Source organism: Somniosus microcephalus, chromosome 13 (assembly GCF_052327205.1).
Source record: "Somniosus microcephalus isolate GS21.2 chromosome 13, FLI_Smic_1.0, whole genome shotgun sequence".
In the NCBI taxonomy this organism is placed as follows: domain Eukaryota; kingdom Metazoa; phylum Chordata; class Chondrichthyes; order Squaliformes; family Somniosidae; genus Somniosus; species Somniosus microcephalus.
The window spans coordinates 40,402,271-40,474,177 of NC_140999.1; the positions used below are offsets into that span (position 1 = coordinate 40,402,271).

The following is a 71,907-nucleotide window of genomic DNA, read 5'->3' on the forward strand; positions in this document are numbered from 1 at the left end:
CTGTATTTTTAATAGCTCACTGCAGTTTTGGTTTCCGTAGATTTGAAGGCTAATGTAGTCCCCATATCTAAAAAAAAGGTGACATGGTGGATCTGGTAACTATAGGCCCATTAGATTGACATCAGTAATAGGAAAGATGCTTGAGAATCATTATAGATGCAATATATGATTGTTTGGATATTGATTACATATTTGGGACACCCAGCATGGCTCCATAAAGTCATGTCTACAACTCTAATTCTATTTTTTTGAAGAAGTTAGTGGAGGAGGGAAGCCCAGTAGATATTGTCTACTTAACTTCCAAAAAGCTTTTGATAAGGTACCACACAAGAGGCTTCTCTAGAAGATTGAAACCTTTATTAGTGGTAATATATTGAGCTGGATGGAGAACTGGCTGGCAGGACGTAGGCAGAAAGTAGCTCTGGGTGGATTTGGCTCAGTATCGGTTTGGAGACCAGTCATCAGTGGTGTCCTGCAGGATCAGTGTCAGGACTGCTACTCTATTATTTTTATTAATGATCGGATGTAGGTGTTGGGGTCACGATCTGCAAATTATACAGTACCAAGATCTGTGTGTTAGGACTGTAGACCATGCTAGTCTGCTTCAGGCAGATCTCAATGTGTTGGGAGATTGGGCTCAAGACTGGAGAGCAATTTGCCAGATATTTCCCCGCCCCCAACATTGGCCTGGGCTTTTTCAACTCTCCCAGGAGGTAACAATTTCAGGTGGGGTGGATAGCATAGTGATACACAAGGTATTGCAATTGTGTGAGAGGCCCGATGGATCAGAGATGCTTTAAACTGGGACTTGGTCTAGTGGCCCTCCTCTGTTCGTATGCAGCTTTTCCAAAAAGGCAGCACTTCAGACAGTGTAGCATTCCCTCAGTATTGCACTGAAACGTCAATCTAGGTTATGTGCTCAAGTCTCTGGAGTGGGGATTGAACCTATGGCTTTCTGCCTGAGGCAAGAGAGCAACTACTGAGCCAAGATGGGCAACTTTACTTTCACAAATGTTTCCTTCTACGTCACAGTAAAGCAAGAATCAGAAATTGCAGGATTTTGGATAAAGTGTTGATTTTTGTCTTTAAAATACCTGCTTCATCACCTCTTTAAAATCTCTCCACAACTATTCTAGCTCAAGGTGTCTCAGTAAATCTGTGTTTTGAAGTTCATTCAAGACAAAAATACCATGCTTTAAAACTTTCATAATATGTAAAACCACATTTATTGAATGTTCATAAAAAAAATTCCAGTTATAAAATGTATGTTTACAAATTACAGAAAGAACTTTTGTATTTTGGGCATGTCATCTCCATCTAGTAATACACAGTGATACAGTCTAGCTTATTGGGGTGTAAACTCATCAAAAGCAAATCCAAGTTACTTTTAAGCACAATGTAAATACTTATGCTACAAGGGCAAGTTGAAGTTCCACTTTGCTGATTTTTAATGGTAGAATTAACACCCTATTGATTTTACACTCGGCCCAGCTGCGTTTTTGGAGCAATACCTCATTCAGGACAGTTCATACATTAATGCCCATTTCCAGACACAGCAACACATCCTGATATTGCCGACAGTGATGCTGTAGGTCAACAATCTACAAATCAAACTAACCTACTCCATAACAAAGTACTGCACCTTCAGCTACAAATTCTGGTCACAGTGCATTTACAAGTGAAAATGACACACAGAAATGATTCTTTATTCACATTATCTTCTTTCACTGCTCAAAAATTCACATTAGTAATTCAGTTGAATTATGCATTTATTTTTTAAAAAGGGCTAGTAAGAGGTTTACATTAAAAAAAGGCAAATCTGTTCTTTTGGAATCATGATGCCTTTGCTTTTCTGAAACTTTCCTACCAAAATCTTAGACAATCTGCTTGATTACAGGTTTAAAAAAGGATTAGTATCACTGGTTTAGAGTGTGCGCGAGGGCAAGGAGGGAGAGCGGCGCAGGCGAGGGGAAGGAGGGAGGGAGCGCGTGGATCTGCCAATGTTTTAGTTAATAAAAACCTCCAATAAGACAGAAACTGAATTCCACATGTGCTTTGTGGGTTTCTTTTTAATCAGTGGAAAGAAGTGTTTGATTTTACAAGGAAAACACCAGAAACCTTGCAATGTAACCTTTTTAAAAAAAAGTCAAAAAAAATCACAGCAATGCACATCATGATTTTTCACCAGTAAATTCGACATCATTTAAGAAACAGTGTGCACATGATTTTTTTTAAGACCATCCACTATGGTTCAAATAAGTTTAATATTAAAGCATAAGTAAATTTTTAAAAATTCTGTTTCCCAGGCCATAAACCTCAGCAACTTCTACTTGAGGGCACTTAATTCTACATTTCACAATCTATCAATTCTAATTCACCAAGACCACCATAGATCTATGAAAAACTACTAAAATTTTAACTAGAACTATTAGATTCATGGATTCAAAAAGGAACTCATCTTTTAATCTCAACATTCCAGATTTGTATTCAGCCCACTTAAAAAAAAGGATCGTCTGAGAAACATAATTTTAAAGTTTATAAATGAAAGATAAGCATAAAATTTGTTATTTAACCATATATATGATACATAAATCACAAGGTAGGGTGGGAAAAAACATTAGTGTGACCAGGACTTACTCCTCCCCACCACCCCTCCCAACACTACAATGTGTGGGCTCAAATCTCTCAGTCGTTAAAGTACAAGTAACATGATTTTTTTTGTCCCCCCCCCCCAAAAAAAACTTAACCAATTTAAAACCACTCTTGGGACAGTGATACAAGAGTGAATATTCAAGGGCTAGCTGCAGATCTCTGCTTCTCCAGTTTTATTGCTTAAGATTTCATAAGTAGCCGTACTATTTTTGAAAACCTGTTATTACAAAGAAAAGAACAAGATTGTGCTTTTTTAAAAATCTCTAGTTTTGCAGTCTCTTATGTTGGCTTACCTTGAATACTGCCAAAATTCTATGATTTCACTATATTCTGACTAGATCATCTGTTATGTACTGGCTACATGATTTGTTAAAACAGGAGTTTGCAAATTAAGGTGGTTTCTGCAACTGCTGTGTAAACTGTCCTGTCAAATTAAACTTTAATATCTGTTCCAATGCCATGAAACATTTTTCCAACCCTCATTGTCTTTATCTGAAGGTCACTAACAAGCCACTAAAACAAGCAAGCTTCTACTACAAAATCGCTGTCAGTTAAGTACTAACCAGCATTCAGCAATAAACAAAAGTCAAACTTCCATAAGCCACCATCCAAATATTAATACACCAGCCAGTAAATGTACCCAATGGCATCAGAAACTAGGGATCCAAATGGTTAAGCACTACCTTAAACAATGGAATTTTGACAACACTAACTACAGGAAACTTTCATTTAACCGGAGGTTAAATGTCCGGAAAGCTCTATCTACCAGCAAAATTCAGGAGCCGTTTCCTATAAGTTTTTTTTACTTCTCGTTGCTTCCCCCCCCCCACCCAAAGTCAGGCTCTGCAAGGTCTAGCTGAAGCTATTGCTTAGCTACAGAGACGCTTTTAAGCTGCGGCCGACTGTTTTGAAGCTGTTGCTAAGCAACAGGGTTTGTTGATTCACACGGAGCTCAAAAGCTCCGTATGTTTTAACATTAGCGCTGGTTTCTACAGCAGTTTTGATGGTACGGCACCAGCTCGGTCCCGTCAGTGCCGGATACCAGAAAGTTTCCTGTACAAGATCAGGCTTTGCTGTGAAATGAGTGCAATGTAGCAGAACATTACATGCAGTGCTCAACAAGATGATTGATTAAAAATTAAAAAAGTTTGGTGTATTCTGCTGTTTTTCATGCAATGTTTAGGTTTTCATTTAATAAATGCACATGATCACATAATTCATCCAATTAAAATAAATTTGGGCTCCCATTTCCAGATGAGTGACCATTCAGTCTCCTTTCCATGTTACAAATGCTTATAGATCATGTACAACAGTTTTGGTACAGCAGTATTTGTACAGAATAGCCAAATAAATGGGTAGGGTCACAGTAGAAATCTTTATAGCATGATTTCTGTAAAACACCTGAGACTTCTGCGTTGGAGTATAGAATACTCCATCAGCAGCTTTGAAGGAGTTTCATACTCCCAACGATGCTAATTATGTTTGGGTACTAGGTTAACACCAATTTGGTGGAGTTTTTAAAACAACCCTTTGGGTTTGAAAAACTGCAGAATAACCAAATTCTGATTAATACAGCCCGTGATGCAGTGCCACGGCTAAACCCTGGATGTATTGAACCCAAATCCCAATCTATACACAAGGAGGCCATGTGACTAAAAATGTTTCTACTCTTCTCCCTCCCACCCCCGTGTAAAATTTTTATAACCTCGCTTTTTAATGTACCACTGAACTGTTTTGTCGCAAGATCTTAAAAAAATACCCCTTCAGAACTCAGGTTTTACAAAATAAAACAATGGTCTTAAAAATACTAAAACAGAATGGTCTCAAATGTTAAAAGAAACACATTGTGTACAAAAATATTTCTCAGTGGCTCTGGATAAAGTAAAGAACTCAGATTGTTTTCTTCTGAAAGAAAAAAGTATTTTTTGACGATGATCACATCACTGCACATTGGCGGGAAGTGGTCCTCGGGTCACCCTGAAATAAAACAAGTTTCTGTTGAAAAAAGGCTCTCATTTTATTCAGTTATAAATACACTAAATTCATATTTAACCTCCCCCTCTCACTCCATGTTCCAGCAAGTAAAATACATCAGTGTAGTATTATCATAAAAACAAGGTTCCAAATTTGATGAGATGTCTGCAATGAGATAGCTAATCTCATCTGAGACACTTGAGATTAAAGCTCTGTATGCAGAACCAGGAAACAAAAAAAAAAACCCATGTTAATATAAACAACAGAAAATGCTGGAAACACTCAGGTCAGGCAGCATCGGTGGAGAGAGAAACAGAGTTAATGTTTCCGGTCTGTGATAGGGTGGAAGGCAGGAGTGGTTTAATGATGATCCTGCCATCCCCATTTGCAACACCTGCCGCCTGAAAAAGTAAGGGCAGGGGTTATAGTCTGAAATTGTTGAACTCAGTGTTAAGTCCAGAAGGCTGTAAAGTGCCTAATCGAAAGAGGTGCTGCTGTCCCTTGCGCTTACGCTGAGCTTCATTGGAACAGTGAGAGGCCAAGGACAGAGAGGTCAGAGCGGGAGTGGAGTGAAGAATTGAAGTGACGGGAAGCTCGGGCTCACCCTTATGGACTGAACGGAGGTGTTCTGCAAAGCGGTCACCCAATCTGCGTTTGGTCTCCCCAATGTAGAGGAGGCTGCATTGTGAGCAGCGAATACAGTATACTGAATTGCAAGAAGTGCAGGAAATTTTCGATTTACCGGCACCCAAACAACTAGAAATCTCGGTTAAACGGCAAAATTCAGGAGTAGGTTCAGTTAAGTTTTTCTTCATATTAGTGGCCATTTCTTGATTTTTGGCTGTGTAATCGGAGGTTCCTGCACTTGTTGCTAAGCAACAGGGACGCTTGGTCTGTGGTCAGGCTTCTTGCAGCTGTTGCTAAGCAACATGGAAGCTTGGATTTGTTGCTGTGTACGAGCTCTCGTACCTTTTAACTATAACGCTCTGTAATCCGGACTTTGATAAACCGGCACCACGCCGGTCCCGTCTGTGCCGGATAAAAGAGTTTCCTGTACAAGTAAATTGCTGTTTCACCTGGAAGGAGTGTTTGGGGCCCTGGACAGTGGGAAAGGAGGAGGTAAAAGGGCATGTGTTTCATCTCCTGCGCTTGCACAGGAAGATACCGTGGGGAAGGGAGAGCCTGTTGGGGGTGATTGAGTGGACCAGGGTGTTGGAGGGAGCGGTCCCTTCGGAATGCTGAAAGGGGAGGGGAAGATGTGTTTTGGTGTGGTATCACGCTGGAGGTGGCGAAGATGATCTGTTGAATGTGGAGGCTGATGGGGTGAAAGGCGAGGACAAGGGGAACCCTATCGTGGTTCTGGGAGGGAGGGGATGGGGCGAGAGGAGAAGTGCGGGAAATAGAACGGACACGGTTGAGGGCCATGTCAACCACGGTAGAGGGGAATCCTCGGTTGAAGAAAAAAAGACGACTATCGGAAGCAATAGTATGGAAGGTGGCATCGTCAGAACAGATGCTGCAGAGACAGAGAAACTGGGAGAATGGAAGAGAGTCCTTACAGGAAGCGGTGTGGGAGGAAGTGTAGTCCAGGTAGCTGTGGGAGTCAGTGGGCTTATAGTGGATGTTTGTCGATAGCCTATCCCCAGAAATGGAGACAGAGAAGTCGAGGAAGGGAAGAGTCGGAGATGGACAATGTGAAGGTGAGGGAAGGGTGGAAATTGGAAGCAAAAAGTGAATGAAATTTTCTAGTTCAGGGAGAGCAGGAAATGGCTCTATACAGTCATCAATGCACCGGAAAAAGTAGTGAGGGAGGGGACCCGAGTAGGACTGGAACAAAGAATGTTCCACATATCCCACAAAAAGGCAGGCATAGCTAGGGCCCATGCAGGTTCCCATAGCAACACCTTTAATTTGGAGGAAGTGAGTGGAGTCAAAGGAGAAGTTGTTCAATGTGAAAACAAGTTCAGCCAGGCAGAGGATGGTGGTGGTGGATGGGGACTGGTTGGGCCTCCGCTTCTTCCTTGAACAGAGCGTCCTCAGGCCGTCCTGGTGGGGGATGGAGGTGTTGAGGGATTGGACATCCAGTGAAAAGGACACGATTGGGGTCAGGAAACTGTTAGTGGCGGAAGGCGTCGGCAGAGTCACGAATGTAGGTGGGAAGATACTGGATAAGTGACATGTTAATTAGTGTCTACTGATTTGGACAAGGACATGAAATAGGGACAAATTTGGCATTCCGTACTATTCAGAAATATTTCAGGCTACAGAAAAGGTGTTCAGATTAAAAATGTCAACACAATATAACAATTTATACTTTACCTGTTGGTGGAAAAGATCTTCCTCTCCAAACTCAGCCTCTTCCTCCACATCTTCATGGTAAGTTTTTCGGAGACTTCTTACTGCAACTTCCTGTATAAGAAAGAAATGCACATAACCAAAGTGCTTATTTTAATAGATATAAATAACCAACACGGGTGCATTTTTGGAATAATTGTTGAATATGTAAATACAGTAGTATCTACATTAAAAAGACTACATTTCAGTTATTGACTACCAGCTGAATATGTACACTGCCTGAGTTAATAAGGAGTCCAACTGGACTCACCACCCCTGATCTCCAGTAGAGGGTGAGCGCCCAGGATCTCCACTCTGAAAACAAACAGTACTCAGGAAATAGATGGAATTTCACAACTAAAAAGAACTTTGTAGTTATGCCTGAATTGAACAAAAATCAGCAATACAGTATAGCCACCGCTAATATTCTGAAAAAGATGAGCAAAAATATAAACCATTCAAGCGTGGGCTGATAAGTGGCATTAGCACCACACAAGTGCCAACTCATTATGAAATATGCTTTAAAATCAAAGCTTGCATGAGGATTGCAAGCTACTATTTTAAGCACATATAGTTCCCAGTCATTTTCAAAAGGAAGACAGCAAGGGATAAAAAGGTAGCACGATGTACTTGATCACATGGGTATCAGCTAACCAATTTGCAACACAAATCAACCTCCAGAATTCCTTTACTCCAAAAAAAGCCAAGGGAAAATGTATTACATTAAGCAGGCATAAAAACTCAACAGATTTATAAGTTTACGTTTGCTGTGTCGTTAGTCTTACCATGTAATTCAGATTTACTATGCACACTGCAACACATTAAGAGCTGCTTTTTTCAAATTTTCTTCTAATGTCCCATTTATATTGGCAATAGAAACTGGAGTGCTATGAAATTCCTGCCCAGTGCTGTTTGCAATTGTGTGTAAACAAGCTGCACATATTCTTACAGATCAGCAATCAATGGTGCCAGGGGAGAGTCCATACAATACACCTGCATTAGAACTTCCATTTGAATAATGCCATCACAAAATAGGTATGTGGAAAACAGACACCAAGCCAAAGGCTAGATTAGGAAGGGCAACCAAAAATTTAAGAGATAGAGAGAGACACAGATGCAGAGAACACTGATTTAAGGGATACAGTAAAGGCTATTGTTCCCAACAACACCCCAGCTGCAGTGCTGAAGACTTATGCTCCAGAACTAGCCGTGCCTCTAGCCAAGCTATTCCAGTACACCTACAACACTGGCATTTACCCGACAAAGTCGAAAATTGCCCAGATATGTCCGGTTACAAAAAAGACAAATCCAATCCAGCCAATTACTGTCTCATCAGTCTACTCTCATTCAGCAAAGTGATTAAGGGGTCGTCGACAGTGCCATCAAGCAGCACTTACTCACCAATGCGCAGTTTGGGTTCTGCCAGGACCACTCGGCTCCAGACCTCATTACAGCCTTGCTCCAAACATGGACAAAAAGAGCTGAATTCCAGAGCGGAGGCGAATGCAACTGTCTGACATGAAGGACCCCATGTAAAATTGAAGTCAATGGGAATCAGGGTGGAGGTGAAACTCTCCACTGGCTGGAGTCATACATAGCACAAAAGGCAGATGGTTGTGGAGGCCAATTATCTCAGCCCCGGGACATTGTTGCAGAAGCTCATCGTTGCAAGTGTCATCAACAGAGCTATCAAGCGGCACTTACTCACCAATGCTCAGTTGGGTTCCGCCAGGATCACTCAGCTCCAGAACACATTACGGCCTTGGTCCAAACACTGAAAACAGCTGAATTCCAGAGGTGAGGAGAATGACTTCCCTTGACAAAGGCATCAAAGCGCCCCGGTAAAATTGAAGTCAATGGGAATCCCCGGGTGGGGGAGATAGAGGAGGGAATTCTCCACTGGCTGGAGTCATACCTGGCACAAAGGAAGATGGTTGCAGTTGTTGGAGGCCAATCATCAGCCCCAGGACATCACTGCAGGGTTCCTCAGGGCAGTGTCCTAGGCCCAACCATCTTCAGCTGCTTCATCAATGGCCTTCCCTCCATCACAAGGTCAGAAGTGGGGATGTTCGCTGATGATTGGTGTTCAGTTCCATTCGCAACTCCTCAGATAATGAAGCAGTCCATGCTCACATGCAGCAAGATCTGGATGATATTCAGGTTTGGACTGGCAAGTGGCAAGAAACATTCACACCACACAAGTGCCAGGCAATTACTGTCTCCAACAAGTGAGAGTCTAACCATCTCCCCATGATAGTCAATACCATTACCATCGTCAAATCCCCATCAACATCCTGGGGGGGGGGGGGGGGGGGGTGTGTGTTTCACCGTTGGCCACAAACTTAAACTGGACTAGCCACATACTACTGTGGCTACAAGAGCAGGTGTCTCACCTCCCAACTCCCCAAAGCCTTTCCACCATCTGATCTGCAGGGCACAAGTCAGGAGTGTAATGGAATACTCTCCACCCGCGTGCAGCTCCAACAACACTCAAGAAGCTAGACACGATCCAGGACAAAGCAGTCCGCTTGATTGGCACCCCATCCACCACCTTAAACATTCACTCCCTCCATCACCGGCACACTGTGGCTAGTGTATACAATCTACAAATGCACTGCAGCAACTTGCCAAGGCTTCTTTGACAGCACCTCCCAAACCCACGATCTCTACTAGGACAGACACACCATCCTGACTTGGAAATACATCACCATTCCTAAATCCTGGAACTCCCTCCCTAACAGCACTGTGGGAGTACTTTCACCATACAGACTGCAGCAGCTCACCACCACTTTCAAGGGTAAAATTAGGGATGGGCAATCAATGCTGGCCTTGCCATGACACCCTCATCCTGTAAATGAATAATTAAAAAATATTGGAGAGCAGGACCCAGGCACCTGAACGATGTTACCAAATGGTGGGGTGGAGGATGCACAAGAGACTGGAGGAGTCAAGAGGAATGAGCAGATTTGGGTGTGTGGTAGAATGTAGGACTAGAGTAGACAGCACAGGTAGGGTAGATTGAGGCCAGGGAAAGATTAGATTGAGGTTTTCAACCCAATCTATTAGGGGATGGAAAGTCAATACAGGTTGGGTCAGTGACAACCAAGGTCAGGGAGAAGCAGGACAGAATATGCGCAGTAGTTTGGATAAGTTACAAACTTAGAAGGTGGTGGATGGAATGCATGTATAGAAAAAAGGTTTCAGCAGCATTGGGGTGGAACCAGTGTTGCAGAGGTGGAAGTGACTGAGCAGGTGATCTTTGCAATGCAGAGGAATTGGTCTAAAGCTCAGATTAGGGTCAAACAGGATGCTGTTTGTTTGAATCTACACTATGAACTAAAGCCTAAATTCCACAAGAACACAATTTTCCTGTAATAGGGAAAAATTTAGCCATGTGAAATTTCACCACCTACAAGCCATACCTCTCCATCAGAATTGACGAGGACAGTCTTAATCTCATCGCCAGTGCCCCAGCTCTGACTCTTCCACAGAAGGTCAGTAGGGGGACTATGGGCTTTACCAGCATCTGCGCTCCAAATCTAGACAGAGGAAACAAAAAACAAACATTCAGAGCAAAACAACAACTCTCTCTCCCCTCTTTCTTCGCCTCCTCCCTCCCCAACCCCCCCCACCCAAAAAAAGTTTAGTAACGCGAGGACAGAACTTTTGCACTGGTTTAAGATAGCGAATTAATCTCTTTCATCCTCCTGGAACAAGCAGAGCAGTTTCAATAAAAATTGGGGTATTCCAGCTGCCCTTTTGTACTGAAAAGCACCCAAAAGTTAAACCTGCCCATATTCAGTGATGCTGTTCAGGGAGATGGTGGGATGAAAGTAAGATTTTCAGTTGAACAAGAAATTCACTCCCAAACTCCACTCCCTTGCAAGTGCTAGAAAGTGCAGCTGGGTGACAAAGCCCCCTTCCACTGCTTCAATGTGCTAGCCCCAACTTTGGTTGCTTTTCATCGACTCCAGTATTCACCTATACAGTAGAAACAATTCAAAAGGATGCAGTTACAGTGCCACTTTAGCATTGCTGCAGTTATCACCACTCCATAGCAACACAGAAATGACAACACAATTCCAGAGCAAGTCCTGACCCAACTCCAAACAGTGTTGCAAGACCCCATTTGGGGGAAGTACTCATTTTGTTTCAACATGTTGACTGAAGCTCCAGTGTAGGGTTAAGCTAGGTTTAAGAAATGCTCAGAGGTTCACAATTCACAGAAAGAGGTGATCCTGCTTAGGCTTTCAAAAGTGCTGGGAATAAAGTTTTTTTCTAGCAGTCCACAGTACAAAACTCACCAGTGATTCACTCTACAGAAACACGTCTCGGATCAGTAATTAAAATTGCAAAGAGCAAGTCAACTCCAGTGTACTTGGATAGTAGAAGTTATACTGCACCATGTGTAACTCACTTTGACTTCCTGTCCAGCCTTCAGGGTGTATTTAGGAGTGAACTTGTAGACTATTTCCTCCCCATCTCCAATTTGCCTTTTCAGTCTCCAGCCTCCAAGTGGTTGATCCTGTAAGCAAGAGTGGCAGTGAATCAATCATTCTGCAACGCCAGATTGAGAAGATCGGAGAGACCTTTTTATAAAGGAATGTCTGCTCAAATGGTAAATACACCACCCAGTAATACAGAACCACACAGAAGAGTAACAGATTATTTCTGGGCTATACCAAATTAGCTCTTATTTGACATGTTGTATGTGGAAACGAAAGAGGGCAGGAGGGAGGGAAGTGTACCCACAGACTGATTTGCAGTGCAACGAGGTGGAAGAAAATGCAGCAGCACTGAACTTCTGCTTGCTAATCAAGTAACTCCCGCTGGAAAAAGATGCGAGGACATGGTCAGACTTGGCTCTGCTTCCTCACCATGATAGAGAAGCTTGTCAACACTGTCACAGTTCATGCACAAAAGGAGCACTAGTTGGAAAGAATAGTACAGGACTACCATCACTTGTGGAGTAGAGTCAAATCATGGAATGCAGGTTGGGCGGTGGGAGCAAAATGTTAAAACAAGTCTTAGGTTCTAGATAACAACTAAAGCAGGTTTATTTACCAGTTTCTGGGTAAAGTTCCCCATGACCTTTCTACACTCCAGTTAAGGCAGCAGGGAACCTGCTTCCAGGCTTTCAGTTTTGAGCTAGCCATTAGAAGAACAAGCATTGCCCAAGAGAATGGCCAGAGAGATTAGTTGCTTGCCTGAAATCTCATACATCATGAAGGATCACTAGTGAGAAATCACTGGCTCAATAGGGCAGGAATTTCTAATTGAAGCAGCAAGAGTGCATCGGTATTCAGCAAGCAAGCAAGCCACTAGCTGTGGGCCACACATGATTAAATTACAGGCACTTAAAAAAAAAAAAAAAAAAAATACAACTTTACCCAACTCACCATCTTTATTGCATTTTTGGATCTCAATCTCACCACATCCATAAATGACCACAGTGAACACCATGAACAAAAAGCACCTGTTAGCTGACTGAGGAATTAAACAAAATAGATGCTGCTTCCAGTTCACACATGGGAGTGAGCTGGTCCAGCAGCTTCCCACTCCAGGCAGTGCAACTGTCTTAGTCGGTACTTGCTATATCACCCATCCCTCCTCACAGCAGGGAGAAAGTAGCACTAGTTAGACCAGACTGCTCCTGCTAAAATAGCCAGCAGCATAGATTGTCCCGTGGTTATATATTATATATATATTTTTAAAATTTCCCACGAGTAGGTCAACCAATTCTGCTTGCTATGGTATACCCAATTGAGTGTTGGATGCAGACATTAATTCCCAGCACCAGCATTCTCCATCTTGGACAGCATTGAAGTAACAGGGCACAGGACAACATAATGATTACTAAAAAAATGAACATTAGCTCACTGAGAGTAAGCTCAGCTCCCAAGTCTCCAATTCACCTTCCCAACACCAAACCGCCTGACACAATGTTTGGAACCATGTCGCTAAGCAGCACTGTGCCCTTCACAGGATCCAGAGTCCAACTGCTGCCATACTCAATTGAACATCAACCATAATGAATTGGTATTTTTACACCAATGTGCTGACTCACAATCAGAAGACAAACCAAATATGGAAGAGTTTTCTGGGTCCTCACCTTCTCAGAATGGTTACTGAGACAAACAAATTTTCCCTCAATATCAGTTGGCTCGATACTGATCAAGCCACTGCTAGAGTGGGTTTGCTGTATATGACTGCTGCTTTCTCTGGGCTCTTCCATTTCTACACGCTTTCGCTTGGCACGAGATGTGTGAACAGTGCTGCTGGATGTAGCACGTGATACTGTAACCCGAGAGGAAGGACTTGGAGACAGCTTCAACCTGGAAACAAATACAACAAAAAATGTTTTAGTTGCATTCATCTGCCTCAGATGCATGATACAGTACTACAGATCTGATCCCATTACTAGCATCGCCCTTTTTCTTCATCTTGGGTCGTTCTCTCGTTCAACACTTGAATATGCCAGCTCAAACACCTTGCCTTCTCTAATCGCTACCTCAAACCACCACTGCTTTACTTTACCTCTTTACTCCTGTCACAGCAGCAACAACGTACGCTTATATAGCACCTGTAACGTAAGCACAAAGATGGATGACTAAAAGCTTGGGCAAAGAAGCGTGTTTTAAGGAGGATAGGGAGTAGAGGCAGGGTCGAAGGATTAGGCAGTTGAAGGCACGACACCCAATGGTGGGGCCAAAGGGATTTTGGGATGCAGAGGCTACAGTTGGAGGAACACTGTTCCCTGAGGATTGTATGGCTGGAGAAGATTAGAGATAGGGAAGATGAGGCCATGAAGAGATTTGAACAGAGGATGAAAATGTTAAATTTGAGGCATTGGACTGGGAGCCAACATTGGTCAGCAAGCACAGGGATTAGGAGCAAGTGGGACTTGGTGCAGGATAAGCTACAAGCAGCAGACTTTTGGAAGAACTGTTTTTTTTGGAGGATAGGAGGCTGGACAGGGGAAAATTAAGTCAGGTGACAAAGGCAAGCATCAGGGTTTTATCAGCAGTTGGGCCCAGGTAGGGGGAGACAGGCAGTGTTACAGAAGTGGAAGTATGTGGTCTTAAGTAATGGAGAAGATATGGGGGCTGGAAAAATCAACGTGGGTTCAAATAGGACGCCAAGGTTTCAAACAGTCTGGTTCAACCAGAGACAGTACCCCCAAGAGAATGGCTTCAGTCTTCCCAATGTTCAACGAGGAAGGGTTACTCATGCAGGGCTGGATATTGGACAAGCAGTCTGACAGCACAAAGGCAGTGGAGGGTTAGAGAGGTGGTGGAGGTAGAACTGGGTGTTGTCAGTGTACACGTGGAACCTGGCCCCATGATGTTGCCAAGATTTAACCTGTAGCTGCTGAATAGAAGGGGGCCAAATATATACGCATGGGGACTCGAGGTAGCGGCAGGGCAGAAAGGAAAGTCATTGCTGGAGATGCTCTGGTTGGGGAAGGATGGTGTGGTCAACTGCGCCAAAGGCTGCAGAGGTCAAGTAGGATGTGAAGGGATAGTGCACCACATTAACAGTTGCATGGATGTGACTTTGAGGAGGAAGGAGTACACCAGGGGAACGGTAGCATACTGGTTATGTTACTGGATTAGTAATCCAGAGGCTTGATCTAATGATCCGGAGACAAGAGTTCAAATCCCACCACGGCAGCTGAGAAATTTAAATTCAGTTAATTAAATAAATAAAAATTAAATAAAAAGCTATCATTAATGGTGACCATGAAACTATCGGATTGTCGTAATAACCCATCTGGTCCACTAATGCCCTTTAGGGAAGGAAATCTGCCATCCTTACCTGGTCCAGACCCACAGCAATGTGATTGATTCTTAACTGCCCTCTGAAATGGCCTAGCAAGCCACTCAATTGTAAAACAAACGCTACAAAAACAATAAAACTGGACGGACCACCCGGCATCGACCTTGGCACCCGCTATGGACACAACAACGGCACACCCAACATAGTCGACCCTGCAAAGTCCTCCTCACCAACATCAGGGGGCTTGTGCCAAAATTGGGAGAGCTGTCCCACAAGCTAGTCAAGGAACAGCCTGACAGACAGAATCACACCTTTCAGCCAATGTCCCAAACTCCATCACCATCCCTGGGTATGCCCTGTCCCACCAGTACAGTGGTAGAGAGTCGGGAGGGAGTGGCCCTGGGAGTCCTCAACATTGACTCCGGACCCCATGAAGTCTCATGCATCAGGTCAAGCATGGGCAAGGAAACCTCCAGCTGATTACCACCTACCACCCTCCCTCAGCTGATGAATCAGTACTCCTCCATGTTGAACACCACTTGGAAGAAGCACCGAGAGTAGCAAGGGCACAGAATGTACTCTGGGTGGGGGACTTCAATGTCCATCAACAAGAGTGGCTCAGTAGCACTACTACTGTCCGAGCCCTGAAGGACATCGCTGCCAGTCTGGGCCTGCAACAGGTAGTGAAGGAACCAACACGAGGGGGAAAACAGACTTGACCTCATCCTCACCAATCTACCTGTTGCAGATGCATCTGTCCATGACAGCATTGGTAGCAGTGACCACCGCACAGTCACGGTGGAGACGAAGTCCCGTCTTCACAGAGGACACCTTCTATTGCATTGTGTGGCACTACCACCGTGCTAGATTCAGAACAGATCTAGCAACTCAAAACTGGACATCCATGAGGCACTGTGGGCCATCAGCAGCAGAATTGTATTCCACCACAATCTGTAACCTCATGACTCAGCATATCCCTCACTACCATTACCATCAAGCCAGGGGACCAACCCTGGTTCAATAATGAGTGAAGAAGAGCACGCCAGGAGCAGCATCAGGCGTACCTAAAAATGTAGTGCCAACCTGGGGAAGCTGCAACACAGGACTACATGCATGCTATAGACGATCCCACAATCAACAGTTCAGATCAAAGCTCTGCAGTCCTGCCACATCCAGTTGTGAATGGTCGACGACAATTAAACTACTAACAGGAGGAGGCGGCTCAATGAATATCCCCATCCTCAATGATGGTAGAGCCCAGCGCGTGAGTGCAAAAGACAAAGCGGCAGCGTTTGCAACCATCTTCAGCCAGAAGTGCAGAGTGGATGATCCATATTGGCCTCCTTCGGAGGTCTCCACCACCACAGAAGCCAATTCGATTCACTCCACGTTATATCAAGAAACGACTGCGTACACTGAATACAGCAAAGACTGTGGACCCCAACAACATCTTGGCTGTCATGCTGAAGACTTGTGCTCCAGAACTAGCCGCGCCTCTAGCCAAGCTGTTCCAGTACAGCTATAACACTGGCATCTATCCGACAATGTGGAAAACTGCCCAGGTATGTCCTGTCGACGAAAAGCAGGACAAATCCAATCCGGCCAATTACTGCCCCATCAGTCTACTCTCAATCATCAGCAAAGTCAACAGTGCTATCAAACAGCACTTACTCACCAATAACCTGCGCACTGATGCCCAGTTTGGGTTCCGCCAGGACCACTTGGCTCCAGACCTCATTGCAGCCTTGGTCCAAACATGGACAAATGAGCTGAATTCCAGAGGTGAGGTGAGTGACTGCCCATGACATCAAGGCAGCATTTGACTAAGTGTGGCATCAATGAGCCCAGTAAAACTGAAGTCAATGGGTATTAGGGAGAAAACTCTCCACTAGCTGGAGTCATACCGAGCACAAAGCTGGTGTCCTAGGCCCAACCATCTTCGGCTGCTTCATCAATGACCTTCCCTCCATCATAAGGTCAGATGTGGGGATGACTGCGGTGTTCAGTTCCATTCGCAACTCCTCAGATAATGAAGCAGTCCATGCCCGCATGCGGCAAGACCTGGATGACATTCAGGCTTGAGCTGATGTGTGGCGTGAATGTTACCTGCCACTTAAGTGCCAGGCAATGACTATCTCCAACAAGCGAGCATCTAACCACCGCCCCTTGACATTCAATGGCATTACCATTGCCGAATCCCCCACCATCAATATCCTGGGGGTGACCACTGACAACTGGACCAGCCACAAATCCTGTGGCAACAAGAGCAGATCAGAGGCTGGGTATTCTGCAGTGAGTGTCTCACCTTCTGACTCCCCAAAGCATTTCCACCATCTACAAGGCAGAAGTTAGGAGTGTGATGGAATACTCTCCACTTGCCTGGATGAGTGCAGCTCCAATAACATTTAAGAAGCTCAACACCATCCAAGACAAAACAGCCCACTTGATTGGCACCCCATCCACCACCTTCAACATTCACTCCCTCCACCACCAGCGTACCGTGGCTGCAGTGTGCACCATCTACAAGATGCACTGCAGCAACTTGTCAAGGCTTCTTCGGCAGCACCTCCCAAAACCACGACCTCTCCCATCTAGAAGGACAAGGGCAGCAGGCGCATGGGAACACCACCACCTCCAAGTTACAAACCATTCTGACTTGGAAGTATATCACCGTTCCTTCATCACTGGGTCAAAATCCTGGTCAGCACTGTGGGAGTACCTTCACCACACTGACTGCAGCGGTTCAAGGTGGCGGCTCACCATCACCTTCTCAAGGACAACTAGGGATGGGCAATAAATGCTGGCCTTGCCAGCGACACCCACATCCCATGAATGAATTTTAAAAAGTGCCATGGGACACAATTTCTGATTCGGTTTCAGTGCTAGGGCAGAAACCAGATTGGAAAACAGAAAAGGTTCAAACACAGTTGTGGGAAAGATGGGCATGATTTTAAGCCAACAACATGTTCAAGGACTGAAAAGGAGGGGTTGGAGATGGAATGGTAATGTCCAAGGACAGTGGAGGGGGCAGGGGGGGTCAAGAGTAGGTTTTTTGAAGAGGAAGTAAAGTCAGCAGTTTTGAAAAAGAGAAGCACGAATCCACCAATGAACAAACCAATGGCCACCCTTTGTGTTTCAGCATTTCCCAAAGAAGCCTTTGAGGCATCCAACACATTAAAAGTAGTAACTCCAACTGCATTGCCACCTCTCTCTCCAATCATCCTGCCTGGCACATCCACTGGGAGCCAACCTCCTTCCCAACCTGCTCACGCCACTCGCCACTGCATCCCAGACTCTGCTGGCAGATCAACAATCGATACCCCCCAACACTTTCCTCCAGAATGTGCACTCACAGGTTGTGCCATCTACGACTTTATTATGGATGACTATTTGACCACGGGTGACGACACCTTATCCTTTACTAAAGCCTCCCTGCATGGCTATACTTTCCACTGCCTGCCCAAAACTCTACATTGGTGGTATAGCCCCCATCACCAAGTCACATCTTGGTCACTCCCCCCTACTTCTCCTTCATGCAGCTCACAATATTCTACTCCTCCCATCTCTCCTCATCTAACCCCCTCCACCAAGTTTCTCTCCCTCAGCATCTGCACTGTGACTCTTCATCCGTGGTAATTTCAATCTCCATCTCAGCTTCATTTGCCCCCTCTCCTCTGAATTCACAGTCCCCTATATAAACAGTCCTACCTATATTCCTCAACTTTGTCACCTCCAGTGGCCCTGATCACTGGCAAGGCCATCTCCAATCACTTCATTGTATCCTCATCATCCTTATTCCCCCCCCCACCCACTACATTCCAAACCCACTCCCTTCTGTAGCAGCCCTGGAAAAAGAACCTTCTACCAATTCACTTACAAACTGTCATTCGACTAATTTTTATCTTGCTTTTTGCCACAATGCTGCTGCCAATTTGCTCAACTGTTCCTTCACCTACATTTTTAATGTCCTTGTCCCCAGCAAAACCATCAGTCTCCCATCCTGGTCGTTCTCTCTGGTCCAGCCTCACCCATGTCTAAGGGGCACACAACTATCTTAGCCAACCAGATAGTCAGAGTTATACAGCACAGAAAGAGGCCCTTCGGCCCATCAAGCCCTATCTAATCTAATCCCCTTTTCCAGCACTTGGTCCGTAGCCTTGTATGCTATGGCGTTTCAAGTGCTCATCTAAATGCTTCTTGAATGTTGAAGGTTCCTGCCTCTACCATCCTTTCAGATTCCAGCCACCCTCTGGGTGAAAAGGTTTTTCCTCAAATCCCCTCAACTTCCTGCCCCTTACCTTGAAACTATGCCCCCTGGTTATTGACCCCTCTACTAAGGGGAAAAGTTCCTTTCTATCTATGCCCCTCAATTTTGTACACCTCAATCAGGTCCCCCCTCAGCCTTCTCTGCTCTAAGGAAAACAACCCCAGCCTGTCCAGACTCTCTTCATAGCTGAAGTGCTCCAGCCCAAGTAACATCCTGGTGAATCTCCTCTGCACCCTCTCCAATGCAATCACATCCTTCCTATAGTGTGGCAACCAGAACTGCACACACTATTCCAGCTGTGGCCTAACTAGCATTTTGTACAGCTCCATCATAGCCTCCCTGCTCTTATATTCTATGCCTCGGTTAATGAAGGCAAGTATCCCATATGCCTTTTTAACCACCTTATCTACTTGTCCTGCTGCCTTCAGGGATCTATGTACATGCACATCAAGGTCCCTCTGATCCTCTGTCCTCCCTAGCATCCTACCATTCACTGTGTATTCCCTTGCCTTGTTTGTCCTCGCAAAATGCATCACCTCACACTTTTCAGGATTAAATTCCATTTGCCACTGTTCTGCCCATCTAACCATCCCGTCTATATCGTCCTGTAGCCTGAGGCTTCCCTCCTCGCTATTTACCACTCCAATTTTTGTGTCATCTGCGAATTTACTGATCATACCTCCTACATTCATATCTAAATCATTAATGTACACCTCAAACAGCAAAGGACCCAGCACCAATTCCTGCGGTACACCGCTGGACACCGGCTTCCAGTCACAAAAACATCCTTCGACCATCACCCTCTGCCTCCTGCCACTAAGCCAATTTTGGATCCAATGTGCCAAATTGCCCTGGATCCCATGGGCTCTTACCTTCTTGACCAGTCTCCCATGTGGGACTTAGTCAAAAGCCTTACTGAAGTCCATGTAGACTACATCAACTGCACTACCCTCATCCACACACCTAGTCACCCCCTCGAAAAATTCAATCAATCAAATTGGTCAGACATGATCTCCCTCTGACAAAGCTATGCTGACTATCCCTGCCTCTCCAAGTGGAGACTAATTCTGTCCCTCAGAATCTGGCTGGACCACACCAAGCACTAATGGGATTCACTATCAAAACTGTTAACTAATCTAGGATTATTCTAGAGAGCAAAGAAGCCATACATTTACCCGCTTTCCCCTCTTTGCATTTATATAGTGCCTTTTACAACCTCAGGACATCACAAAACACTTTACAGCCAATTAAATACTTTTTGCAAGAGTCACTGTTATAATGTAGGAAATGTGACAGCCAGGTCTCAAACAACAATGAGATAATGACCAGACAGTGTTTTAGTGATGTTGGTCAAGGGATAAATATTAGCTAGGCCCCTGGGATCTTTTGTATCCAGCCGAGCTCCCATCTCCCCTATGCACTTGGAGCTTATCTTGTGCATGAGACCCACTTCCTTCACCCCAATCCCACTAAACAACTGACCACTCTACTCCCCTTCCAGACTCTCATGCTGGTTGGCATTACAAATAGCTCCCTCTCTTCAGGGACTACCCGCTCTGTTGAAACCATATCCACAACTTCGGGGGGGGAAAAAAACCACCCTTGACCCTTCCTTCAAAACTCTAGATGCTGTCCAGCCTACTTTTCCTCTCAAGTCCATAGAATGTGTTGCCACCACCCAAATCAGGGCCCATCTCTCCCACAACTTCCTATCTGAATCTCTTCAATCAAGTTTCTGCCCCTCACACACCAACCCTAACCAAGTCACAAACAATTCTCTGGGACTGAGACCATGGTGCATTATCTCTCCTCGACCTCTGCAGCCTGTTAACAGTCAACCACACAAACCACCAACAGCACCTCTCCATTGTCCAGCCTCACTTGGTTCCACTCTTGCCTATCCTCACTATCCTGGGCGTAGCCCGAGCATCTCCAGCAATGGTTCTCGTCCCACCTCTGAATCACCTTAGAAGACCCTAAAGAACCACCCTTGACACCCTCCTCTTACTCATCGACATGCTGCTCCTTAGCAATTTCATCTAGCTCTACCTCTTAAATCACATCTCTACCTCAGCTCCATGAGATTGCATGTTGAAAGTCCATTCTTTCTATAGGCTATAGATTTCCAACAAAACATTGGGAAGACCAAAGCCACGGCTTTCACTCTACTGCTATGAACTCCATACCCTCACCATTGACTCAACCCCACCCCCCCGTCTGAAGCTGAACCAGACAGTTTGCAACTTCAGTATCCTATTCAACACCAAGCAGAGATCCCAATCCCATACCGTCTACATCAAAAGACCCCTTGCATAACAGCACCTACCTTTTGCACTGAAAACCCCAACCTACACTTGGTCACCTCCAGATTCAACTATTCCAATGATCATGACCAGCTTCCGATTTCAGTGTCCTCCATAAACATCAGCTCATCCAAAATTATGCGACCTGTACTTTAGCCCACACCAAGTTACCCATGGCCATCAGTCCTGTCCTCACTGACCTAGGATGGCTCCTGGTCCAAAGACTCAATTTAAAATCATCTTCGTGTTTAAATCCCTCTGTGACCTCACCCTTCCTTAGCTTGGCAAGCTCCTCCAGACCTGCATCCCACCAAACTCTCTCTTGTTCATCCTTCCCACCCTTTTACAGCTGTGCCTTCAGTGGCCTAGACTCCACATTCTGGAAGTCCTCCCTAAACCACTCTGCCTCGCCACTGTCCTCAAGATCCTCATTAAAATTCACCTCTGACCAAGCACTGTTCTAATCACTTTGGCCAGTTTCCATCCCCCCGCCCCCCAAATTATACCAGAGTTACTTTGGGACTTTTTCCACAAAAGAGGCTCTAATAATGTAAATAGTTGTTTAACAAAAAGTAATGCTACCAAGGTTCTCCCTACTGCTCAAAAGCCAGCAACCACTGCTGCATGTCCTGATTTGGGGTGAGGAGCAGTCCAATCTCAGCTGATACTTTAAATAGCCCATCAAGGCATACACATGAAATCCAGATTATAGTATTTAACTAAAATAAATTAAGACCATATTCATGTAAAATATTCACACCCTTTGCTCATATACTCTGATTGACCTCATTTCAGATTAGTCCTGTTTAGTTATTGATGGATAAATTGTATGATTTGATTTACTTAAAAAGTAAATACAGCACAACTTGAAAAATGCAAATCCAGAATCCAACTGGATCAGTAATGTGCAGCCTCAAGACAATAGCACTTTAAGATGCATCATGAAGGCTTTTAGATACAGGTACCTTTCTTCCTCGCCTTCCAGGAGTTTGCGGTAGGCTTGAATTTCCATGTCAAGGGCCAGTTTGACATCAAGGAGTTCTTCGTATTCCAGCAACTGCAACTCCATACGATCCCTCAGCTCAGCCATTTCCCGTTCTCTTGCCTCCAGCATCTTGCGATATTTATCACGATCATTTGCAAGCATCTCTTCCAACTCCCTAACTCGAGCCTCAGAAGCAGCAGACTACAAGGAAGGTTAAGAAGTTATCAATTAGGCCAGAATAATTTACACCATTTTTTAAAATTAAAAAAGTCCTCTCTATCCAACATTCATGCCTCAGTCAATACCTCCTAAAAACAGCAGCTATTTGTGGGATGTTACTGGCACAGAATGACTACTACATCAGTCACTAGACTTCAAAGAAACAATTCAATAGGATTTGATGTTGTTTTGGAAGTGAATCAGTGCAGGGACATTGGCCACAGGGAAGCAGTGCACACTGCACTGTGGAAATAAAGATGCACTCTGTTAACAAAATGAAAACTAACCGGGTTTAAACTTTGTAAGTTCAAATTTTATTAATCATGTTAAATGTTTAGTTCACATTCGCTGCAATGCTGAAACCTCCAAGGCCTCAGTTCAATGCCATTTGTTTATTAAAGCAAGATGTTGCAGAATTCCAGGTTTTGTTTTCTCAGTTCTACCTGCGATTATTCACTAGTATAAAAAGGGAATTAAATAAAATGGGTAGAATGTGTGACACTTCAAATTGGCCTTTGTCGCAAGTATTGGGTTTGATAAGGCAAGCAGGAGTTTTGGCCCATTAAACTCCTCATTCCATCAAAACCCTTTGTCCGCATGCAAGTGTCTTGCCAATAATGTCAACAACTAAATGCAAACTCTCAGATTCCCCTCCTGCTCCCACTATATCCTTGCCTGTACAATATCTTTTAAAAGGTTGATCAGTAGAATGCCAATTTGCTGTGAAGAGGCCTAGCAAGCTATTCAATTATTTCAAGGCAAGAGCCCGCCACCTTCTTGGGAATAAGCAACAAATGCAGGCTGTCCAGCACTGCCCAATCAAAGAACAAACATAACACTATTCTCTTCTACCCCACCCCCTGCCAAAATCAAAAATATGTAACTACTAGTGGTTAATTATTTACCTGCTTCTGCAGGGTTCCAAGTTGGTAGTTGAGACTCTCAATCCTAAGGTAAGCCTCCTGCAGCTCCTCCCGTGCTGTGCCAACAGCTTTGTCATTTCTATCGGATGCTACTTTAGCATTTTCCAACTACAAAAGTTAAAAGTATGCAGAGTAAATTGAGAACAAAGCTAGAAATGACTTAACGTATTACCAAGTCTGTTTGGGTAACCAAAAATAAATCAAGTTGAAAGCTATAATTGTATGATTTAACAGGTTACAATGTTAGCTGCATTGACCGACTTTACTGGAACAAGTTCAGTTACCTTGGCAATGAAAGTATGCTCCATGTCATCCTTGTATTGTTTCACTTGGTCCTCATGCTGCTTTCGCAGGTCCTGCAGGGCTGCTGCCAGTTTGGATTCATAGTCAACCCTTCGCCCAGAGTCTACCTCGACTACACGACGTTCTTGTCTCTTCTTAGTCTCACGCACTTCCTAGATTAAATAAGGATGCAACCATTAGATCGGATTTGTATTATTTGTACAGTAGCTTGAAATGAAGGGCTCGTACAGAATACAAGAGATCAATTGGGATTTTTGTATTAGAGGGCATTATAAAATATGTATGCAGTCAGCGTGAGCTTTCACAGACCAACGGTGGTAATTTCTTCTACATACCATGGATAACAATCAGATGGATAGGTATTCAATGATCAAAATGACAGCAACAGCAACTCTTAGTTGAATGAAGGTTGAACAAGTGAGGAAGAATTTAAGCATCCAAATTTGCAACACAAGGGGTATTAAAATTTCCAGTGTCCTGAGAGTTCATAGGTAAAATTCTCATCAATAACCAACATGCTGAAATTCTTCCTGATGTAGAGAGCAGCCCCCTACTCCAGAAAGGAATAATTAGTCTACAGTGCTGCAATTTAAGATTGCTGAAGAAAATTAACAATGTTGTATTTCAATAGGATATATTTTTTGGAAGTTGCAAGAAAGTCAGCATCTAAAGGGTTAGTTCCAAACAATCATACCTCTTCAAACACACTTTTCCTGAATGCCAGTTCCTCAGTTAAGCTTTGACACTGATTCTCCAGGTCGACTCGCATCAGCGTCTCCTCTTCCAATTGCTTTTTGGCGGCAGTCAGGGAACTTTCAGCCTAAAATTAGTTTAAAAAATTAACTTTTGTTCAGTCGTATCAGTTGTTACAGACTCAAAATACCATGGCTCCCTCAAGTACTACACACAAGTCGTCCCTGGTGTGATTCTTGTGTTGTGTTGAGTTAGCCGTTTCAGTCAAGACAGAAGAGTGTTCTACAACTGCGTTACAGAGTTAGGAACAAGTAGCCTACAAACATTTAAAATTCTACTGCCAGAGCACCCTCTCAATCACTATCTAGGAAACCTTACCGGAAAGCAGAGACAAGATGAGAATTGGCTTGAGTTCAACTGTAATTTTCTACAGCATTAAACAGTTCACTGACATTATAGACTCACATGAAGAATGGCTACTTGGGCAAGGTACTAGAGGCTTGTTGCACCCCAGTATGTGTCAATACTGTCAATAGAGCAACAGGTAAAGGGAAAATTAGAGAAACAATACTTGGGCTCCTTACAACTCTAACTGTCCAATACACCACAACATCCTCTACCAAATACCCAACAGGGATTACAAATCAATATCAAGCATTAACAGGATGAGTTAGCAAATGAAGAGAATTTCTCATGCCTCTCCTTTAACAGCTGACAATCACTCCTGTCTTTTCTTGGTAGCATCACACTCTTACAAAGCATGTTAAAGTTCAATGTTAAAAAAAAAAATGGAAACATCCAACCAACAGCTGAAAGATGCAACAGAAAAATTTGCAGAATTCAGATACCATCTCCCACTCCATGGTATACTCCGCACTTTCGAACAGAACAGCATCCCTCTCCAGCCAGTTTCCCCACTCCAGATAACTCAGCTGCCCCATTTCCACACTAGAGTGCTTTACCTTAGCAAGCTGTGAACGCAGGTCAACCAGTTCCGCTTCCATACGGTGGATTTCACTGAGAGCAGTGTTAAGTGAAGCTTCATTTTTATGATAGGTCAATTCTAAATCTTTCAACCGAGCTTGAGTGGATATCAGGTCATTGTCTTTCTTCTTGTAACTGCAAAAGCAAAAGAAAGTTTTAATAATGTTGTAATAGTAATCAAGTGTTTCATTGCCTCAATATGGGCAAGAACAGTTTGGATCACAAGTAATAAAATAGCCTCACATCCAAGCCTTAAAATAAAATAAAATGCAAATACTCTAGTCAAATTCACATTCATATAAATCGGATTTAAGAAATCTATAACCCAATAACTACAATGCAGCAGAGCAAGTTGCAACATAACTGAAGTTTACCAGAACATTAATTTCTTCAGACATAATAGCACCCTCTATGGGACATGCAACATATTCCCAACCAGCAACCAGTGTAGTCTTAATAACCATTCATTTAAGAATGCCACTTAGTCACTTCTACTCCTATTTAAATTAATATTTTATCCTCTATAGAAAGGACAAGAATACAGGGCAATTAAAAAATATTTCCAAATACTACAATTGTTCAGATTACAAATTCACAAATTGGTGCAGATAGGGAAAGTATGAATTTTTAAACTGTAAAGGATGAACCCGATGTTATACTGGTTTCTTCCAACAGAGGTCATACAAGTAACATTTCCTGAAATAGGATCTTGGAATACTGGCCCATCCACAAAAGTAATTACCTCTTCCTTGATTACATACACCTCACAGAAATTAAGATTTTAAAATGCCATGCCTGAAGTATCAGAAGTTACAGTAAAATTCAATTTTGTAAAAATGTGCAAGAGCTTGCAGAAAGGATCTTTGTGTGTGTTATGGGGTATCAGTAACAGCCACAAGCTCACTTGCCACTAACCAAGACTAGAATTGCTTTCTGATCAGTCCTCTGACCATCTATGGAAAAATAGGCCACAAAATATTAAATTTAAAAAGGAATTAGCAATATTAAGAAAATTTGTTTTTGTCCCATACTAGTTTTAATGTCTGCTGTTAGAAGAGAGATTACAGAGCAATGCACTCAATGCATTAAAAAATCCATTGTTACATAAATGAATTGGGACACTGGAATTTGGATTGCACCATCAGAATCCTTAGCAAGCTCCGCGGTCCACCATTGTACCTACTATTGCAACAGCTGAATTATTCTCCCCATTTCCCAAGCTTAGAACAGACTGCAGAAGAGTTCTCAGATCACTCAACTCCTTTAACAACCACCACCTTCTACAGTACTAAGCAAACTGAACAAGTCCTTGGTTACAAATGATTCATAACAGCAATGTCTGACAATTGTGTTTTCCGATTTAACGCAGTGGTTTCACACTTTATAACATCTATTTGTAGTACCCAGACTGCAATAAATTCACAAAGAAAATCACATGAAGCAAAGATTTAGGTAACCACATCCCCCCCGCCCCCCCCCCACCAACCCTGAACACGGGGGCCCCACAAGGATGTGTGCTGAGCCCCCTCTTCACCCACAACTGTGTGGCTGTTCATGGTGCCAACAGCATCATCAAGTTTGCGGATGATACCAGTGGTAGGTCAGATCTCCAACAACGATGAGTCAGCCTACAGGGAGGAGGTCCAGCATCTCATGAAGTGGTGCGCCGGTAACAACCTGGCCATTAACATCAAGAAAACCAAGGAAATCATTGTGGACTTCAGGAAGTCTAAAGGCGGAAGTCACACCCCCATCCACATCCATGGGGCTGTGGAGGAAAGGGCGGACAGCTTTAAGTTCCTCGGAGTCCACATCACAGAAGACCTCTCCTGGTCCCTCAATACCTCCTCTTTGGTGAAGAAGGCCCAGCAGCACCTATACTTCCTAGGGAGGCTGAAGGGATGTAACCTGTCACCCCTGATCCTCTAACTTTTACCGCTGCATAATAGAGAGCATCCTGACGAACTGTATCACAGTATGGTATGGCAGCTGTAGCTCCTATGACCGGAAAGCCCTGCAGCGGGTAGTCAAAACTGCCCAACGCATTACCGGCACCCGGCTACCGACCATAGAGAACATCTATCAGAAACGCTGTTTACGGAGGTCACTGACCATCATCAAAGACCCTACCCACCCCAGCCACAGTCTGTTCGCCCCCTGCCATCTGGGAGACGCTACAGATGCATTTGCACCCGAACGACCAGATTCAGGAACAGCTTCTTTCCCAGGGCTGTCATCCTACTGAACTCCACAAATAAACTCTAAAGCCTGCACATCTGCCAATGCACTTTATAATGTTTATGTTAATGTATTACAAGCCAAATGAATGTTGAATGTTTAAATGTCTTAATCTAAATGTACACTCAGGAGCCACGAGCCTACATTTCGTTGTACTGCACTTGTGCACTAACAATGACAATAAAGTTGATTGATTATGATTGAGATTTAATAAAGGAAAATTATACTTTAACCTCCTATCAATCCAGAGACAAATTTCCAGGAATCCATTTTAAACAAAAACAGGAAACAAAACAGCATTCTATGTGGCTTCGTTGATTGGGGATGAGAAATTAGTGTTGGTTAAGTGTAGGACTTGAACATAAAGATTACATTGTTTTCATTCCCTCCTTTGCATACCAAAGGCCATTTTCTCAAAAGTAGTAATTCGAGACCATGTCAAGATGGGGCAAAGGGCATTTTGCTCTTGCGGATTGCTTCCCAATGTAGGTTAAACTTGTAGCAGACAAAATAAAAGTGTCCAAACAGTTCTCCTCCAGCCCATGCTAGAAATCCAGGGCTTGGTTGCAAGATGGGCTGGAGCAAGTCCTTCTATTGTATGCCTAGGACTTCCAAGCTGTGAAGGGAAGTGGCTGCAGAGGGGGAGGTCTCTGGCCTATATCAATCTAGCACTGAGTAATCAAAAGGTGAAAGTCAGCTTCATGAAGACCTGACTTAAGCAGTTGGTCACAAGTAAGCCTGGAAAGTGGAGTCAAGGTAGCTATGCAACAAGCTGCTGTGTAGGTCCTTGTCAAATAGCTGGTGCGGAAACGAAAACTGAAGCAACAGATGCTAGGGAGGCCAGATACGAGAACACATTCATGTATCAAGGGCTTGGCTCCATGAATGGGCTAGGGAAGCAAGCAGCTGCTGCTGACGCTCCATGGGATATGATGTGTCCATGATGGCAAAACACATTGTGCTGCTCTTCGTGTCGTTTCTAAGAGCTCCAGGTATCCAATAGTACACCTAGGAAGGCCTCATGCCAGTTTTCAACTACTGATTTGTAGCCAAGGCTTGGGGAAAAGGCAGCTAGTAAGCAGAGTCCCTTTCAGGCAAAGTAGCTCAAATAACCAAAGATGACAAACCACCTCCCCATGACATTCAATGGCATTAACATTGTCTAATTCCCAACCAACAACATCCTGGGGGGGGGGGGGTCATCATTTACCAGAAACTTAACTGGACCAGCCACATAGATACTGTGGCTACAAGAGCAGGTCAGAGGCTGGGTATTCTGCAATGAATGACTCACCTAACTCCCAAAAGCCTTTCCACCACCTACAAGGCACAAGTCAGGAGTGTGATGGAATACTCTCCACCTCCAACCATCCAGGACAAAGCAGCCCGCTTGATCGGCACCCCATCCACCACCTTAAACATTCACTCCCTCCACCACAGGCGCAAACATGGCTGCAGTGTGTACCATCTACAAGATGCACTGAAGCAATTGGATAAGGTTTCAACAGCACCGCCCCAAACCCACGACCTCTGCCACCAAGAAGGACAAGGGCAGCAGCCTGATGCCCTCCAAATCACACACCAACCCGACTTGGAAATATCGTCATCACTGGGTCAAAATCCTGAAAGTTTTCATTCAACAGTACTGTGGTAGTACCTTTACCATACGACTGCAGCGCTTCAATGCGGTGGCTTGCTACCTTCTCATGGGCAATTCGGGATGGTCACTGGGCTTGCCTGCAACGCCCACATCCCGTAAATGAATAAAAAAAAATTGGCAATAGAAGTTTCAACCAAGTCAACTCTCTTTGGTAATCATATACCTAAACCAGACATGTCTGCAATACTCTAGTGCACTATTGATTGCCATGCCATCCTGAATTGACCAGCCATTCTGGTTCACTAATGGAAGCTGAAGGGTATGACTCAATTGCTGGGATTCTTCCCACACTGGTTTCCAAATAGCTCTGCAAGCAATGTCACAAGAGTTAGGGTGGTTACATAGAAACATAGAAGATAGGAGCAGGAGTAGACCATTCGGCCCTTCGAGCCTGCTCCGCCATTCAATGAGATCACGGCTGATCATCCAAATTCAGTACCCTGTCCCGGCCTTCTCCCCATATCCCTTGATCCCTTTAGCCTTAAGAAATATATCCAACTCTTTTTTGAATATATTTAATGAACTGGCCTCCACTGCCCTCTGTGGCAGAGAATTCCACAGGTTCACCGCTCTCTGGGTGAAGAAATTCCTCCTCATTTCAGTCCTAAATGGCTTACCCCTTATCCTTCGACTATGACCCCTGGTTCTGGACTCCCCGGCCATCATAAACATCCTTCCTGCATCTAGTCTGTCCAGGCCTGACAAAACTTTATAGGTTTCGATGAGATCCCCTCTCAATCTTCTAAACTCCAGTGAGTATAAGCCCAATCGACACAATCTCTCCTCATAAGTCATTCCTGCCATCCCAGGTATCAGCCTGGTGAATCTTCGCTGCACTCCTTCCATGGCAAGAACATCCTTCCTCAGGTAAGGCGACCAAAACTGCACAAAACACTCAAGGTGCAGTCTCACCAAGGCCCTGTACAACTGTAGCAAGACATCCTTGTTCCTGTACTTGAACCCTCTTGCCACGAAGGCCAACATACCATTTGCCTTCTTAACCGCCTGCTGCACCTGCATGCTTACCTTCAGCGACTGGTGCACAAGAACACCCAGGTCTCTTTGCACTTCCCCTTCTCCCAATCTATTGCCATTCAAATAATAATCTGCCTTCCTGTTTTTGCCACCAAAGTGGATAACCTCACATTTATCCACATTATAGTGCATTTGCCATGTTTCTGCCCAATCACCCAATCTGTCCAAATCGTACTGGAGTTTCACGACATCCTCCTCACAGCTTACCCTCCCACCCAGCTTTGTGTCGTCTGCAAATTTGGAAATATTACATCTAATTCCCTCGTCCAGATCATTAATATATAGTGAACAGCTGGGGTCCTAGGACCGATCCTTGCGGTACCCCACTAGTCACTGCCTGCCACTCTGAAAACGATCCGTTTATTCCAACTCTTTGCTTTCTGTCCGCCAACCAGTTCTCTATCCAAGTCAATACCTGCCCCCAATCCCATGTGCCTTAATTTTGCACGCTAATCTCTTATGTGGGACCTTATCGAAAACCTTCTGAAAGTCCAAATACACCACATCCACTGGTTCTCCCTTATCTATTTTACCAGTTACATCTAGGTTCTACCTAGACATGCAGCAGAAAGCTTATTCCTGCTCTGTACTGAAACTGCATGGTTATGACAAAGGATCACAGATAGACCTGAAACATTAACCTAACCTTTTTCCTTTCTCCACAGATGCTGCCCGACCTGATGAATGTTTCCAACATTTTCTGTTTTATTTCAGATTTCTAACATCTGCAGTATTTTGCCTTTTCTTTCTTAAAAATGAATTATTAGCACTGAGGAGTGTAGCAAGAGTTTGATGCTAACTTTGAAAATGTTCCTACATGCAAATGGAATTGTTTGACTTCCTGCCTAAAGTTCACATTACTCTCCTTATGCATACCTTTTACTCAAGTCTCAAGATTTCCTACAGTGCCCATGTACCCCCAATTGTTACGGATGGAGAATGAATGGTGTAGTGGTACTGTTGACTGAAAACTAAGCCATGGACCAGTAATAGAGCTATAAGTTATTGAACATTGCAGTATGACAATTTCCATTCCCCCAGGCAAAGAATGTCTGATCACGTTTATTCACAACAACCTTCCCCAAAAAGTCTAGACTTTAGATTTTACACAAGCTGTCAACATTAGCTGTTTTTTTTTAATGGAAGAAACAGATTGTCAGATCATCCTTGTAATTTAAAACCAAGTGCTGGGAAAGTGGGGTTCTTGTTTGATATGGAGTAGCTGTAGGACAAACTATTGTATAAACTTGAGGGTAGGGGCTTTGGAGATACAGGGATTGCTAGTGCTAGGCATCACACAAGATATGAGCTGGCATTTAAACAGTTACCTCCTTTGCCTGCTAAAACCACTATTGACAGTCACTAAATGTGTCCAAACAACAAAAAAAACAACCAAATTATAGTCCAAGCGAGAAGGGAATAGAAAATGTTGCAAATACAGAGGTCAGTCAGCATCTGTAAAGAGAAAAAGGCAGATTGATGTTTCAGGTGTTTACCCTTGGGTTCCAATAGTACTGTACTACACAAAACATGACGACTTGCATGTTTAACAGTTGCAGGGTGATCTGCCGTCTATTTCCAGCATTGTCCGTTTTTATTTCATTTTCCCCTCTCAGGGAGCAGTCTGCTTGGATTTCAGAAAACTCAAAGCAATCGGCAAAACAAGAACCACTCTATTGCTCTCAAATTTTGCAACTGAATTATGAAATCAGACACCAATCTAAACAAGATGGGATTTGAATTAGCCTGCAGCCGCCCTTCCCATTCAAACCGTCCAGTCCCGTCATTACGCTTAGAACAGGACCCACCCTTACCAGGAACGCAATTAACGGCAGGAAACCCAATGCAACTCCTCATTGGCTAGTCCCCAAGCCCGTAAAAACCTCAACACATACAAAAATTTGAACGAACTAAACGTGCTTCGGATTCAAATTAAAGTAGCTAGAATAACACACTGGGCTCAGTTGTAATCAGGCTTTTTAAAAAGTCACGGCGAATACGCTGCACATTAACGATTGAAAAAGCGACAAAGTTCTGTAAGGAAGACTCTCCTTTCACTCCCGAAGAATATCCACATAAAAACGCTGGAAACACAAGAATGAGCTCAGCTTCACTGCGTTTCCTGTAATAGCGTGATCTCCCAGACATCATAACCACGAACACAACTGGTCAAAGCCGCTGCATTTAAGCAGACTGAAGACATTAAAGTTGTAGCAATCTCATCGTTCAAAAGGGAATGGATTTTTATCTACAATTTAGGCTATTTTCGAATTGTAAAATTAATGGTTTTGAGAAGTAGGAAGATACTGCAAAGTTGCTCTTTGTTTTGTCTACACCGTGCTTTATTCTTTCATCCAGCTCTACCCACGATAGCCAACATTTCAAAAATATTAAACTGCGTCCGATAAGTGCAGCAGAATTTTTTCCAAGGACATCGCGGTATCCGGATATAAAACTAGCAAATTGTGATTTAGCTCGCCAACTTGATCAGGCACAGACACACAAATTAGTTTACAGACTGTTCAAGTAGGTGAACTTGAATATAAAATTATCTTGTTCAATTTCCCTCCATATTTTTTGTTCTACACAGCGCGGAAATACTGGGCGTGATCATTCGTTATTCAGCGTTAGGTCTCCAACACAAAGGATTAGGGCGTCGATAATGCATGTACATCAAGACCACTGCCAGCACAGCTCCTATGGGAGGGGGAAGGACGGCGTGTCAATTCAAGTGATATAGTAGTCGTCCAGAAACAATAGAAAACAAGTGGTTTTGGTTGAATCGGACTCAAGGAAACTGTATTACCCGATCTCACTATAGGAATACCATTTACATTTATTGTTCAAAAATAGGAATCCGGTTATCACTAAAGTAAAGAGAACAGACGTGTATCAACAATGGAACCTCAAAATGGCGATGTAATTTTCACTACGGCTGTCTGATGGCAGATCCCACGCAAAGCCCAAGCTTAACCTTGGGAAGAGGGAGATGGACAAGCCTGGACTCATATTATTCAATGTATATAACGAATTAAAATTGCACGCATCTTAAACTGTAGTGGTTATATCATTTATTGTTTCTGGAACCTCAATAGTGGGGCTATATGTGCGTTAAAAGCACAGCTACTGGACGTTGGCATCTCTATTCCCTCTTATTAACAGGAGGCGGCCAATCAGCCTTCGAGCCTGGTTTCCCCCCCCCCGCCCCTATTCAATTAGACCATGGCTGATCTGTACCGTAACTCCATTTATCTACCGTTACTGGATATCTCTTGAAACTCTTACCCAACAAATATGCAATTCAATGAAGCCTTGATTCACCCAGCACCCAAATGTCACAAGCCACCTCAGGATGTTGATGGGATGAAGTGGAATACCAGATGAAGCAGCTTGTGCTTACCACCTGAACGAATTTCTTTTTTAAAAAGGCAGTTCAAAATTGAACATTTTGGCTTCCACCAGCAGCCAATAACACCCATAGATACAGAATATCACTCAAGCCTCTTCACTGACTTATGTAACTACTGTACCAGCAACTGGAGCACAAACTAGCTGCTTGCATCACCTTAACTCAGAACTTTATTTCTGCACAGCAGGGAGCTATACATAAGGATATTAAAGTTGTGGAGCTGGTTCAGTAGTAACTGTACCATACAAACAAGGACAGTCCCCATCCATAGTGAACGAAAGCACTTTAGGTTTGGTGCTTTTTCAGTTCAGATCACAGAGGAGCAACGTCTGTCCAGCAGCTCCCACATTTACATTGATAAACCATCTGCCTTGTTTCAACAGCAGACCCACGTTTTCATACATCTGAGACTTTGCTATTAGGACAAGGAAGACACACCTTTGGCAACCAAGTTCAGGGAACTGGTACACATTCTCCTGCCACCCAAGCTACAGAAGCAAATATAAAAGATCCCAAATTGCTACCAGGTTGGCCAGAGACATGAGTGGTCTTGGGAGAAGAAAAAAAAAGCAGCAGGTACTGATCACCATCAGTGGGAACATTTAGAGTCAGATTTGACTATGGTTTACCTTTTTTGCTGCATAATTTGAAAAGATAATGCTGCACATTCCGTGGCTCTGGTTTCTCACCGCACCCCAAAAGCCTACCTCCCAATGTGTTTCATTGCCTTCAGGGCAGATATGCTGCCAATAGAAATCATGAAGCAGAACCAAAAGCAAGTACTGTATATGGACTCAAACTGTTACCATCTATAAAAATAACAAATATGAACCACAAGTCAGTGTTGCTGCTCTCCCATTGCCTACAACACTTGCACATCCATTAGGTTTTGGCAGTCTATAATTATTCCCACTAAACTACATCTGCCATCTCCTATTTTAAGCTGTTCTTAATGGAATTTTTGATAATGCATTTAAGTTTTTGTTTGTAGGCTTCATAGCATCTTGCTGTCCAAGAGGACCAGAGCTGCTCTGAAATCAAATATTAGAGAAGAGCAGCCCAAGAGGGTTCTTATAATTTTAAGCACCTGGCCTCAGTCCAGCACCTCCCCAGAAGGCTGGACCAAAAAACAAACTTTAGTGCAGAACCACAGGCAAGAACATCCACCCTTAAAAGGAAATTGGGAAGAATGACATGCCTCTGATAGCAATCACATGATTCAAGTGTTCAAAAGCAGCCCCTTCATCAGGTTGGGGCATTGACTTTAAGAGTCAATTTCACACACTTTCTCCAGCAGTGGGTGTGGGCTTTCAGAGTTCAATCAATGTCACTGCCATTGACACAAGTAGGTGCATAAACTTTTCCATCTGCCTGTCCTCGACATTTCAAATCAGGAACTCACTGTTGGGTATGTGAATATGAATCCTAGATACTATAATTCTGCACTACAAGTCAGCGCACATTAAAGCAGGAACTAAAATTGTATGAGGTACTTGAACAAATCTGAACAGGAAAATTCCCTCATTATTAAAATGTCATTTGTCAGCATCTATCGACAGACATTAGTCTGAGAAATTTTGCACCAAACCCCCCCCCCCATATACATTAATAATTTTATTCTGAAATATAAAAAGGAAATTGGATATAAAAAAGCAACTGATTGCATCTGCATAGGGGGGGAAAAAATCTCCAGCCAGACCAGCTCAAGTGGTTTTCATAAATTGTGTGTTTTCTCTCTCCCCATCTTCAGGCTGTACAGAATCAGCCTCTGCCTCAGACTGCCAACGCCCACTGTACAGGTTAACCAAAGAATGCAGTGCTCCTGCACTGTAGTCCCAATTACCACCTTCAAATAAAGTGAAAAAGTCTCAAGAATCACTCACTAACTTTTAAATCAACTGAACATGGCTTGAAGACAACTACACCACAAAAGCAGTGACCAGCACTTAGCTAGTGAGGAGAGAAAAGGAAAGATTCAAAAACTCCAAATCCTCTACTTGCAATATGCATGAAAAATCTGTTTTGTTTCGTCCACACCCTAAAGAAAAAACAGTATTCTGCAAATATTTTACAGCATTAGTATTGCATTCTAGAAATAACTGGCATGTTCCAATTTTGTAGGATTGAGTACACCGTATGATGTTGTACACCTTGCCATCAAATTGTAAGTGGCAGAAAATTAACTGGACGAAGATCACATTCAGATGGCTTCTATTTTGTGCAGAGGTTAGTTAACAAACATGAGCAGCATTGGTGAAAAAAGCTTACAAACAATGATTACTACTTTCCCACTCTAGGTGGTTTTTACTGCAGCTGAACAAAGGTTAACCCAGACACCCTGTTCCCAAACAAACACCCCCCACCTCCGCCCCGCCCCAACTAAGGTCTCCAACTTCTGGCATGCAATAACAAATTCTAATGATCTTATTTCTTTAAAATGCAACCTAACATAACATCTTAAATATTAAATTCTTGACCAAAGTTACACAAAAAGATCTAGAATCTCTGGAGTTTATAAGAATGAGGGGGGATCTCATTGAAACATAAAATTCTTGGAGAGCTTGACAGGGTAAATAATGAGGCAGTTTCCCCTGGCTGGTAAGTCTAGAATTCGGGGTCATCGTCTCAGGATAAGGGGTCGGTCATTTAGGACAGAGACGAGAAATCTATTCACTCAAAAGGGTTGCGTGTCTTTGGAATTATCTACCCCAGAGGGCTGTGGATGCTCAGTCATTGAGTATATTCAAGGCGGAGATCGAGACTCTCTTGGACATGAAGGGAATCAAGGGATAGGAGGATGGGGCAGGAATGTGGAGTTGAGGTAGATGATCAGCCAGGATCTTATTGAATGGGGGAACATGCAAGGGGCCGTATAACCTACTCCCTCTCTTATTTCTTATGTTATCAAATACACTGCACAGGGCAATGTGCAACATTTGTCAATCACTTCAACAAAAGGCCCATTTCTTGGTCAATAACAACTCGATTTTGATCTCGAAAAGATAGGACATCAAAAGATTATCCACAACTTATGCAATTAGTGGTTAAAATAAAACTCAGACCAAATACTGTTTGCAAACTTACAAACTATAGGAAAGTAACTGGTATAACCATAGATAACTGATGAATACAGTATAAGTCAGGATGGGGGAAAAAAAGAGACACTTGTACACGGGTAGAATTTGTTTATAGGGAATAGGGGATTTTAAAAGTAAACCATTAATGCAACGGTAATAGTTTTAAACGGAACAGCTGATTCTAAAAAATCTAAGATAATCTGTCAAACAAACAGCAAGGGAATTCCTAATCAATTGGATCGTCATATAAAATTAAAGAGCTTTTACAGGTACAAAGACTCATCAATCACCCCTCCCCCATAAACCAGCTACAATGTGATGTGTGTAGATTGACAATTTATTAGCCTTATAAACGGTGCAAGAGAAACACGTGGAAAGATGGAGTTTTTACATTAATAGATAATTAGGCAAGTACATGGCAAGGTTGGTATCGCATATACTACTTTACTTTTTGTTGAGCTCGTCCAGCTCCGCCTTGCTCTTGCCCAGCTCGATCTGCAGCTTCGCCTTTTCGCGGGCCGTCTCGTCCAGCAGCCTCCGAGTGTCCGCCAGCTCAGTCTCGTACATGGACTTGATGCCGGTCAGCTCACGGGTCGTTACCTCTTCCTTCTCGGAGATCTTGAACTGTAAGACGCTATTCTCGCACTCCAGGTTGCGCACCTTGTCGATGTAGACGGCCAAGCGGTCATTGAGGTTTTTCAGCTCCTCTTTCTCCTGAAACCGGGTGATGCGAGTCGGGCTCAGAGGCGTTTGGGCCCCGCTGGCCCGGCTCTGCTTCTGGGCCGGAGTAGTTGACATGGCAGCAATTTTTTTTTATTGACCCTCCTTACAAATCACCGGTAACTACCTTGTTTAATAATAGTAGACCCGTACCGATCGGCGAGTCCCCGCGCTGCCAAACCCCTTTTATTCAATGAACTAGAAAATGGCGCCGCTATCGTGTGGCCCTCGACGGGGGGAAGTGCAATGCATGCCGGGAATTGTAGTCCTCTTAATCCCGCCTTTCCGACTGTTTCTCAGGACATTCATAACCGGCCTCCTCAGATCACGGCGCGTTCTGGTACCTTGCTACATCGAATCCCTTCAGCTTTCTTCGACGGTTGGCGTTTATATTGTGCTGCAATGGGGCTGAGACCGGGCAGACTACAAGCCCCAGCCTGCTTTGCGCGGGGCCCAGCGCCTCGCCAGTTGCCCGCCAGCAGTGCGGATTGGCCCGAGTGTCAGCGGTTAACCGTCAATCATCTGTAGCCACGCCCCCGGTCCGGCCGCGCCGCAACCGAAAGCGCGATTTTTAAATTTTGGCGCGCAGACCGAAAAGCCGCAGCAGATTGCGGACAGCGACTCGGGATTCACAGTCAATTAGAGCAATTAGTCAATTATCAAATCAAGAAACTAACCCATTATTTCATAGAAAGGAAACGAAATATAAAAATGTTATTAGCTGCCAATCCCCCCCCTTTTAAAAACGAGACAGAATGTGAAGCAATCCCCGCTGCCAAACAGCGTCTGTTTTGATTTTTAAAAGATGCAAAAGCTGAAATCTCTTCCTCTCCTGTACACGGAGTAAACTCAATTCGCAACCAACTGCAATTAATTTTTTTCAGTTCATTCGCTCAAGTTTCATTCTTAGTGATTTGTAATCTGCCACCTTTTTTAAAAAAAAAAAGTTTTTGACTCACATACTACCACACAGTCAGTCACACCACCAACAACAACTTGTATTTATATAGCACCTTTAACAGAGTAAAACGTCGCAAGGCGCTTCACAGGAGCATAAGACAAAAAAAATGGACACTGAGCCACATAAGGAGAAATTCCAGCATTTTCTGTTATTAAGGAGAAATTAGGGCAGGTGACAGAAACATAGACGATAGGAGCAGGGCGCCAGCTTTTTATCCAGCTGGCGCGGGAGGGGGACACCGACGGGGCTTTCGTCGTCCTCCACGAGGGGACCGCCTATCGCGTCTTCTGGACGGTGTGCGGTGCCACGCCTGCAAGGAGGTGGGGCACATCAGAAGAAACTGCCCCGCCTCCAAGGCCGCCAGATCGTCTGGCGTGGCCAAGGCTGGCGCCGCCGCCGCTCCCCCCCCGGATCTGTCCGCGCGTCGGGTGCCACTGATGCGCGGTCGACGTCGGAGGCCGATGCCACCGGGGCCTCCGGTGGGGGGGAGGGAGCCCGTCCGGGTGGAAGGAAGTCGCGGCGTAAGACAAAACACCTCGGGGCGGGTCCCCCCGCGGAGGGCCGACCCCTAAACTTAGAGCCCCTGACACCCGCGCTCCTCGCGGAGTTGGTCGGGGCAGACGAGGGCGGGAGGGGCCTCGTGCCCGAGCCTGTGGCCGCAACCGCCGTAGCGGAAACGCCGATACCTGCGGCCAGGCTCGGGCCCGAGGAACCCGAAAAACCTGCTACGCCGGAGGGAGCAGAGGAGGAGGCCTCTGCAGACATGGAGGTCTCCCTCGCTCCCTCCGTGCTAAAAAGAAGGCGCGACCCCCTGGAAGAGGAGGAGGACCGGGAGGAGGAAGGTCCCTCCGAGCAGGGGGAGTCGTCGCCCGCCGCGGGCACTGCGCCCCCCCCCCCCCCCACTGTCACCATCACCTGCGATTGGCAGGGGTCGCCTGTCCCTCGGGAGGCTGAGGCAGATGCGTCTGTCCAGCACGTGCCTCCCGGGGATGGGGATGAGACCCTGCCCGTGGGGGGGGTCGCGGAACAACCCGCGGCGGATATAGACATTTTATCTGTACCGTTACCCCTCGCCGGGTCGGGCGGCCTGGGGTCTGGGTCGGGCGAGTTCGAGGAAAGTGAGCTCGCCCAAAGCGACCCGGACTTTTCCCAGGGGCTGCTCGACCTGGTCGAGGTTTTAGTTAAAAACACCCCATCTGCTGGGTCGGAGGCCGGTGGCGGAGAAGGGGAAGGCCCTCTGACTGTGTCTCCAGCGCCGGACGTCCTGGAGGAATTCGGATTTGTTTTCTCTCCGATTTCTCCGGTCGTTCTGGCGTCTGGGGCGGAGGGGGACTCCGAACCGCCGCCATCTTCTGGCCCGGCGCCCCCGGAGGAGCCCAGGGAGGAATCCTCCGCTACCGATCCTGGGGGTGGGATCCGGGCGGAGGCGGGGCCGGCCGTCGCGGCCGAGCCGCTCGCTGCGCTCCGCGTGGCGGACGGGTCGGCCGCCGGTGGCGACCCCCCGGAGGAGGAGGGGGACTCGGTGGTGGGGGCGGAGGAGGAATGCGACTCCATCGCTGATGAGGAGATGGAGGACCTCGCGCCCCTCGCCGGGACCCCCCTCATTCCCATTGAGGATCTCCGGGACTTTGTGGCCACGTGCCAGGGTCGTCAAAGGACCCGGCTGGCCCTCGATAGATGGTCGGGGCTGGCGCTGCTCGTCGGGTCGGCCCGCGTCGCCTTCAAGACCATGGTCGCGGACGCGGGCGTGGACCCGCTCGAGCTGCGTCAGTTCCGGTCCTTCCTCACTGGGCTGCAAAGGGAGTGGCGGTCGACTAGCGGCCGCCCTCCCTTCCCCCGTTAGAGTTAAGTAGGGGTTGGATTATGCTTCTGAAATGAAGATAACCATAGCCAGCCTCAACATCAACGGCAGCAGGGAAGCTAGCCGCAGATTTAATAACTTTTCGGTCCTTCGGGACGGGAAGTATGCGGTGTGCTTCCTGCAAGAAACCCACACCGTTCCGGGAGACGAGGCCACGTGGCTCCTGGAGTGGCAAGGAGGGGTCAGCATGAGTCACCTCTCCAATGTTTCCAGTGGGGTGGCTATTTTGCTGGCCCCGCATTTTCAGCCGGAGATCTTGGGGGTCAAGGAGCTCGTGCCGGGCCGTTTGCTCCAGGTCACTGTTCGCCTGGGGGGCGTGCCGCTCCATTTAGTGAACGTGTACGCCCCTGGGGCCGGTGCGCAGCAAGCGCGCTTCTTTGAAGAAGTGTCCACTCTTTTGGGCTCCATCGACGCGGGCGAGTGCGTCGTCCTCGGGGGGGATTTTAATTGCACCCTCGAGGCAAGGGACCGCACCGGCCACCTGCGATGCCCGGCGGCGATGGAGAAGTTGAGGGACCTGGTCGGGTCCCTCGACTTGGTGGACGTCTGGCGAAATCTCCATCCTGACTCCAGCGCTTTCACTTGTGTGAGGCCTGGGAGAGGTGCGTCCAGAATCGACCGCCTTTACATTTCCAGGGCATACGTTTCCTGCGTTCCGGCGGCTTCCATGCGGCCGGTGCCGTGCGCGGACCACCACCTGGTGTGGGCGGAGCTCGTTCCGCTGCGCGCGGGTGGGGGTTCCGCGTACTGGCATTTTAACAACCTGCTGCTGGAGGACGCGCGGTTCCAGGATTCGTTTCGTCGGTTCTGGGCCGGCTGGAGAAGGAAGCAGGGGGGCTTCCCCTCCTTGAGGCTATGGTGGGACGTGGGCAAGGCTCACGTCCGTCTCTTCTGTCAGGAGTATGCGAGGGGGTCGACCAAGAGGCGGGAAGCCAGGGTCGGGCGGTTGGAGAAGGAGGTGCTCGACCTGGAGTCCCGTCTCGGTCAAGTCGTCGAGGACCCGGCCCTGCGGTTGGTGTACGAAGAGAAGAAGGGCGCGCTGAAGGACCTGCAGCTCGTCGGGTCCCGAGGCGCGTTCGTGAGGTCGCGGATTCAGTTCCTGCGGGACCTGGACCGCGGCTCCCCCTTCTTCTACTCGCTGGAAAAAAGACGGGGGGTCCGTAAGCAGCTCTTGGGGCTGCTGGCCGACGACGGATCTCCGGTCTCGGATCCGGAGGGAATCCGCGCGGAGACCCGCGCCTATTACGGGGCTCTGTTCTCTCCGGATCCGTCCAGCGAGGACGCGCGCAGAGTTTTGTGGGAGGACCTGCCGAAGGTCGGCCTGGAGTGCGCCGAAAAATTGGATGCTCCTCTGTGTCTGGAGGAGCTGACCGGCGCCCTCCGCCAGCTCTCTAGGGGGAAGTCCCCGGGGCTGGACGGGCTGACCGTGGAGTTCCACAGGGCGTTCTGGGACGTCCTGGGGGGCGACTACGCGCGGGTCCTGGGGGAAAGTTTGGCGACCGGGGAGATGCCCCTCTCGTGGCGCAGGGCAGTGATTGTCCTGCTGCCTAAGAAGGGCGATCTCCGGCTTCTTAAGAACTGGCGCCCGGTCTCCCTCCTCAGCATGGATTATAAAATTTTTGCCAGGGCCATGTCTGCTCGCCTTGGCGCCGTGCTGGCCCACATGATCCACCCCGACCAGTCCTACACGGTCCCGGGCCGGTCTATTCATGATAACATCCATCTGGTCCGGGACCTGCTCCACCATTCCCAGAGGGCTGGTCTGTCGGTCGCCTTCCTTTCCCTAGATCAGGAGAAGGCGTTCGACAGGGTGGATCACGAGTATCTTTTCGGGACTCTGCGCGCATTCGGGTTCGGGACGCATTTTGTCGCCCGGATCCGACTTCTGTACGCTGCCGCGGAGTGTCTGATTAAAGTTAACGGGTCCTTGACGGCGCCCCTTCGCTTCGGGAGGGGGGTGCGTCAGGGATGCCCCATGTCCGGCCAGTTATATGCCATTTGCGTGGAGCCTTTCCTGCGCCTCTTGCGGAAGAGGTTGACGGGACTGGCTCTGCAAGGGCCGGGCGTGGAGGTGGTCCTCTCGGCTTACGCCGATGACGTGCTCCTCATGGTCACGGATCCCGTTGACTTGCGGAGGATGCGGGAATGCCAGCAGATTTACTCGGACGCATCCTCCGCCAGGATCAACTGGGGGAAATGTTCTGGACTCCTGGTGGGTCAGTGGCAGGTGGACTCCCTGCCGGAGGAGTTCAGGCCCTTCGCCTGGAGCACTACGCACCTCCTCTACTTGGGAGTCTACCTCAGCCCGGCCGAGGACGCCTGGCCGGCGAACTGGCACGAGTTGGAGGCCAAAGTCGCCACTCGCTTAGGTCGCTGGACGGGATTGCTCCGAGTGTTGTCCTACAGGGGTCGGGCGTTGGTCATAAACCAACTGGTGGCCGCCATGTTGTGGTACCGGTTGGTTACTCTGATCCCTCCCCCTGCGTTTGTCGCCAAGATACAGAAGAAGCTCGTCGACTTCTTCTGGAACAACAGGATGCACTGGGTCTCTGCCGCGGTTCTGAGTCTCCCGCTTAGGGAGGGCGGTCAGGCGCTGGTGTGCCTTCGCACCCAGGCTGCGACTTTCCGTCTTCAGACGCTGCAGAGATACCTGTACGTTGAGATTCCTCCAAGATGGTGCGCGCTGGCGACGTATTTTTTCCGCCAGCTGCGTGGCCTCAATTATGACACGCAGCTCCTGTTTGTGGAAGTGGGTGGCACACGTGCCAGCCTGCGGGGGCTGCCTGTCTTCTACCAGGAACTGCTATGGGTTTGGAACCGGGTCGCTTCCAGGCGCAGCTCTCCCCCGACAGGAATGGTGGCTGTCCTTCGGGAGCCACTGTTCAGGAATCCGCACCTCCACGTCCGCAGGTTCGGGTGGCTGGCGGAGCACAGAGCTGTGGCTGGCAAGGTGACTCGAGTCGGGGACCTGCTCGATGGCGGAGGAGTGGGCTGGATGGCGCCGGAGGAGTTGGCGAGGCGCATGTCTTGGGTAAACGTCCGGCTCGCGGCCGATGCCATCGAGTCGATAAAGGCGAAAGTACGCCCCGGCACCACTAGGTGTATCGAGGCGGCTCAGGCGTGTGGGGCGATCCCGTCTGAGCTTTCCCCCGTTCGGACGGAATTCCTTGTCGGCGCCCAGCCCCGACCCCCCCCTCGGGAGCCGGCGCCTCACAACTTGAGCCGTCTCGAGGAAATACCCTCCGTGCCTTTTCATTCCGCACGGAGGGGTTTCCTGTACGGGCTGCTCCTGCACACCTTCCACTTTGCCATCTTCGCCTGCCGTCCGGACACGCCGTGGCGTGCCGTTTTACCTTCCGACGGAGGCGGAGGTCCCCAATGGGGGGCTCTCTATGCGGGAGTCCTCCCTTGTTCTATTGGGGACTTGGCCTGGAGGGTGTTGCACAGGGCAGTCCCGTGCAATAGGTATTTAAGTAGGTTCACGGACTCCCAGACCGCATGTTTGTTCTGCGGTCTGGAGGAGTCCGTGTTTCATATTTATATCGAGTGTGAGAGGTTGCAGCCCCTCTTTCATTATTTGAAGGGGCTGCTCCTCAAGTTTTGGTTGCACTTCAGTCCCACGCTCTTGATCTACGGCCACCCGGTGCGGAGGGGATCGGGCAGGTCGGAGGACCTCCTCGTGGGTCTGCTCCTGGGCCTGGCGAAGAAGGCCATTAATTGGTCCAGGCAGCGGGCGGTCGAGGGGGTCGTCCGGCCGGATTGCCTCCCTCTCTTCCGTGGCCATGTTCGCGCCCGGGTGGCCCTAGAGCTGGAGCACGCGGTGTCCGCCGGCGCGCTAGTTCACTTTCGTGACCGGTGGGCGCCGCGGGGACTGGAGTGCATGATTGGGCTGGAGAACCAAATTTTAATTTGATTATTAAGGTTTATTTGAAGTTTTATTGGTTTATTACAGTTTTATTGGTTTATTTACAGTTTTAATGGTTTATTTACAGTTTTTATCTGTCTAAATTTATGGTTTTACCAAAAGAGGAACCCATTATTTCATAGAAAGGAAACGAAATATAAAAATGTTATTAGCTGCCAATCCCCCCCCTTTTAAAAACGAGACAGAATGTGAAGCAATCCCCGCTGCCAAACAGCGTCTGTTTTGATTTTTAAAAGATGCAAAAGCTGAAATCTCTTCCTCTCCTGTACACGGAGTAAACTCAATTCGCAACCAACTGCAATTAATTTTTTTCAGTTCATTCGCTCAAGTTTCATTCTTAGTGATTTGTAATCTGCCACCTTTTTTAAAAAAAAAAAGTTTTTGACTCACATACTACCACACAGTCAGTCACACCACCAACAACAACTTGTATTTATATAGCACCTTTAACAGAGTAAAACGTCGCAAGGCGCTTCACAGGAGCATAAGACAAAAAAAATGGACACTGAGCCACATAAGGAGAAATTCCAGCATTTTCTGTTATTAAGGAGAAATTAGGGCAGGTGACAGAAACATAGACGATAGGAGCAGGGCGCCAGCTTTTTATCCAGCTGGCGCGGGAGGGGGACACCGACGGGGCTTTCGTCGTCCTCCACGAGGGGACCGCCTATCGCGTCTTCTGGACGGTGTGCGGTGCCACGCCTGCAAGGAGGTGGGGCACATCAGAAGAAACTGCCCCGCCTCCAAGGCCGCCAGATCGTCTGGCGTGGCCAAGGCTGGCGCCGCCGCCGCTCCCCCCCCGGATCTGTCCGCGCGTCGGGTGCCACTGATGCGCGGTCGACGTCGGAGGCCGATGCCACCGGGGCCTCCGGTGGGGGGGAGGGAGCCCGTCCGGGTGGAAGGAAGTCGCGGCGTAAGACAAAACACCTCGGGGCGGGTCCCCCCGCGGAGGGCCGACCCCTAAACTTAGAGCCCCTGACACCCGCGCTCCTCGCGGAGTTGGTCGGGGCAGACGAGGGCGGGAGGGGCCTCGTGCCCGAGCCTGTGGCCGCAACCGCCGTAGCGGAAACGCCGATACCTGCGGCCAGGCTCGGGCCCGAGGAACCCGAAAAACCTGCTACGCCGGAGGGAGCAGAGGAGGAGGCCTCTGCAGACATGGAGGTCTCCCTCGCTCCCTCCGTGCTAAAAAGAAGGCGCGACCCCCTGGAAGAGGAGGAGGACCGGGAGGAGGAAGGTCCCTCCGAGCAGGGGGAGTCGTCGCCCGCCGCGGGCACTGCGCCCCCCCCCCCCCCCACTGTCACCATCACCTGCGATTGGCAGGGGTCGCCTGTCCCTCGGGAGGCTGAGGCAGATGCGTCTGTCCAGCACGTGCCTCCCGGGGATGGGGATGAGACCCTGCCCGTGGGGGGGGTCGCGGAACAACCCGCGGCGGATATAGACATTTTATCTGTACCGTTACCCCTCGCCGGGTCGGGCGGCCTGGGGTCTGGGTCGGGCGAGTTCGAGGAAAGTGAGCTCGCCCAAAGCGACCCGGACTTTTCCCAGGGGCTGCTCGACCTGGTCGAGGTTTTAGTTAAAAACACCCCATCTGCTGGGTCGGAGGCCGGTGGCGGAGAAGGGGAAGGCCCTCTGACTGTGTCTCCAGCGCCGGACGTCCTGGAGGAATTCGGATTTGTTTTCTCTCCGATTTCTCCGGTCGTTCTGGCGTCTGGGGCGGAGGGGGACTCCGAACCGCCGCCATCTTCTGGCCCGGCGCCCCCGGAGGAGCCCAGGGAGGAATCCTCTGCTACCGATCCTGGGGGTGGGATCCGGGCGGAGGCGGGGCCGGCCGATGCGGCCGAGCCGTTCGCTGCGCACTGCGCGACGGACGGGTCGGCCGCTGGTGGCGACCCCCCGGAGGAGGATGGGGACTCGGTGATGGGCGCGGAGGACGAGTTGGATTCCATCGCCGATGAGGCGATGGATGACCTCGTGCCCCTCGCCGAGTCTCCCCTCATTCCCGTCAGGGAACTCCGGGATTTTGTGGCCATGTGCCAGGGTCGTCAAAACAAGACCCGGCTGGCCCTCGCCAGGTGGTCGGAGCTGGCGCTGCTCATCGGGTCGGTCCACGCCGCCGTCAAGACCATGGGCGCGGACGTGAGCCCGCTCGAGCTGCATCGGCTCAGGTCGTTCCTCACTGGGCTGCTGAGGGAGTGGCGGTCGACTAGCGGCTGCGCTCCCTCCCCCCGTTAGGTGTAGGTAGAGGTTGCACTATGCTTCTGATATGAAGATAACCATAGCCAGCCTCAACATCAATGGCAGCAGGGAGGCTCGCCGCAGATTTAATAACCTTTCGGTCCTTCGGGACGGGAAGTATGCGGTGTGCTTCCTGCAAGAAACCCACACTGTTCCGGGAGATGAGGCCACATGGCTCCTGGAGTGGCAAGGAGGGGTCAGCATGAGTCACCTCTCCAGCGTTTCCAGCGGGGTGGCTATCTTGCTGGCCCCGCATTTTCAGCCGGAGATCTTGGGGGTCAAGGAGCACGTGCTGGGCCACTTGCTCCAGGTCACTGTTCGCCTGGGGGGCGTGCCGCTCCATCTAGTGAACGTGTACGCCCCCTCAGGCCGGTGCGCAGCAAGTGCGCTTCTTTGAAGAAGTGTCCGCTCTTCTGGGCTCCATCGACGCGGGCGAGTGCGTCATCCTCGGGGGGGGATTTTAACTGCAGCCTCGAGGCGAGGGACTGTTCGGCCCCCCAGCGATGCCCGGCGGCGATGGAGAAGTTGAGGGACCTGGTCGGGTCCTTCGACTTGGTGGACGTCTGGCGACATCTCCACCCCGACTCCAGCGCCTTCACTAGCGTGAGGTCTGGAGGAGGATGGTCCAGAATCGACCGCCTTTATATTTCCCGGGCGTACGTCTCCTGTGTTCCAGCGGCTTCCATGCGGCCGGTGCCGTGCACGGACCACCACCTGGTGTGGGCGGAGCTCGTTCCGCTGCGCGCGCGCGGGGGGGGTCCGCATACTGGCATCTTAACAACCTGCTGCTGGAGGACGCGCGGTTCCAGGATTCGTTTCGTCGGTTCTGGGCTGACTGGAGAAGGAAGTGGGGGGGCTTCCCCTCCTTGAGGCTATGGTGGGACGTGGGCAAGGTTCACGTCCGTCTCTTCTGTCAGGAGTACGCGAAGGGGTCGACCAAGAGGCGGGAGGCCCGGGTCGGGCGGTTGGAGAAGGAGGAGCTCGACCTGGAGTCCCGTCTCGGTCAAGTCGTCGAGGACCCGGCCCTGCGGAAGGTGTACGAAGAGAAGAAGGGCGCGCTGAAGGACCGGCAGCTCGTCGGGTCCCGAGGCGCGTTCGTGAGGTCGCGGATTCAGTTCCTGCGGGACCTGTACCGCTGCTCCCCCTTCTTCTACTCGCTGGAAAAAAGACGGGGGGTCCGTAAGCAGCTCTTGGAGCTGCTGGCCGACGACGGATCTCCGGTCTCGGATCCGGAGGGAATCCGCGCGGAGACCCGCGCCTATTACGGGGCTCTGTTCTCTCCGGATCCGTCCAGCGAGGACGCGCGCAGAGTTTTGTGGGAGGACCTGCCGAAGGTCGGCCTGGAGGGCGCCGAAAAATTGGATGCTCCTCTGTGTCTGGAGGAGCTGACCGGCGCCCTCCGCCAGCTCTCTAGGGGGAAGTCCCCGGGGCTGGACGGGCTGACCGTGGAGTTCCACAGGGCGTTCTGGGACGTCCTGGGGGGCGACTACGCGCGGGTCCTGGGGGAAAGTTTGGCGACCGGGGAGATGCCCCTCTCGTGGCGCAGGGCAGTGATTGTCCTGCTGCCTAAGAAGGGCGATCTCCGGCTTCTTAAGAACTGGCGCCCGGTCTCCCTCCTCAGCACGGATTATAAAATTTTTGCCAGGGCCATGTCTGCTCGCCTTGGCGCCGTGCTGGCCCACATGATCCACCCCGACCAGTCCTACACGGTCCCGGGCCGGTCTATTCATGATAACATCCATCTGGTCCGGGACCTGCTCCACCATTCCCAGAGGGCTGGTCTGTCGGTCGCCTTCCTTTCCCTAGATCAGGAGAAGGCGTTCGACAGGGTGGATCACGAGTATCTTTTCGGGACTCTGCGCGCATTCGGGTTCGGGACGCATTTTGTCGCCCGGATCCGACTTCTGTACGCTGCCGCGGAGTGTCTGATTAAAGTTAACGGGTCCTTGACGGCGCCCCTTCGCTTCGGGAGGGGGGTGCGTCAGGGATGCCCCATGTCCGGCCAGTTATATGCCATTTGCGTGGAGCCTTTCCTGCGCCTCTTGCGGAAGAGGTTGACGGGACTGGCTCTGCAAGGGCCGGGCGTGGAGGTGGTCCTCTCGGCTTACGCCGATGACGTGCTCCTCATGGTCACGGATCCCGTTGACTTGCGGAGGATGCGGGAATGCCAGCAGATTTACTCGGACGCATCCTCCGCCAGGATCAACTGGGGGAAATGTTCTGGACTCCTGGTGGGTCAGTGGCAGGTGGACTCCCTGCCGGAGGAGTTCAGGCCCTTCGCCTGGAGCACTACGCACCTCCTCTACTTGGGAGTCTACCTCAGCCCGGCCGAGGACGCCTGGCCGGCGAACTGGCACGAGTTGGAGGCCAAAGTCGCCACTCGCTTAGGTCGCTGGACGGGATTGCTCCGAGTGTTGTCCTACAGGGGTCGGGCGTTGGTCATAAACCAACTGGTGGCCGCCATGTTGTGGTACCGGTTGGTTACTCTGATCCCTCCCCCTGCGTTTGTCGCCAAGATACAGAAGAAGCTCGTCGACTTCTTCTGGAACAACAGGATGCACTGGGTCTCTGCCGCGGTTCTGAGTCTCCCGCTTAGGGAGGGCGGTCAGGCGCTGGTGTGCCTTCGCACCCAGGCTGCGACTTTCCGTCTTCAGACGCTGCAGAGATACCTGTACGTTGAGATTCCTCCAAGATGGTGCGCGCTGGCGACGTATTTTTTCCGCCAGCTGCGTGGCCTCAATTATGACACGCAGCTCCTGTTTGTGGAAGTGGGTGGCACGCGTGCCAGCCTGCGGGGGCTGCCTGTCTTCTACCAGGAACTGCTATGGGTTTGGAACCGGGTCGCTACCAGGCGCAGCTCTCCCCCGACAGGAATGGTGGCTGTCCTTCGGGAGCCACTGTTCAGGAATCCGCACCTCCACGTCCGCAGGTTCGGGTGGCTGGCGGAGCACAGAGCTGTGGCTGGCAAGGTGACTCGAGTCGGGGACCTGCTCGATGGCGGAGGAGTGGGCTGGATGGCGCCGGAGGAGTTGGCGAGGCGCATGTCTTGGGTAAACGTCCGGCTCGCGGCCGATGCCATCGAGTCGATAAAGGCGAAAGTACGCCCCGGCACCACTAGGTGTATCGAGGCGGCTCAGGCGTGTGGGGCGATCCCGTCTGAGCTTTCCCCCGTTCGGACGGAATTCCTTGTCGGCGCCCAGCCCCGACCCCCCCCTCGGGAGCCGGCGCCTCACAACTTGAGCCGTCTCGAGGAAATACCCTCCGTGCCTTTTCATTCCGCACGGAGGGGTTTCCTGTACGGGCTGCTCCTGCACACCTTCCACTTTGCCATCTTCGCCTGCCGTCCGGACACGCCGTGGCGTGCCGTTTTACCTTCCGACGGAGGCGGAGGTCCCCAATGGGGGGCTCTCTATGCGGGAGTCCTCCCTTGTTCTATTGGGGACTTGGCCTGGAGGGTGTTGCACAGGGCAGTCCCGTGCAATAGGTATTTAAGTAGGTTCACGGACTCCCAGACCGCATGTTTGTTCTGCGGTCTGGAGGAGTCCGTGTTTCATATTTATATCGAGTGTGAGAGGTTGCAGCCCCTCTTTCATTATTTGAAGGGGCTGCTCCTCAAGTTTTGGTTGCACTTCAGTCCCACGCTCTTGATCTACGGCCACCCGGTGCGGAGGGGAGCGGGCAGGTCGGAGGACCTCCTCGTGGGTCTGCTCCTGGGCCTGGCGAAGAAGGCCATTAATTGGTCCAGGCAGCGGGCGGTCGAGGGGGTCGTCCGGCCGGATTGCCTCCCTCTCTTCCGTGGCCATGTTCGCGCCCGGGTGGCCCTAGAGCTGGAGCACGCGGTGTCCGCCGGCGCGCTAGATCACTTTCGTGACCGGTGGGCGCCGCGGGGACTGGAGTGCATGATTGGGCTGGAGAACCAAATTTTAATTTGATTATTAAGGTTTATTTGAAGTTTTATTGGTTTATTACAGTTTTATTGGTTTATTTACAGTTTTAATGGTTTATTTACAGTTTTTATCTGTCTAAATTTATGGTTTTACCAAAAGAGGAACCCATTATTTCATAGAAAGGAAACGAAATATAAAAATGTTATTAGCTGCCAATCCCCCCCCTTTTAAAAACGAGACAGAATGTGAAGCAATCCCCGCTGCCAAACAGCGTCTGTTTTGATTTTTAAAAGATGCAAAAGCTGAAATCTCTTCCTCTCCTGTACACGGAGTAAACTCAATTCGCAACCAACTGCAATTAATTTTTTTCAGTTCATTCGCTCAAGTTTCATTCTTAGTGATTTGTAATCTGCCACCTTTTTTAAAAAAAAAAAGTTTTTGACTCACATACTACCACACAGTCAGTCACACCACCAACAACAACTTGTATTTATATAGCACCTTTAACAGAGTAAAACGTCGCAAGGCGCTTCACAGGAGCATAAGACAAAAAAAATGGACACTGAGCCACATAAGGAGAAATTCCAGCATTTTCTGTTATTAAGGAGAAATTAGGGCAGGTGACAGAAACATAGACGATAGGAGCAGGGCGCCAGCTTTTTATCCAGCTGGCGCGGGAGGGGGACACCGACGGGGCTTTCGTCGTCCTCCACGAGGGGACCGCCTATCGCGTCTTCTGGACGGTGTGCGGTGCCACGCCTGCAAGGAGGTGGGGCACATCAGAAGAAACTGCCCCGCCTCCAAGGCCGCCAGATCGTCTGGCGTGGCCAAGGCTGGCGCCGCCGCCGCTCCCCCCCCGGATCTGTCCGCGCGTCGGGTGCCACTGATGCGCGGTCGACGTCGGAGGCCGATGCCACCGGGGCCTCCGGTGGGGGGGAGGGAGCCCGTCCGGGTGGAAGGAAGTCGCGGCGTAAGACAAAACACCTCGGGGCGGGTCCCCCCGCGGAGGGCCGACCCCTAAACTTAGAGCCCCTGACACCCGCGCTCCTCGCGGAGTTGGTCGGGGCAGACGAGGGCGGGAGGGGCCTCGTGCCCGAGCCTGTGGCCGCAACCGCCGTAGCGGAAACGCCGATACCTGCGGCCAGGCTCGGGCCCGAGGAACCCGAAAAACCTGCTACGCCGGAGGGAGCAGAGGAGGAGGCCTCTGCAGACATGGAGGTCTCCCTCGCTCCCTCCGTGCTAAAAAGAAGGCGCGACCCCCTGGAAGAGGAGGAGGACCGGGAGGAGGAAGGTCCCTCCGAGCAGGGGGAGTCGTCGCCCGCCGCGGGCACTGCGCCCCCCCCCCCCCACTGTCACCATCACCTGCGATTGGCAGGGGTCGCCTGTCCCTCGGGAGGCTGAGGCAGATGCGTCTGTCCAGCACGTGCCTCCCGGGGATGGGGATGAGACCCTGCCCGTGGGGGGGGTCGCGGAACAACCCGCGGCGGATATAGACATTTTATCTGTACCGTTACCCCTCGCCGGGTCGGGCGGCCTGGGGTCTGGGTCGGGCGAGTTCGAGGAAAGTGAGCTCGCCCAAAGCGACCCGGACTTTTCCCAGGGGCTGCTCGACCTGGTCGAGGTTTTAGTTAAAAACACCCCATCTGCTGGGTCGGAGGCCGGTGGCGGAGAAGGGGAAGGCCCTCTGACTGTGTCTCCAGCGCCGGACGTCCTGGAGGAATTCGGATTTGTTTTCTCTCCGATTTCTCCGGTCGTTCTGGCGTCTGGGGCGGAGGGGGACTCCGAACCGCCGCCATCTTCTGGCCCGGCGCCCCCGGAGGAGCCCAGGGAGGAATCCTCTGCTACCGATCCTGGGGGTGGGATCCGGGCGGAGGCGGGGCCGGCCGATGCGGCCGAGCCGTTCGCTGCGCACTGCGCGACGGACGGGTCGGTCGCTGGTGGCGACCCCCCGGAGGAGGATGGGGACTCGGTGATGGGCGCGGAGGACGAGTTGGATTCCATCGCCGATGAGGCGATGGATGACCTCGTGCCCCTCGCCGAGTCTCCCCTCATTCCCGTCAGGGAACTCCGGGATTTTGTGGCCATGTGCCAGGGTCGTCAAAACAAGACCCGGCTGGCCCTCGCCAGGTGGTCGGAGCTGGCGCTGCTCATCGGGTCGGTCCACGCCGCCGTCAAGACCATGGGCGCGGACGTGAGCCCGCTCGAGCTGCATCGGCTCAGGTCGTTCCTCACTGGGCTGCTGAGGGAGTGGCGGTCGACTAGCGGCTGCGCTCCCTCCCCCCGTTAGGTGTAGGTAGAGGTTGCACTATGCTTCTGATATGAAGATAACCATAGCCAGCCTCAACATCAATGGCAGCAGGGAGGCTCGCCGCAGATTTAATAACCTTTCGGTCCTTCGGGACGGGAAGTATGCGGTGTGCTTCCTGCAAGAAACCCACACTGTTCCGGGAGATGAGGCCACATGGCTCCTGGAGTGGCAAGGAGGGGTCAGCATGAGTCACCTCTCCAGCGTTTCCAGCGGGGTGGCTATCTTGCTGGCCCCGCATTTTCAGCCGGAGATCTTGGGGGTCAAGGAGCACGTGCTGGGCCACTTGCTCCAGGTCACTGTTCGCCTGGGGGGCGTGCTGCTCCATCTAGTGAACGTGTACGCCCCCTCAGGCCGGTGCGCAGCAAGTGCGCTTCTTTGAAGAAGTGTCCGCTCTTCTGGGCTCCATCGACGCGGGCGAGTGCGTCATCCTCGGGGGGGGATTTTAACTGCAGCCTCGAGGCGAGGGACTGTTCGGCCCCCCAGCGATGCCCGGCGGCGATGGAGAAGTTGAGGGACCTGGTCGGGTCCTTCGACTTGGTGGACGTCTGGCGACATCTCCACCCCGACTCCAGCGCCTTCACTAGCGTGAGGTCTGGAGGAGGATGGTCCAGAATCGACCGCCTTTATATTTCCCGGGCGTACGTCTCCTGTGTTCCAGCGGCTTCCATGCGGCCGGTGCCGTGCACGGACCACCACCTGGTGTGGGCGGAGCTCGTTCCGCTGCGCGCGCGCGGGGGGGGTCCGCATACTGGCATCTTAACAACCTGCTGCTGGAGGACGCGCGGTTCCAGGATTCGTTTCGTCGGTTCTGGGCTGACTGGAGAAGGAAGTGGGGGGGCTTCCCCTCCTTGAGGCTATGGTGGGACGTGGGCAAGGTTCACGTCCGTCTCTTCTGTCAGGAGTACGCGAAGGGGTCGACCAAGAGGCGGGAGGCCCGGGTCGGGCGGTTGGAGAAGGAGGTGCTCGACCTGGAGTCCCGTCTCGGTCAAGTCGTCGAGGACCCGGCCCTGCGGAAGGTGTACGAAGAGAAGAAGGGCGCGCTGAAGGACCGGCAGCTCATCGGGTCCCGAGGCGCGTACGTGAGGTCGCGGATCCAGTTCCTGCGGGACCTGGACTGCGGCTCCCCCTTCTTCTACTCGCTGGAAAAAAGACGGGGGGTCCGTAAGCAGCTCTTGGGGCTGCTGGCCGACGACTGATCTCTGGTCTCGGATCCGGACGGAATCAGCGCGGAGGCCCGCGCCTATTACGGGGCTCTGTTCTCTCCGGATCCGTCCAGCGAGGATGCGCGCAGAGTTTTGTGGGAGGACCTGCTGAAGGTCGGCCTGGAGGGCGCCGAAAAATTGGACGCTCCTCTGAGTCTGGAGGAGCTGACCGGCGCCCTCCGCCAGCTCTCCAGGGGAAAGCCCCCGGGGCTGGACGGGCTGACCGCGGAGTTCCACAGGGCATTCTGGGACGTCTTGGGGGGCGACTACGCGCGGGTCCTGGGGGAAAGTTTGGCGACCGGGGAGATGCCCCTCTCTTGGCGCAGGGCGGTTATTGTCCTGCTGCCTAAGAAGGGCGATCTCCGCCTCCTTAAGAACTGGCGCCTGGTCTCCCTCCTCAGCACGGACTACAAAATTTTTGCCAGGGCCATGTCTGCTCGCCTAGGCGCCGTGCTGGCCCACATGATCCACCCCGACCAGTCCTACACGGTCCCGGGCCGGACCATCCACGATAACATCCATCTGGTCCGGGACCTGGTCCACCATTCCCAGAGGGTTGGTCTGTCGGTCGCCTTCCTTTCCCTGGATCAGGAGAAGGCGTTCGACAGGGCAGATCACGAGTATCTCTTCGGGACTCTGCGCGCATTCGGGTTCGGGACGCATTTTGTCGCCCGGATCCGACTTCTGTACACTGCCGCAGAGTGTCTGATTAAAGTTAACGGGTCCTTGACGGCGCCCCTTCGCTTCGGGAGGTGGGTGCCCCATGTCCGGTCAGTTATACGCCGTTTGCGTAGAGCCTTTCCTGCGCCTCTTGCAGAAGAGGTTGACGGGACTGGCTCTGCAAGGGCCGGGTGTGGAGGTGGTCCTCTCGGCTTACGCCGATGACGTGCTCCTCATGGTCACGGATCCCGCTGACTTTCGGAGGATGCGGGAATGCCAGCAGATTTACTCGGACACATCCTCCGTCAAGATCAACTGGGAGAAATGTTCCGGACTCCTGGTGGGTCGGTGGCGGGTGGACTCCCTGCCGGAGGAGTTCAGGCCCTTCGCCTGGAGCACCACGCACCTCCTCTACTTGGGAGTCTACCTTAGCCCTGCCGAGGACGCCTGGCCGGCAAACTGGCAAGATTTGGAGGCCAAAGTCACCACTCGCTTAGGACGCTGGACAGGATTGCTCCGAGTGTTGTCCTACAGGGGTCGAGCGATGGTCATAAACCAACTGGTGGCCGCCATGTTGTGGTACCGGTTCGTCACTTTGATCCCTCCCCCTGTGTTTGTCGCCAAGATACAGAAGAAGCTCGTCAACTTCTGGGACAAAAGGAAGCACTGGGTCTCTGCCGCGGTTCTGAGTCTCCCGCTTAGGGAGGGCGGTCAGGCGCTGGTGTGCCTCCGCACCCAGGCTGCGACTTTCCGTCTTCAGACGCTGCAGAGATACCTGTACGTCGAGAATCCTCCGAGATGGTGTGCGCTGGCGACGTATTTTTTCCGCCAGCTGCATGGCCTCAATTACGACATGCAGCTCCTGTTTTTGGAAGTGGGCGGCACGCGTGCCAGCCTGCGGGAGCTGCCTGTCTTCTACCAGGAACTGCTATGGGTTTGGAACTACGTCGCTTCCAGGCGGAGCTCTCCCCCGTCAGGAATGGCGGCTGTCCTTCGGGAGCCGCTGTTCAGGAATCCGCACCTCCACGTCTACGGGTTCGGGTGGCTGGCGGAGGGCAGGGCTGTGCCTGGCAAGGTGACTAGAGTCGGGGACCTGCTCGATGGCGGAGGAGCGGGCTGGATGGCGCCGGAGGAGTTGGCGCGGCGTATGTCTTGGGCCAACGTCCAGCTCGCGGTCAATGCCATCAAGTCGATGAAAGCGACGCTGCGCCCCGGCGCCACGAGGTGTATCGAGGCGGCTCAAGCGCGTGGGGCGATCCCGTCCGAGCTTTCCCCCGTTCGGACGGAATTCCTTATCGGCGCCCAGCCCCGAAACCTCCCTCGGGAACCGGCGCCTCACAACTTGAGCCGTCTCGAGGAAATACCCTCCGTGCCTTTTTATTCCACACGGAGGGGTTTCCTGTACGGGCTGCTCCTGCACACTCTCCACTTTGCCATCTACGCCTGCCGTCCGGACGTGCCGTCTTGCCTTCCGGCGGAGGCGGAGGTCCCCAATGGAGGGCTCTCTATGCGGGAGTCCTCCCCTGTTCTATTGGGGACTTGTCCTGGAGGGTGTTGCACGGGGCAGTCCCGTGCAATATATTTTTAAGTCGGTTCACGGACTCCCAGGCCGCCTGTTTGTTCTGCGGCCTGGAGGAGTCCGTTTTTCATATATGCAGAATGTGAGAGGTTGCAGCCCCTCTTCCATTATTTGAAGGGGCTGCTCCTCGATTTTTGGTTGCACTTCAGTCCCACGCTCTTGATCTACGGTCACCCGGTGCGGAGGGGAGCGGGCAGGCTGGAGGACCTCCTCGTGGGTCTGCTCCTGGGCCTGGCTAAAAAAGCCATCAATTGGTCCAGGCAGCGGGCGGTCGAGGGGGTCGTCCAGCCAGATTGCCTCCCTCTCTTCCGCGGCCATGTTCGCGCCCGGGTGGCCCTGGAGATGGAGCACGCGGTGTCCGCCGGCGCGCTCGAGCACTTCCGTGACCGGTGGGCGCCGCGGGGACTGGAGTGCATAATTGGATTGGACAACCAAATTTTAATTTGATTTGCTAAGGTTTATTTAAAGTTTTAGAGTTTTAATTACAGTTTATTTGTTTAATTTACTTGGTCCTTTTAAAAGAGGGACGATAGGAGCAGGAGTAGGCCATTTGGCCCCTCGAGCCTGTTCCGCCATTCAATGAGATCATGGCTGATCATCCAAATTCAGTACCCTGTCCCTGCTTTCTCCCCATATCCCTTGATCCCTTTAGCCTTAAGAAATATATCGAACTCCTTCTTGAATATATTTAATGAATTGGCCTCAACTGCTTTGTGTGGTAGAGAATTCCACAGGTTCACCACTCTCTGGGTGAAGAAATTCCTCCTCATCTCAGTCCTAAATGGCTTACTCCTAATCCTTAGACTGTGACCCCTGGTTCTGGACTCCCCTGCCATCGGGAACATCCTTCCTGCATCTAGTCTGTCTAGTCCTGTTAGAATTTTATAAGTTTCAATGAGATCCCCTCTCATTCTTCTAAACTCTAGCGAATATAAGCCTAATCAACCCAATCTCTCCTCATACATCATTCCTGCCATCCCAGGTATCAGTCTGGTGAATCTTCGCTGCACTCTTTCCATGGAAGAACATCCTTCCTCAGATAAGGTGACCAAAACTGCACACAATACTCAAGGTGTGGTCTCCCCAAGGCCCTGTACAACTGCAGCAAGACATCCTTGCTCCTGTACTCGAATCCTCTCGCTATGAAGGCCAACATACCATTTGCCTTCTTAACCGCCTGCTGCACCTGCATGCTTACCTTCAGCGACTGGTGCACAAGGACACCCAGGTCTCATTGCATTTCCCCTTTTCCCAATCTATTGCCGTTCAGATAATAATCTGTCTTCCTGTTTTTGCCACCGAAGTGGATAACCTCGCATTTATCCACATTATACTGTATTTGCCATGCATCTGCATAATCACCCAACGTGTCCAAATCATACTGGAGTTTCTCTGCATCCTCATCACAGCACACACGCCCACCCAGCTTTGTGTCGTCTGCAAACTTGGAGCTATTACATCTAGTTCCCTCGTCTAGATCATTAATATATATTGTGAATAGCTGGGGTCCTAGCACCGATCCCTGCGGTACCCCACTAGTCACTGTCTGCCACTCGGAAAAAGACCCGTTTATTCCAACTCTTTGCTTCCTGTCTGCCAACCAGTTCTCTATCCAAAAACTTGGTCTTTAAGGAGTATTTTAAAGGAGGAAAGAGAGGTAGAGAGGCCAGGAGGTTTTCCAGAGCTTAGGGCCTAGGCAACAGAAGACACAACCACCAATGGTTCAGCGATTATAATCAGGGATGCTCAAGAGCGCAGAATTAGAGGAGTGTGGATATCTCAGGGGTGGGGCTGATGGAGATTACAGGGATAGGAAGGGGCGAGGCCATGGAGGGATTTGAAAACAAGGGTGAAAATTTTGAAATCGAGGCATTGCTTAACCGGGAGCCAATGTAGGTTAGCGAGCACAGGGGTGATGGGTGAACGGGACTTGGTGCAAGTTAGAACATGGGCAGCCGAGTTTTGGATGACCTCAAGTTTACGTAGGGTAGAATGTGGGAGGCCAGCCAGGAGTGCATTGGAATAGTCAAGTCTAAAGGTAACAAAGGCATGGATGAGGGTTTCAGCAGCGGATGAGCTGAGGCAAGGGCGGAGACGGGCGATGTTACGGATATGTGGCCGGAAGCTCATTTCAGGGTTAAATATGACACCAAGGTTGCAAATAGCGTGGTTCAATCTCAGACAGATGTTAGGGAGAGGGATGGAGTCAGTGGTTAGGGAACGGAGTTTGTGGCGGGGACCGAAAACAATGGCTTCGGTCTTCCCAATATTTAATTGGAGAATAGATAGGAACAGGAATAGGCCATTCAGCCCCTCGAGCCTGCTCTGCCATTCAATGAAATCATGGCTGATCTGCGACCTAACTCCATACACCCGCTTTTGGCCCATGAAGACGACTACAGTAAAAGTTTAACCGTACACTGAAAATTCCCCATACTGAATTGTTCACTTTTAAGCTACCTACTATCTAAATAGGCAGTTCAGTGTATTTGTAAAAAATGAATGGTATATTTCTGCAATAAAGATGGAAGGCAGTAGGAAATTATCACTAATACTACAGTATATAGGTTACACAAATTAATCCTCCCTCCCTCTTCAATGCCTCCTCTATTCTTAATTTTCTTTCCCCCCCCGACCATATAATTCCTTTCCTATTTCTTCATCCTCCCCAATTTCTCACTTATTTTCTACCCTGCCCATTCTATAAAGAAGTAAGCTTCTAAATTACTCGCATTTTTGGTCAATCGGATAGCTTTACTGTAGATCAGGATATAGTTCGGGTTTAAACACTAAAATAGTCAGAAAATATGCACTAAATTAAACCTCTAATGGTTTTGTCTTGGTTGCTTTCTTCTCACTGCACCTACACATGATAAAGGGCAATCTCTAATTTGTATTAAATTACAGGTGGCTACCACCACCTCACTTTATCTATTTCAACCCCTGCTACTAACCTAATGCACTTGAAATCCCCATATTTATTTTAAAACAGTTCAGGAGACATCCATTGAAATTTGGTGTTACAAGTCAAACAATCAAAATAAAGATTGAAGGGCTGCAATAGGCTTTCAAAAGAAGATAATGAACATAATTGTTCCCTGGTGCCATTTCACCACTAAAATAAGCGAAATCCACTCATTAACAGTTCAAGTGGAACTTCAACAGCGTGGGCAATAATTAGGTACGAGAGAATACTAGCACCATTTAAATTTCAATTAATCCTGTTAGTCTGTGAATTAAAAGATCTAAGCACAAAAATGAGCAACAGGAGGAACGTTGAGGTCAGTTCTAGTCCAAATACTATACCAACCTTTTTTGTGCATCTTTGAACAACTATGAATCACTTGTGGGCTAACAGGCAAGTGAGTAATACCCTGCTGGACTACCTCTCAAAATACAGATATTTTGCAATAACTAACAAAGCAAACTATGGAATAAAAACAGAAAATGCTGGAAATACTCAGCAGGTCAGGCAGCATCTGTGGAGAGAAAACAGTTAACGTTTCGGGTCGATCACCTTTCGTCAGAACTATGGCCTGGAATTAAAAAAGGCGAAATACTACAGATGCTGGAATTCGGAAATAAAAAAAGAATGGAACCTCAATTTAAAATCTCATCCCAAGTGATTGGCATCTCCAACAATGCAGCACCCTTGTACCACTGCTGCACTGGAGTGAACACAGATTAAATGCTCAAGTCTTGGAGTGTGGCTTAAAATCATAGGAGGAAAAATTGAGTTGCGCCCCCTCTGGGGCGCTAACTTCGCCAGGGTGCTACATTTAGCGCCCCAAAAAAATTAGCGCCCCCGTGGCTGAAATTCATCAGTAGCGCCCCAAGAGGGAAGCGGGGCGCTACTGGAAGCACCCCGCCTCCCTCTTGGGGCGCTGTGAGGGAATACCGCGTTGCGCCGTGGTACTGCAGGCCTTCCTCCCCTTCTTAAAGGGAAGGGGCCTTACGCAGCATGACCCGGGGCCCAGCTGGGTCACCAGGGATCGGAGTGCCTGCAAAAGAGCTCGGCACTCGAGAAGTGCCGGGCTCATGGAGTGCAGCCGGCACTCCGCGGGGGGGCTGCAGAGAAGGCCGGGGACGGCAACGGGGGCAGGTGCTGGCAGGCGGCCAGCAACAAAAATGGCCGCCCGGCACCTCGCCTTTAATTAGCGCCGCCCCGCTGCAGGTAGGCTCCCCTGACCCCGCCGGACATAGTGTCCAGCAGTAAGTCAGGGGACGCTACCGAAAACCATGGCCGGGTTGCGAGCGGGGCGCTGCGCACAGCGGTGATGTCATCGCCGCCGGCGCAGCGCTGTGTGGTGCTAATGGTTACCACCGCTGCTAACCTCCCGCAGAATTTTGCAGGAGGTGTTGGCGGCGCCATGCCCGGGCGCTAGTTGCTTTGCGCCCTGTTAGCACCCTCTTTGGGCGCTAACGGGAGGCACAAAGCAACCAAATTTTTCCCCCATAGTATTTCACCACAAATATTTCATTGTGCCTTTGTCAGTGCTTACTGCACAACCAAGCTTTATACTCTAATCCTATTTCCCTGGCTTGAACTAGAATCTTCTGACCCAGAGGTGAGAACCTTCCGCAACTGGTGGGCTCCGCAGGGCATAGAGTGTCTTATAAATGCCAGTAATGACATTCTAATTGGTAAAGTTACTATTCTTATTTTTGTTGCTTTATTTTAAGCATATTAGTTTAATTGGAGCACTCGTTCATTTATTATAGTAGTGGTGCCCTAAAAGAGGCACTTGTTATGCTGATTCTTGTTTGGTGGTTTTGGGGCAACTCAGTGTCACCCTTACTGGTCCAATCAAAATAGGTCCAGGAGTTTCTGTTGTTATTCCAGGAGTGAGATGTTGCCTACTGAGCCATCCTGACACCTAATGACTTAACTACTGAGTAAAGTTGATCCAAAAGACACCTGCAGCTGTCAGAGGTGGAGGGGGTTTGTTTCAAACATCTTAAGAAAGTGACAGAGCAGAAACCACATGTTTACAACTGGTTACGTCATTGTGGAGAAAACAACCTCTCATCAGTTCTTTATCGACCACTGAGGAACTTTGATTTTGAACAATCTCTGGCTTTTAAAATGAAATCAGTGTACAGTTCGATTAGACAAGTATTTTTTTTACTTGAGATTTCTACCTCATAACTTTTGAGCATTTTGTAAATCTATAATTAACGCATTTCTAAAAACTCACTTGCTTTCGTACTGTAATTTTGTGGACTGACGGCATCAGTGTACAGTCTCTCCACACTATGGTATCATATCTTCTTTGTTGAAATACTTAGCAGAGTTTCAATATGCTGGGCCAATAAAAGAGGATGTGGTTTAAGTGTCAGTTGACCATAGCTTTAAAATGCATCCCCTACAAAACATCAAGGAGTCAAATTTGGGTACCCAAATCGAGCAACGTATTGATGAGTTGCAACACAGAATAGGGAATCAGATGTGAACCCGAACTTTGTCTGGCATTTAGCCATCATATTACTCATGTACTGAGTGATCCAGTGGAGGTGAGGAGTCCAGCTGAAATGGTTGGGGAATAAAAATGGGTATATATCTGGGGTCACACCTCAGCTGCAAATTCCTCCACACATAGATTGACCACAGAATGGCATGGGAGAAGCTGTCCAAATGTCCAGTCATCCATGTAGTGTATGTAACCGTTCTACCTTTAAGAGAACTATTGTATGTAACCGTCCACCTTTAAGAGAACTATTTTAGGTGTTGCACTACTTTATCTTGGCTGCTGTATACTGTAATACCGGGAGTGACCACACTGGTATATAAGTGCTGTGTAAGGATTTATTGGGCAGATTCGCCCTGACCTTCGAATAGTAAAGTCCTGTTAAAGTTACTCTTGTAGTCTGTGTATTAATTCACCATATAACCCACAGACTTTACAGTGGCGACGGGTTCGATCTTACCCTGCGGCAGCGACACGCCCGAAGCAGTTAACGAGCGTCGCGAAGAGGCACCCGCCCTCGTCGTTCTGCTGAGAGAAGACTCGAGTCTGCAGAGCAAGGAAGAAGGAAGGATTCAGACACGAAGCCTTCCATCAGCAACAGGCTGTTATTGTCCCTTCTGCCATGGCGGTGAGTGAGCCGATCAGCCAAGAGAAGCAAGTCGGCCACGTTGACTGTGAGTAGGGGGAAAATAAAAAGAAACGGAGGATAAGGGCGGTGAACTCGACCACGGTCGGGGGAAAGGAGCTGGACAGAAGTCGGGCCCAGAGGCGCTGAGACTGGGGCAGCGTAGGGCACGGAAGCCGCGGTACAAGCGGGAACGCAGCCGGTGTGAGAGACCGGGCTACAAGCGGGAACGCAGCCGGTGTGAGAGACCGGGCTACAAGCGGGCTGGGAGACGCAACAGCGTCGTGAGACAGCTAGACCGCGACCGGTGAAAAAGGCCGGGCAGCTACCGAGGCCACGAGGCGCTGCAACCGGGATCGTAAGGCGCGGGAAGATATAAAAATAAATAAAACCGCGGAGAACTCAGCCGCAGCCGGGGGAGGAAAGGACCGGACTGCGAGAGGGCTGGGAGGCGCGATTGGAAGCCGCTGAGGGAGAGACAGAGCCCGAGTGAAGGGGGAACGGGACCGAGCGAGGGAGACCGAGCGAGATTCCGCCCAGCGGCTGGAACTGTTCGCCACCAACGGGTTGTCCCCAGCGCCGGTTGCCGGCCGAGAAAAGGGAACAAGGAACGCACTGAAGCCGGCGCGCAGGCTGCGAACTCCGAAAGCCAGCGGTCGTCGCCCGAAGGAAAGCTTACCCCTCCCGCCAGGGGAAGAAACGCGGGAAGCCGCCAGTAGGCGGGGGAGAAGACAGAAGCGGGAAACCGCCATTTTGAAAGTGGGCGGGGAAGAAGACAAGCGCGGGAAACCGCCATTTTTGGAAAAGAAAAGTAACGAACAAATTCGTTGTGGTTTCTCAAAAAGATAGTGAAGATGCCTAAGCATGGTAACATCAACAACTTCGATTCCGAGGTGGAAGATTGGGCCACGTACGTAGAACGCATCGAGTATATTGTGAGGCCAATAAAATAGCAGATGATGATAAAGCCCTCACCTTATTAAACGCAATGGGGGCGAAGACATACGGGCTATTGAAGCATCTTCTATCACCAGCTAAACCGGCGGATCAGACTTTCGCTGATATTGTTGCTGTCCTGAAGGATCATTTGAACCCCACACCGCTGATGTTGGTGGAACGATTCAAATTTTATGCGAGAACGCAACGGAAAGAGGAAAGCAATGCGGAATACTTGGTCGAACTGCGTAGACTAGCGAAATACTGCCAGTTTGGGGAAAATCTGACAGAGGCATTGAGGGACAAGTTCGTGTGTGGGTTGTCGAAGGAAGGAACACAAAAGCGACTGCTCGAAGAGAATGATCTTACACTTGACAAGGCTGTCCTTATTGCAGCATCACACGAAGCAGCCGCGAGAGGCACTGCGGAAATGCAGCTGAAGGCAGCGGTACTCAGCGTGGATCAAATGACTTCGGGTACAACAAAATGTTATCGTTGTGGGAAGACAACACACGACCAGAACCAATGCTGGTTTAAAAACCAGGAATGTAGAAAATGTGGCAAGCTTGGTCACATAGCTAAAGTATGCCGGTCAGGAAAGAAGACCAACAACAGAAAAAAGTCACCGCAGGAAAAGTACAGCAAGGTACACAAGGTGGCTGAGAAGAGTTCAGATGAACAGAATTCGGATTCAGACCCGAACGGCCAGGAACTGGGTAGTCTGAGAATTTACAATGTGAGTAAGGAAGCTGACCTACAAACTATCTGGGTCACACTAAAAGTAGCCGGAGTCCAAGTGAAAATGGAATTGGACACAGGATCAGCCCTATCAGTCATAAATCGAAGGGATTACAACCGGCTATTCTCACATATACCCTTGAGAGATACCAAGATCGTATTGCAGACATACACGGGGCATAAAGTATACCCCATGGGAAAGATACAAGTCAAGGTGAGAGACAGGGACAAAGAACACCAAGGAATGGACTTATATGTACTACCTGAGGGAGGTCCACCACTTCTGGGACGGGAGTGGATCAGGGAAATAAACATGGAATGGCACTACCTAAAAGCAATAACGAGTGAGAACTCAGTGAAGACAATCAGCTCAGACTCTGAAACGGATGACGACAAGACCAGCCCAGGTGCGAAAGACAAGTCTAAAATGGACTTGCTGACTAAGGTTGGAAAAACGAAGGAGTGCATAAATACTAATGCTTCAAAGGAGAACAAAGTTTCAGAACAGAATTCCACTGAACAACAACAACATAGTTTGGCAGAGAATTCTGAGTCTGTCCAGTTTACAGACATGCACAAGTCTGAGGAACACCGGGCTCGAACTCAACTCCATTTCAAATTACAACAGCAATTAGAACAATTGAGTTGCCGTCTCGAGCAAGAGATAGAAGCAATGAAAACGTTCTTTGACACAGAGTGGGAGAATCTGGAAAGACAACAGAAACAGCTGAGGGAGAAAAGGGAGCAGGAGCACACAAACCGTCTGCGCAAGGAGGCCAAACGAATCAAAGCTGATTCGGTTTCTGAAGGTGCGTGCTCTAATCTGGTGGAGCAAGATGTTCAGCAACTGAAGGCGCTTGTTAGCAGATTGCAGGCAGAAAAGGCTGAGTTGGTCGCCATGAATTCCGAGCTCCTACTGAAGTTGGGTGCAGCATCACCGGACGATTCATTTGTGGAAATTCGAATGGTGGAGGCTGCAGATGATGGCGAAGTAGAAACAGCAAAGGAGCCCCAGGGCAAGGTTATAAACAGCCCTGCAGCTACTGGGAAACGGATGAGGTCAGAAGAGTCAACGGTCAGCCAACTCCTTTATATGCTGAGGGACAAGAATCTGAAATGGGAACAATTTGGACAGGAGTCTAAATCTTCAAAGGAGAGGGGTTTGGAGCTTCCAAAAGTTATTGGAATAGCTGAGGTTGCAACACAGACTGAGAAGATGGCAGCAGAGCAAACCTTGGATGCCAAAAGTACGCTGATTCACGTCAATGTTGAACAACAGAATGCTGAAACAGCTGCTCCAGTAGAGGGATTGAATAATACAATCAATCAATCTCCCAATGAAGTTGAAGTATTGAAATCACGAATGAGGTCATTAGTAAAAGACTTGCAGGAAGCCCAGAAAAAGCTGGATGAAACTGAACGCATGAAGAAGTCTCTTCAGGAAAGATGTCTGGATTTGGAACAAAAGCTGGCTAACGTCCAGCTGGGTATGGAGGAAATAGAAGACCCTCTCGCTGGCCTAGCTCAGGACGACACCGAATATTACCATGACCTGTTGGACGACACCGAATATTACGATGACCTGCTCTGCCCAGCTTGTGATGAAAACTCCCAAAGTGCAGAAACCATGAAGAATCACCTAAAGTCTAAGGAACATCGGGAGATGGTGGCGCTACTACGGAAAAAGGAGGACGAGAAGGAGGAATGGTGCATGCAGCTGGCAGCTGACAGTGGAGCCCAGAGAGTCTCCAAGAAGCAGAAAAGGAAAAGACGAAGCAGAAGATGATGACCATCTGAACCATTATCACCTCTACCAGGTCACGCACGTGGTCTCTCCGTACGGAGCCAAATCAGTGGAAGTAGAAAAACTTCCCAAGGTACTCAAGCTTTTAGAAGTCAACAATGCTGGTTCAGAAGTGACGGAAGTTCAAGCTGTTAAGTCCAGTGAAGGACTATTGGATGAGTCACTCCAGCAACGTGAACCGACTACACCGAGACTGAATCTGTGAACTGTTTTCCCGCAGAGACTGAATCTGTGAACTGTTTCCGCAGAGACTACATCTGTGAACTGTTTTTACATGAAGTTGGATATATGTTATGTTTAATGGGGAATAAGTATGTTGTAAGCTAAAAAGGGAGGATTGTAGTGTATGTAACCGTTCTACCTTTAAGAGAACTATTGTATGTAACCGTCCACCTTTAAGAGAACTATTTTAGGTGTTGCACTACTTTATCTTGGCTGCTGTATACTGTAATACCGGGAGTGACCACACCGGTACATAAGTGCTGTGTAAGGATTTATTGGGCAGATTCGCCCTGACCTTCGAATAGTAAAGTCCTGTTAAAGTTACTCTTGTAGTCTGTGTATTAATTCACCATATAACCCACAGACTTTACAATCCAGTTGTATTCTGGGATGCAAATACAACCAAAAATAAGTCTTGAAGGGAGGTACCAACAGCAGGGAAAGAGGAGGGAAAAATCACTGCATGGCCTTGTCATGGCTGGTCCAGAGAGATTTGAAAAGGAAGTGTGGCAGGGGAGGAAGTAACATGAAAGAGTAAAAAGTGTGCGTCTGGATGTGGAACAATAGGATCATGTTGGCTGTGGTCTCCTCCCATGTTGATTTTAGGTTCAGACATGACGAGCCAGGTACTGGAAGCTGACTGACGCCCCTGGATGAGCAAGTTTCGGCTCCTTCAAGTGAGGAGGAGAGAGAAAATTGAGAGGAAGCGAAATAAGAAAAAAAATTATTCAAGATTATATAAACAATATATCACACCATCTTTCCTGTTAAATTGCAGTGTAATTTATTTGCCCTGCTGCAACATGCTCAATTAAAAAAAAATCCTGAAATCTTTGAAAGTAGTGACCTTGTAAAATTCCAAAGCACACTTGCAAGTTTCTCCTAAAAAGGGAATGTTTGTGAAATAGGTTCATCCATTTTTTCTTGGTTTATAAAGTGAATCTGTGGCCCTCTAGTGGACAGGCAGAGTACAGACTATCTTTTGTCAATTGGATGTGGTTTGTGAATGTAGCTATTTATATGTCAATTTCTAATTATGTAACAGAGCATCTTAAATATGAACATTTGTGAATATACTGAATCATTTACTTGCGGTTTCTTGTTGCAAAAAATACTGGTTTACATTTTAACATCAATAATTTTTATTTGATGTGCCTATAATAAAATATTATTTTCTCTCTCCTTGTCCTCCTCTCCTGAAGCTGTTGACCCTTGCTGGGGTATAGTTTAATGGTGTCATCAACCCTCTGGTATTTCACCCAAGTGTGTGTTGGCAAGCTATTTGACTTGGGATGCATCACAGTCTAGCTTTATCCTGTTTTCACTAATGCACATTTTCCAGTACAATTCACTGAATAGTGACCAGGAGCAGGTGCTATGGGTGTTGAAGGGGGGCTAAAGCCAATTGAAGCACCCTGATTGCTGGCCTAGTTGAGTTCAGCTAACTCAGCACAGACCAAGTATCCAACCTATAACCTTCTGGTCTGTGAGGGTTAATGCTACGCTGTGTGCCTTTACATATTAGGCCGTCAGAGGAGTCACATCAATGGTAATACAATATTTCTCCACTTCTCTAGTTACAATATTAGTAATCCCTACATTACAACAGTGACTACATGTCAAAAAGTAGTTCGTTAGCTCTTTGGGAAGTACCGTGGTTGTGAAAAGCTCTATACATATACAAGTTCTTAATATTGGGCTGAGAGAGCCAGGAAGTGTCATGATTTCAATGCTGCTCTATAATCCAGTCACTTGGGAACTCGAGCCCAGCCCAGGTGACTCAACTTTTGGTTGCCAGTTTTTCCTGACTGCCTGGTTGAAGGTGAGAGCTTGAGTGGTGGAAAAATACAGGTAGAAACCTGCATCATGAAATCCATGGAACAGCACAACAACACTACATTTGAATTCAGGTTGCGGCTGATCATCTTGGCAACAGAGACCGTAGTAACTTCAAACAAAACAAAAACAGCTGTTGCTAAATTAGATCAGTAATTCTGATGGCTATTAACCAGAAAGGGGGAGTAAAATAATGTTTGTAAAACTATAGCATAGGATATAAACTTCCAGTTCCATCAAAAGTACCCACCTAGCTCCTATGGTTAGTCAGTGGGCAAATAAAACAGCTGGTATGTATCTGAGCCACTCATTAGCAACCCAGGTTTGACTCCCATTCTTTGCTAATTTAGCTGATCTCAGGACAGCAATAGGAAGGTACTATAGTTGGTCTCAATGTCCCTGTGCTAGGAAGAAGTAAAACCAGCCAGGATTCTTGCTCCTGACTCCTGCTAGAAAGGGCATGTGTTTGAACATCAAATGAGGACAGAACTGGGTTCGGCTGTGATGCCCTGGTGATGGAATAACCTGTCCACATGGTCTAGGCTCACATGTGACAGCTAATTGGATGATGCACAAGAGGAGAACATTAGAGAGGAGAAACGAGGTGCACAGAGGACTGGGAGAAATAAGTAGCACTCGAGTAAAGAATACTTCAGAAATAGGGTTCAGACAGGGGGGCAAATACATAATTTCATAGTTTGCAGATGACACGAAACTCGTAAATGTAGTAAACAATGAGGATAGTAACAGACTTCAGGAGAACATGGACAGACTGGTGAAATGGGAAGACACATGGCAGATGAAATTTAACACAGAGAAGTCTGAAGTGATACGTTTTGGTAGGAAGAATGAGTATAAACAAAATGGTACAATTTTAAAAGTGGGGGGTGGTGGGAGAATAGAGAGACCTGCGGGTGTACGTACAGAAATCTTTGAAGGTGGCGGGGCAAGTTGAGAAGGCTGTTAAAAAGGCATACGGGATCCTTAACTTTATAAATAGAGGCATCGAGTACAAAAGCAAGGAAGTTATGCTAAACCTTTATAAAACACTGGTTAGGACTCAGCTGAATATTGTGCTCAATTCTGGGCACCACACTTTAGAAAGTATGTCAATGCCTCAGAGAGGGTGCAGAAGAAATTTACTACAATGGTACCAGGGATGAGAAACTTCAGTTATGTGGAGAGACTGGAGAAGCTGGGGTTGTTCTCATTAGAGCAGCAAAAGTTAAGAGGAGATTTGATAGAGGTGTTCAAAATCATGAACGTTTTTTATAGTGTAAATAAGGAGAAACAAGATTAGGTTTATCCCTCTTCCCTTTTTTGAACAAGGGTGTAACATTTGCAATCCTCCAGTCCTCTAGCACCACTCCCATTTCTAAGGAGGATTGGAAGATTGTGGCCAGAGCCATCACAATTTCCACCCTAACCTCCCTCGGTAACCTAGGATCTATCCCATCCGGACCGGGTGACTTTTCTTCTTTGAGCACTGCCAATCTTTTAATTAATTTCAGAATGGCAGGTTGTAACTAGTGGGGTGCTGCAAGGATTAGTGCTTGGGCCTCAGCTATTTACAATCTATATCAATGACTTAGATGAGGGAACTGAGTGTAATGTATCCAAGTTTGCTGACGATACAAAGCTAGGTGGGAAAGTAAGCTGTGAGGAGGACGCAAAGAGGCTTCAAAACGATATAGACAGGTTAAGTGAGTGGACAAGAAGGTGGCAGATGGAGTATAATGTGGGGAAATGTGAAACTTTGGTAGGATGAATAGAAAAGCAGAATATTTTTTTAAAGTTGAGGGCTAGTAAATGTTGATATGCAGAGGGATTTGGGTGCCCTTGTACATGAATCACAAAAGGTTAACATGAAGGTACAGCAAGCAATTAGGAAGGGAAATGGTTTGTTATCTTTTATTGCAAGGGGGTTGGAGTCAATGTTCCCCCATATATTTTGTTTGGGTGCGCCTGCGTGGCCCATTCACAGTTACACGCATGCACAAAATTTAACATTGGCAAAGCCGGTCCCGGGTTGCACGGGATCAGCAGACAGCTGTACGGCTGTGCAGTTTGGAGGGCATGTTAGTTGGAATACAAGAGTAAGGAAGTCTTGCTGCAATTATATAGGGCTTTGGTGATACCACACCTGGAGCAATGTTCCCTCTAATTTTTTTTTTGTGTGTGGTCCCTTTAAATTTGCTGTGCAACCGTGCATGCGCGATATCTCTTCCAGCGGCAGGAGCTGGTGAGCGGCCTGCACGGGACCTCGTGATTGGTGTGTGGCCACGCGGCGCGCACCTTAGGGGGGAACATTGATCTGCAATACTGTGTACAGTTTTGGTCTCCTTACTTAAGGAAGGATATACTTGCTGTTGTGTATGTACCTTTAAGAGAATAACTGGTCTCAGACTGCAGTACCGGCAGTGACCACCCCTGTATAAAAGGCGCTAGAGAGCCTCTGTTGGTTAGATTCGTTTATGCCTTTCACCAGTAAAGACTTGTTTGTTTCTCTCCTGCTAGTCCGTGTCTCAATCATTCACGGACTTAACACTGGCGACGAGTTAGAAACGAACTTACCTGCAACTCAGCAGCAGCTCCGACGACGTTGTTGAAGGTCGGAGCCAGAAGAAAGAAGAAAAAAAAAAAAAAATAGGCCATTGAAACTCGAGAAATGGGCGTCGACCATCAATCATCGAGTTCAAAACTTGCAGGAGAGACTGTCCAGATCCAGGCTGGGTTCCTCGGTCCGTGGTTTCCCAGCTAATCGGGCTGGTGGCAGGGAGTGCTCTGATCCTTCCTGGGCTGCGGCGGGCTGAAGCTCGATTGGGTGGCCTTTCAACGGGGCCAGGCAGCGAGTCGGGAAGCAAGGAGAGAGAGAGAGGGTGGAGCACACAGGGCGCGGCCGGTGTTTCAAAGCTGGGCAGTGTTCGGACCTCAGAAGAGGGAGGGAAGTGTCCCAGAGGGTCCGCTCCACGACGGGAAGATAATAAAAGAAAACAAATTAATATTTAATGCACAGGAAACCGTGGAAAGCAGCGCTAACAACAGCGGGGAAGAAGACAAAGCGCGGGAGGCGCCATTTTGTTAAATTGGGGAAGAAGGCAAAGCACGGGAGACGCCATTTTAGATTTGCAAGATGCCGAAGACTGGCTGTATCACTGCTTTTGATAATACATTAGAGGACTGGACCACGTATGTGGAAAGAGTCGAGGTATACTTCGACGCAAATGAAATAGCGGAGGGGAAAAAGGCATCAATATTGCTAAACGTAATGGGCGCTAGAACGTACGGCCTATTGCGGGATCTGATTACTCCAGCCAAACCGAAGGCGAAGAGTTTTATGAAATTGTTGCTGTTCTACAGGAGCACTTAAACCCTGCACCGCTGTTGATAGCAGAAAGATTTAAATTCCACAGGAGAACTCAGCACAAAGATGAGAGCAATGCTGAGTATCTTACGGAACTACGCAAGCTATCAAAGCACTGCCAGTTCGGAGCAGGACTGGCAGATACCCTACGGGACAAATTTGTCTGTGGACTCCTGAGTGAAGGAACACAGGAGAAGTTACTCGCAGAAAAAGAGCTGATGCTAGATAAGGCTTTCAGCGTGGCAGTATCGTATGAAGCAGCAGCCAGGGGAGCTGCAGAAATTCAACAAAAACCACAGGAATACGGCACCCACGAAATGACATGGGGATTTGCAAAATGTTATCGCTGCGGCAGAACAAACCATGACCAGAAGGACTGCTGGTCCAAAGACAAAATATGCAGACAATGCAGGAAGATTGGACACATTGCACGAGTTTGTAGGTCTGGGAAGAAGACCAGCGACAACAAAAAGGCTACTAAGGAACCGTACAAGAAAGTACAAAAGTTAACGGACAGTAGTTCCGAAGACCAGATGAGCGATAGTGAATCCGAGAACAGGAGATTAAGCTGTCTCAAACTTCACAATGTAATCGCAAAAGAGGATCACCGAACCATTTGGGTCACCCTCACGATAGCAGGGTCCCAAGTTAAAATGGAATTGGATACAGGATCAGCGCTAACCGTCATGAATCGACGAGACTACGAGCGGCTATTTTCACACATACCCTTGAGAGAGACAT

The 71,907-nt window shown here is 48.7% G+C and overlaps 1 protein-coding gene across 1 annotated transcript; it reads right to left on the reverse strand.

Annotated features, from left to right (window-relative positions):
- Positions 1–1,202: 1,202 nt before the first annotated feature.
- Positions 1,203–37,877, reverse strand: lmnb2 (lamin B2). Its single transcript, XM_086004799.1, has 11 exons — positions 37,284–37,877; positions 25,395–25,551; positions 24,434–24,559; positions 23,721–23,891; positions 23,419–23,544; positions 22,275–22,495; positions 13,073–13,295; positions 11,378–11,485; positions 10,383–10,499; positions 6,946–7,035; positions 1,203–4,629 (listed from the first exon to the last, which is right to left on the reverse strand). Exons 1-11 carry the CDS (start codon positions 37,631–37,633, stop codon positions 4,588–4,590), a joined length of 1,731 nt encoding a protein of 576 aa, XP_085860925.1. The 5' UTR covers positions 37,634–37,877; the 3' UTR covers positions 1,203–4,587.
- Between the last annotated feature and the right edge of the window lie 34,030 nt (positions 37,878–71,907).

Bases quoted from the DNA above. Each gene is read 5' to 3' on its own strand.
- lmnb2 (XM_086004799.1), bottom strand. From the start codon at position 37,633: ATGTCAACTACTCCGGCCCAGAAGCAGAGCCGGGCCAGCGGGGCCCAA. The intron at 24,560-25,394 runs GTAAAGCACTCT...AACTAATTTTAG, and splicing joins TGCGTTCACAGCTTGCTAAG to GCTGAAAGTTCCCTGACTGC. The intron at 13,296-22,274 runs GTACCTGTATCT...ATTTGTTTCCAG, and splicing joins CTGGAAGGCGAGGAAGAAAG to GTTGAAGCTGTCTCCAAGTC.